Below are 72,089 nucleotides of genomic sequence, written 5' to 3' on the forward strand. Positions count from 1 at the left end.
ATATTTTTCAGAATGGTTTAATTAAATCCATTTAACGTAATAATGTTAGTATACGTAAGTTTTTCGGCCCTTAATCTATCAACAAGTCCGATAACATCTAAAGAACGAGAAATGGCACGTAAAATAGAATCTATGCTGAAAGAAATGCGCGATGAGAGATACGAAATGGAAGTAGAAACGCGGTGTTGTACGCAAAACGGAATTCGGAGATATGTTCATTCCATTCGCAATGGTCTTTCTCTATGAAAGAGATGACCATGGTCTTGAGAATGCGATTGACTCGCTCCACGAGATTAGCCTGAGGATGATAGGGTGGTACCGTTGTATGCGTGATATTACGCCCTTTGGCAAGCGCCTTCATCGTTTTATTAATAAATTCGGTACCGTTATCCATCAATAAAAATCTCGGAGCGCTCCATCGTGAAATTACTAAATCTTCGAGGGCTTCTTTAATTTTGATTCCGGTAGCAGATCTAAGTGCCTTGCACTCCGCCCATTTGGTGAACAAATCTTGAATAACGAGAATGTACTGAAATCCCGATTTACTACGCGGCAATGGCCCTATGATATCGGCAGCTACGGTTTTCCATGGGCTGTCCGCAATTCGGAGACCCATGAGACCTTACCCGTTTGTTCGACCTTGGTGCGCTGGCAAATATCACACGCTCGTACGTAGTCGATAACGTCACGAAACAGATTCGGCCAGAAATAAGAAACGGCGACACGCTGATAAGTTTTCTCTACGCCCAGGTGACCTGCCTGCGGCGCGTTGTGTGAATCTTTTAAGGCTTTTCGGCGCAATTCCTTCGGAAGAACTAATTTCCAGCGGTCGAGGTCCTCGACTATCTCGGAAATCACGCGTTTCGGTCTCAAGAAATACAATTGCCCGTCCATGACCTTCCATTGCGTGTATTTATTCGGACTTGATATCACCTCTTTATATCTTTTACGGTACCAATCGTCTTTAGTGTTTAACACCGGAGCGGTATCGGCAGCGGCAAGCGCGCCAGCGGTATCAATTTCGGTAACCAAATTAACGGTATCAGTAACGGTATCTAAATTTTCCACGGTAACTTGAGTTTCAAACATGCGAGATATTGCGTTGGGCACGTGATGTAAGGCACTTTTCCTGTGAATTACTTCGTAATCGTACTCTAATAATTCGAGAGCCCATCGAGCTAATCTACCTGTCGGATTTTTCAAATTATGTAACCAGCGTAGACTGCTGTGATCGGTAACAACTGTGAATTTATAGCCCTCAAGATATGGTCTGAATTTCTTTATCGCCCAAACGACCGCTAAGCATTCTTGCTCGGTAACCGTATATTTCGTTTCGGGGCCTGCCAGAGCTCGACTTGCGAAAGCTATTACCCTTTCTTCACCATCAATGTTTTGAGTCAAAACGGCACCTAACCCTACAGAACTAGCGTCAGTTTGCAATACAAAAGGTTCTTCAAAATTTGGACACGCAAGTGTCGGTGCGGTAACTAAATGATCTCGAATCTGATCGAAGGCGCGAACCTGATCACTCCCCCATTCCCAGCGCTTGCCTTTTTTCAAAAGACGTGTCAATGGCTCGCTAAGAGTGGCAAATTGCGGAATAAATCGCCGATACCAGGACGACATTCCTAAAAATCGACGCAATTGTTTGATATTTAGCGACGCGGGATATTCGAGGATCGGTTGCGTCTTTTCCGGGTCTACTATTAGCCCTTCTTTTTGTACGAGAAATCCTAAATATCGCATCTGAGCACAACAAAATTCACATTTCACGGTAAGACCGGCAGCGGTAATTTTATCCAATACTTTATTCAGCCAGATCATATGTTCCTCAAAAGTAGGCGTTACTATTACGATATCATCGAGATATGCAAACGCAAAAGGTTCCATTTTGGGGCCTATCAACCGATCTAGCAACCGTTGAAAGGTTGCGGGTGCCCCTGTTAGACCGTACGGCATTCGCGTAAATTGATAAAGTCCTTTACCCGGAACGCAAAACGCAGTAATTTTTCAGCTGTCCTTAGCCAACGGTATCTGAAAGTATGCCTGACTCAAATCTATAGTCGAAATATAACGAGCTGATCGCAATTTGTCCAGAATTCCTGCCATGTTCGGTAACGGATATGCATCTTTCTTCGATAAACTATTTACTTTTCTAAAGTCTAAGCAGAATCGGTATTTGCCATTCGGTTTTTTGACCATAACTACCGGGTTTGACCATTCGCTAAACGAAGGTTCTATTATTCCGGCGTCTAACATTTTGTCTAGTTCCAAACGGATGGCTTCTTGAACCTTAGGCGACACTAAATAACAACGCTGTTTCACGGGCGGATTACTGCTTACATCGATCTTATGTTCTGTCAAGCTTGTAATACCGGGATTCACTGACGGTTCCGGGAGGGTTTTCAAAAAAGTTTCTAATGTTTGTTCCTGCTCTGACGTTAATTCTGTCAATCCATAATATGAGCCTTTACAAGAAGTTTGGTTGGTAGCAAGACGGTAGCGAGCGTTTGGATTTTGTGAAAAATACCATTCGCCTTTTGCGAAATCTAACCCTATTCCAAATTTCGTCAGGAAATCCACCCCTAAAATGCACGGTACTGCCAACGTCGGCAACAATGCAACGGTAATCTTACGACACTGACCTTCTAATTCTATGGGTAATCTGATTTCTTTGTGAATATTCGCGATCTGTCCATTCGCTGTGCGAATTTGGGTGCCTCTCCCTTTGGAGGTCACGAGTCCTAACGCACGAATAATTTTTATTCCTTCCTGACCTAGCAGTGTTTGGTTGGATCTGGAATCCACGAGGGCCGAAAGCGTATAATTGTCAATCCTGATCGTAAAGTAGGGGCGGTAATTTGTCCCGCTCGAACGTAACGTACGAATGTATTAGCGTTTCGGTATCTGTCAATCTAGTTCGGGTCTCTCCCTCTGGATCTGGAGTCGTAGGGACCCTACCTACTGGCTCTGGTCCGCGTTTCCCGCACACGTAGGGCAGGTTCTGACGGTAACATCCTATTTGCCACACCGGTAACAATACATGCAGCGCTGCTCGGTACATTCGCGTGCGCGATGTCCGATTTTATTGCAGTTCCAGCATTTGACATTGCTGGCCGCAGCGGTAGCGGAAACGGTAACTTTACTTGACAAATCGGAAGCGGTATCGGTAGAGGTATCTTTATCGGTATCAGCCTTCGTCGTATTCGCGGTTTTGACCTTCTTTTTCTTCTCCTTTTTAGTGGAGGCAACGGTAGCAACGGTAACAGGGTTCTTCGGTTTTCCTTTTGGAGCGCAGTACGCTAAGTCCGGGAAAATAGATTGTTCCGGCGGTAACGGGGGTCGGTAGTTTTGCTCCGCAAGGTAGCTTTTTTCTACGCGGTTCGCTAGATATTCTAATGTGGAAAATCAACGAATTCTTGCCGGCGGATCGCGATTTGCAAACGCGGCAGCATATTGCGGTGCGCGAAGTTAAGCTGTTCCGCTAATGGCCAGGGGGGCGTCATTCTATTTAGCAACGCGCGTAAGCACGTCAGGTAATCGGCAGCTGTCTTGTGCTCTCCCTGGGTGCGCCTGAAAATTTCGTTTCGCAGCGCGTATTGAAAATCGGAATCTCCGAATAGCGCTCTCCATCCGGCCTCAAAATCGTCCCAGTTGCGCCAGTTTGCGCTTTCCAACCGCACCCAATAAAGCGCCATATCCGACAAAAATAGCGGTAGACATTTAAATAGATCGGAATCTGATATTGGTACTATCGCGCGAGCTTCTTGGATCCTTAAAAGGAATGCTTCCGCGTCGCTACCCCACTTTCCCGAAAACTGTAGGTTCCACTTACGCATTAGATTATATGCCTCCGCGGTGGACGCGCGTGACGAACGCGGTTCGTACGTTTGCGAGGGAACTTCCGGAATTTTCGGGGGACGCATAGGGTAAGCCCCTCTCACCGCGGCGTCTTTCTTTTCCCCTCCGAATGTGAAACGGGGGTGTCCCGGGTAACTCGGGTTCTCCCTTCGGGGGGTGGATTCACCCGAAATCGCGCACTTGTCTAACGACATCGCGGCGTCCTCAGCCGGGCTAAGTGCCGGAGATGGGGGAGACTTCTCGTGCTGGGCGTTTTCGTAACGCGTGACTCGCGCTCGCAATACCGGTAAAATTCCCTGAATGCTTAATTTCCTATCCGATAAGTGTTGTCGCGCTTGTTCGATGGTCAGGTCATAAATCCACTGATGAGGATTACTATCCTTCCTCATGTGGAGCAGGAAAAATTATCCGGTACTATTCCCTATGCTCACCCAAATACTCGCAAAAAAAACGCAGTCGAGACGCAAAAACAACAAAAAAAGAAAAATAATCTTAATAAGAAACGAGACGAACGAGAAAAAAAAGAACGAGAAAAAAACGACGCTAAATTGTTTCGTATCAACAAAAAGTAATTAATTATCGAACGAGAATTTGTCACGATAGAACGCAAAACCTGAAAATGCACACGCAAAAAAAAAAAAAAAGAGAAATCAACAATATACGATAAGAGGAAAAAAACGAAAGAGAAAAAAAAAATAATTAACGCTACTAAACAAAACAAGAGAGAACCGAAGATAAAAAAAAACACTAGAATAGAAAGCGAGATTAAGTTATTCCTCCAAACTCACGCATGAGACGATAATCACCGACAAATGAAAAGAGACACGGAAAGAAAAAAGAAACAAAGTAAGAGAAAAAAAAATTTAAGCCGAGAGTCGATTCTCGACTCCGTATTCGCGAATCTCCCCGAAATTCCACTAAGTCTTCCGAAAAAAAAGAAAATAATGATAATAATAATGCTGATACACTTGCGCAATCGTAATGCAACCAAACTTCACGTATGCTTTCTTCGTTATCCGTACGCGAGAAGGCATAAAAGAGCAAAAAACATACAGGGAAAAAAAAAAAAAAATTAATAACGGTAGCTCAATTCAAAAAGCAACACACGAAAGTGACCGTATGCTCAAGTAACCGACACGAGAAAAAAAAAAGAAATCATAAACACATCTGATACGGTACACAACTAAATAAAAGAAACGAACAATTTCAAACGACACGAAAACGGTAACGTTTCAACGACTTTGATACGCCAAATCAGTCAAATTCAATGCGAGCCCGTTAAACCCACGATCGAAACTTTCATCATGTGGCGATATCAATATAATAACGGTAACGATATTTTCAATCCGGCCTCAGTCAGGCAATCTATTGCTTAAAAAAAAGTGTTATTTGGTATGAATCGAGAAAAAAAAGTACAAACAAAGAAAAGAAAGTTAGCAGGCTAAAATTACTGTCGTATAACTTTAAAATTAATATATCGGAAACGAAGCGTTAATTACTAGCGTTATCGTGAAAAGAAAGAAAAAGGAAAAAGACAAAAGAAAGAAAGACGTTTCTAGTTGCTGAATACGGAACGCAACGTTAAGTCCACGAACGTTAACGAAAAAGAAATAACGAGAAAGAGCAAAAGAAAATAATTATTCAATTAAAGAGCGAAAACGAAGAAAAAAGAAAGATAAAAAAAAAGGTAACGATTACGTGACCACTCGAAGCCAAATTAAATAATTTCCTGAGTAATAAAAATCAAAAGAGTACGTTGAGACGGAAGTTTAAACGCAACAAATCTAAACACGACCTTGTACGTTGAAGCCTAAGAGAAAAGAAGAAACAAACAAAGTCCGAAAAAAAAGTAATACATGAGCTATCAACAATAATAAAAAAAAAGCAGCTGAGATCATCTGTATCAAATAATAAACAAGTTCGTCAAACGGTCATAAAAACGATTCTCTTATCAAACAATATTATGCAAACGATTCGTTATAACGAAAATTTATGAAATTAAGAGGATGCTGAAGTCATATTGTTACCGACCGAACTTCTAATTTTCTGGAAAGTATGGCATTTTTTATTGCTTTGATAGAATTACAAATCCTTTGGTGTAAGTAAAGTACACATGCTAATCTTTCGGTGGTTAGTAAAATTTAAACCAAAATATAAAAAAAAATTTCGAAAATTTACAAACAATGTCACCTCAAAGAATTATATCTTTTATATCAAAATTATACTGCTTCAATCTGCAAAACAAGGGTGTGTGCCGAAGAATAGCGTATGAAACAATAATGGAAAACCAAAAAAATAGAGCTTAGAGACTTATTTTTAAAATGCCATACTTTTCCAGATTTATGCAAAGCATGCGTGCAATATAGAAGAATAAGGTAAAAAAGAGCTGTAGATTAGTTCCGGGATTTTGGGTTAGAGGCGCTATACAGTTCTCAGTGCTATCTGTCATATACAGAATCTTTTAGGTTAGTTATGTGTGTGTTAGTTGTGCGTGTGTGTGTGTGTGTGTGTGTGGTTGTGTTATGTGCTACCCGGCTGAAAAAAATGGGTTGAAGGCACTCTGAAGGATAAAAAAGTGTATGTATTATACATAAATTTTGGATTTCCGTTTCCGGTGCGATAGAGTGAGACACGTGGAGTAGAGCAAAGTTTTTGGGGTGACGTGAGAAGCGAGAGGAGAGCAGAAGGAGGGGTGAGAGTGAGTGAAAGAGAGAGTGGAGGTGAGAGAGAGAGTGTGTGAGTGAGGGGAGTACGGGGCGGAGAAGGGAGAAAGGGAAAGGGCAAGGAAAAAGGAGACGAGTTGACAGGCATAGGACAGGCATAGAATATAGGACATAGAGACGGGCACAAACGGGACAGGAAAAGAGAGCAAAGAGTGTATAGAGAATAGAAAGTAATAGGGGTAGGGGACTGGTAGCGACACAGCGGGATAAAAAGAAAATGGGAAATGGCTGAAGGAATAAGAGAAGCGAGAAAGGGGAGAGTGAGATGTGGGAGTCATGGATGTATAGAGGTGTGGAAGAGGAAGAGGGAGGAGGCATGGGAAAAAGGGGAAGAGGAGGAGAAAGAGATTTTTATTAAAAGTAAAAAACAACTAGATCACCGGGAAAAAAAGAAGAAAAGAAAGAAGGAGAACAGAGGGAGATAGAGAAGGGAGAGGAGGAGATGAAGAAATAAAAAGGGGAAATGGAGGGGGTGATGAAGGAGGTGATGAGAATAGGGCTGGAAGATTGGAAGGAGGAAATGAGACAGATGAAAGAAGAAATGAAGAAGGGTATAAAAGATACAGGGTGACCAATGGGAATGTGTTGAAAGTAAACGGTTATATATCCCCTCCTCGATTTCGGTAACTGTTTTACCGACTAGGGTCCGCTACCTAAGACCCGTCAATTTCATTTGAACCGTCGTATAAACCGATTTGTGAGTTATAGGATGGACGCGCTAAGCATCGAAGAAAAAGTGTTTCTCATCGAGTGCTTCTATAGTAGAGGCAAAAACTATAGTCAAGCGTATCGTGGATTCCGTAGTAAATATGGATCTAAAAAAGTTTCAAGCGAAACAATACTCAGAAGGTATGTTTTTGATACTTTTTACCCACGCTCCCTCTCCCTGGAATCGCGTCATCATTCCAATGTTGGTTAGGTGAAATTTTATTTTTATTTGTCGATATTTTTTGGCAGGATTATTGATAATTTTGGTATGTATGGCACTTTGAACGATCGTAGACATGATTTACCTGGTCCATCTCGTACCGTTACAACGGACGAAACAATTGATGACGTTAGAAATTATTTTGACAAAAATTCAAACACCTCGATTAGGAAAGCTGCTCAGGTTTTGGATTTAAAGCGAGAAACTCTCCGAAAAATAATGAGAGACGTCATTAAACTGCATCCCTACAAAATCACTACACATCAATTGCTGACGGAGAAAGCGATGGAAAAACGAGTTGAGTTTTGTAAGGTGATAACCAATATGTTTGAAAGTGAGGAACTCGATGAAAAACAAATAATATTTACGGATGAAGCTCACTTTTGGTTAAACGGATATGTCAACAAACAAAATTATCGGTTTTGAGGACAGGAAAATCCAAACGTGTCTATTGCCGTTTCTCTTCATCCTCAAAAGGTTTCCGCGTGGGCTGCAATTTCTGTAAAAGGGGTCTACCTGCAATTTTTTGAAGAAACTGTGACTAGTCAAAGTTATAAAAAATTATTGGAGACTAAATTCTTTCCCCATGCAAAGAAACGCGGATTAGTAAAGAACTTCCATTTTATGCAGAATGGCGCGACCCCACATCGTACACGCAAAGTCTTTGAATCGATACATGAAGTGTATGGCAACAGAGTAATTGGATTAGGATACCCGAAATTTGCTCATGGAGGTCTGGAATGGCCTCCTTATTCACCTGATTTGAACCCGTGTGATTTTTTTCTTTGGGGTTACCTCAAAGACAAATGTTACGCCGTACAACCTCAAAACACCGCAGAGCTGATAAATAATATTAAAAAATGCACTCGCAGCATTCCTACATCTATGTTAGATAATGTATTTCAAAGTTTTTGCAAACGATTGCAGTTCTGTGCTAATTCTAATGGACAACACTTTGAAAACATATACCATTAATTCATATGCGCAAGCAAAATTTTTCTTTTTTTTAATATTGTGTATTTTAATTGTTAAATTATTATATTTCTCTTTCATATATATGGTAATAAAATTGACAAGTTTTCTCTACAAAATGGCGTTTAATTCATTTTATTCGGCCTATTTGTTACGAAGTAATAACTATTTACTTTCAACACATTCCCATTGGTCACCCTGTATAAGAAGGGAGATGAAGGAGTTTAGAGAAAGAGAGGAGGGATGGAAGGAGGAGAGAGAAGAGATGAAAAAGCAGATAAAGGGATTGGAGAGGAGAATAGAGGAGATGGAGAGAGAGGGAGAAAAGAAAAGGGAGGGGAAAAGGAAAGAAGGGAAGGGAGAAGGAGAAAAAATAAAACTAAGATTGAAAGAGATAGAAAAGAAAATAGAAAGAAAAAAGAGGGAGGAGAGGAGAAAGAATTTAGTAATAAAAGGGATAGAGGTGAAGGAAGGGAAAAGGAAGGAAGCGATAGAGGGGTTAATGAAGGATATAGGAGCAGAGGTAAAGATAGAGGAGACATGGAAGATAGCGGAGAACAGGGATAAAGGAAGAGAGATAGTGGGGATAAGGATAGAGAATGAGGAGAAAAGAAGGGAGATATGGGAGAAGAAGAAGACATTAAAGGGTAGAAAAGAAAGGATAGTAGAGGACTGGACATGGAAGGAAAGGAGAATGAGATGGAAATTAGAGGAGAGGGGGGTCCGAGAGGAGGAAAGGAAGGGGAAAAATGTATGGGTAGGGTATGGGAGAATAAGAATAGATGGACAGTGGTGGAAGTGGGATGAGGAGGAGGAGATGTTAAGAGATGGAAAAGGTAACATAAAAGTAGGAGGACAGGGGAGGAGGGAGGAAGAGGGGAGCACAGAATAGAGGAAAGAAGGGAAAGGGGTAAAAAGGGGGAACGGGAGGAAGCGGAGGAGAAGGAGTGGAGAATAGGATTCTGGAATGTGGCAGGAGTGAGAAATAAAGATAGAGAATTCTGGGTAGGATTAAAGAATTGGGATGTAATAATACTAATAGAAACATGGATGGACAAGAAAGGGTGGAGGATGGTGAAAGAAAAGTTACCAAGAGGCTACGAATGGGGAGTACAAGTAGCCGAAAAGAAGAATAAAAAAGGAAGGGCGATGGGGGGAATGATAATGGAAATAAAAAAGGAGATGATGGAAAAAGGAAAAAAAATAGAAACGGAAAGAGAAGGGCTGATAATAGGAAGAATAAGAAAGAGAAAACAGAAATGGAGGGTAGTGGGGGTATACGTTAATGGAAATATGGAGGAGATGCTACAGAGCATGGAACAGTGGGTGGGGGAGAAGGAGATGGAGATAAACACAATAATTGGGGGCGATTTTAATGCAAGAACGGGGGTAGAAGGAGGAGTTATAGAAATAGGAGAAGAGGGGGAGGATAGAATAGAGAGAGGGGAAGGAAAGAGAAGAAAATCAAAGGATGGGAAAATTAATAGAGATGAAAGAGTAATGGTGGAGTTCCTGGAGGAAAGTGGGTGGGGAATACTGAATGGATGCACAGAGGGAGAGGAGGAAGAGGAGTTCACGTTTACAGGGGGAAAAGGGAACACGGTGATAGATTATGTAATAGCAGATGAGGACACGAGGAAAAAAATAAAAAGTTTAAGAATAGGGGACAGAATAGACTCAGACCATCAACCATTGGAGGTATGGGTGAAAGGGGAGAGACAGGGAAAAAAAGGGAGGAAGAGCGGGAGCAGGGGAGAAGGAAGAATATGGAGAGGAGTGTGGAATAAAGAGGGGTGCAAAGAATTTAAACAAAGGATGGAGGGGATAAAATTGGGGGAGAAAGAAATAGGAGTAGAATGGGAAGGGATGGAGAGGGAGATGAAAGAGGCGATAAGGGAAGTAGAGAGGAAATTGGGGAAAGAGGAGGGGAAGAAGGGAGGATGGTGGGACAGAGATTGTGAAGAGAAGAAGGAGGTAAGAAGGGAACAAAGAGGATGGAGAAGTAAAGGGGGAGAAGGAAGGGAGTACAAAGAAAAAAGAAAAAAATATAAGGAATTATGTGAAAGGAAAAGGAAGGAAGAAAATAAAAAGTGGGAAAAAAGAGCAAGAGAGGTAAAAAGGAAAAGTGAAGTGTGGGAAATAATAAATAAAGAGAGAAAAAGAAGGGTAAGGATAAATGATGGGATAGGGATGGAGGAATGGAAGGAATATAAGAAACCTCATAAAAGAAATTTATGAGGTTATTAGGGGGGGGGGGAAAGAAAAGTAGTAAAAGGAAATGGTAGAAGGAAAAAAAAGGAGGGGGATGAGGAAGAAGAAATTAGCAGGAAGGAAATAAAGAAAGCGATAAAAAGGCTAAGGAATGGGAAGGCGATGGGGGCAGATGGGATACCAGGAGAAGCTTGGAAATATGGTGGGGAGGAAGTGGAGGAGTGGGTTTGGAAATGGTGTAACAGGGTGTGGAAAGGGGAAGGATGGCCGGAGAACTGGAAGGAGGGAGTAGTGGTGCCAATAGTGAATAAGGGGGATGGAGAGAGAGTGGAAGAATACAGAGGGGTGACACTAATGTCATCATGTTATAAAATATACGCGATAACGTTGGCAGAAAGGTTGAGGAGGGAAGTGGAGGAAAAGGAGATAGTGCCGGAGAATCAAACAGGTTTCAGGAAAGGAATGGGGACATTAGATAATATTTATATAATGAATTACTTGATAAACAGGCAGTTAGAGAAAAAGAAAGGGAAAATGACGGCATTATTTATAGACCTCAAGGCAGCGTTTGATTCGGTAGATAGGGGAGTATTGGTGGGGGCAATGAGAGAGAGAGGGGTAAGGGAGGGACTGGTGGGGAGGGTAGAGGAGGTATTAAAGGAAACGAAAAGCAAAGTAAGGGTAGGAGGAAAGGTGGGGGAGAATTTTTGGACGGCGAGAGGAGTGAGACAGGGATGCCCATTAAGCCCATTATTGTTTAATATAATGTTAGCGGATATAGAGGAGGAAATGGGAAAGGTGAAACGGGGGGGAGTTAAACTAAGAGGGAATAGGATATACTCATTAGCGTATGCGGACGACATGGTGTTGGTGGCGGAGGAGGAGGAGGAGATGAGGGGCATGATGGAGAGACTAGAGAAATACCTAGAGAGGAAAAAAATTAGAATTAAACACCGAAAAAACGAAGATAATGAGATTTAGGAAGGGAGGAGGAAGATGAAAAAAAAAGATATGGAAATGGAAAGGGAAGGCAATTGAGGAGGTGAAAGAATTTAGTTACTTGGGGTACAAAATACAAAGGAACGGAGGACAGGAGGCGCAGATCAGGGAGAGGGCAAAGAAAGCGACAGCGGTGATGGGGCAGGTATGGGGGATAGGAAAAAGAAGATTTGGGAGGGACTGGGGGAGAAGGATATGGATGTTTGACAAATTGGTTTGGACGGTAATGGGATATGGGGTAGAGATATGGGGATGGAAGGAAAGGGAGGAAATGGAACGGATAGAAGAGAGATATTTGAGATAGGTATTGGGGGTAGAAGCGAGGACACCAGGATATTTAGTAAGAAAAGAGTTGCAAAGGGAGAAGATGAGGGGAAGAGCGGGCAGGAGGGCATGGGGGTTTGAGAAAAGGCTAGAAGAGGGGGGAAGGAGTGAAATAGCGAGGAAATGTAGGGAGGAGATAAAGGAAAGATTTAAAGAAGGGAAAGTAAGATCAGATTGGGAGAAAGAGAGAAAGAAATTCTTCGAAGAGAGGGAGATAACAATCGAGGAGGTGGAAAGGAAGAGAGAGGAGGGAGAGGAATGGTATGGAGAGTTATGTAGAGAGGAAGGACAGGGAAAAACAGAGGAAGAAAAGATGGGAAAGGATAAAAGAATCTAGATTTAGCAGATGGTATAGAGAAGTAAAAGGGGAGGGAATACCGGGATACTTAAAAAAAGGATGGGGGAAAAGCAGATGGAAAAGGGTGGCGAGATTTAGGTTGGGAAATGAAATAAGAGAGGGAAGGTATTGGGAGGAGGAGGAGAAAAGGAAGTGCAGACTATGTGGAGGAGAAAGGGAAACATGGGAACACGTATGGGAGGTATGTAGAAAGTGGAAGGAGGGAAAAGGGAGTTGGCAAGAAGCGATAGGCTGGGTTCTAGGTGAGGAGAGAGAAAGGGAGCGATGGATGAGAGAGATAGAGAAAGAAAGAAAGGGGGAGGAAAAAAGAGAAAGAGGTGAAGAGGAGGAAGTGGGGGGGGGGAGAGAGAGAGAGAGAGAGAGAGAGAGAGAGAGAGAGAGAGAGAGAGAGAGAGAGAGAGAGAGAGAGAGAGAGAGAGAGAGAGAGAGAGAGAGAGAGAGAGAGAGAGAGAGAGAGAGAGAGAGAGAGAGAGAGAGAGAGAGAGAGAGAGAGAGAGAGAGAGAGAGAGAGAGAGAGAGAGAGAGAGAGAGAGAGAGAGAGAGAGAGAGAGAGAGAGAGAGAGAGAGAGAGAGAGAGAGAGAGAGAGAGAGAGAGAGAGAGAGAGAGAGAGAGAGAGAGAGAGAGAGAGAGAGAGAGAGAGAGAGAGAGAGAGAGAGAGAGAGAGAGAGAGAGAGAGAGAGAGAGAGAGAGAGAGAGAATGAAAGAAGGGGCGAAGTAAAAAGTATTAACATATATAAGATGGAAGGAAGCAATGGAAACGGAAGTCCCTTTAGCGAGCGAGGTGTGTGTGTATATAGGATGAGGGGAGGAGGAGGGTGAGCACGTAAGGCTCACGCTCCTGCTCCATAAGCGGATAGGTTAAGTTAGGATAAGGATAGAATAAGTATAGAATAAGGCTATTATATAAGAAAGAAATGTATGGCGAGAAATGAAAATGTGAGAGAAAATTGTAACCCTAAGGGGATCAATAAACAAACTACTACTACTACATAAATTTTGCAACATTTTTGCAAACATTTATATTATTTAGTTACATACATTTATATTCTAATTTCTGTAAAATACTTTTATTCATGTGCTTCATGTGTATATATTATGTATATTATGTGCTCCATATTATGTATATTCACATCAAAGTATCTATGTAAAAAATTAATATCATTTTGTATATTGTATATATTTTTATAATAAATGTATATGTCATATAACTTATTTATAAAGCATGAAATATAAAGGTATTTTTAGTTTCTTGTATGTATCATTTGTAAAAAAATCTTGATAAAAAAAACATTAATTTTGTGACTTGCAATAATCTGTTTCAATATATGATATACTTCTTTTAAATACTTACAATTAGCCTTATTTTATGCATTTACTTTGGTATCTAAAATACACATCAAAATATAAAATTAATTTCTAGTTCGGTAGAAAAAAAACATTGTAGTCTTACACCAGAGAGGAATGGGAAAATATCATGTATATGTAATAACAAATAAATCACTTTTCCACTGACATTATACACAACTTTGCAGAAATAAATTTATTCTGTGAATTTTGAATGTGTAGTGCAGTTTGAAACACACAGTCAAAATATGTCTATATTTTTGAAACAATAGTTCTGATTTTTCATGAATCACAGTGGTTTTATAAAATGTTTAATTTTAACAGTTTTTATTGGACTGTACTTTAGACAATATTATATTTTGCCATTTCTCTCTATGGTAAGACAAGTATGTTTGTTTTCTACTGTAATAGAAATACATTTTCGATTTTGATACGTATTTTAAATACCAAGTTAATCACATAAAATAAGGCTAATTGTAAGTATTTAAAAGAAGCATATAATGAAACAGATTATTGCAAGTTGCAAAATTAATGTTGTTTCTTTTATCAAGATTTTTTTACAAATGATAGACACAAAAAAATAAAAATATCTTTATATTTCATGCTTTAGAAATAAAAAATATGGCATATATCATATACATTTATTGTAAAAAGAGTATACAAAATAATGTCAATTTCTTAGAAAGATATTTTGATATGAATATAGATAATATGGAGCATATAATATACATTATATATATACATAGAGCATATGACGTAATAAAAGTATCTTACAATAAAAATTAAGACAAGCCAGAGGCGGTTTCCTTGTAGACTGGCAATATAGAATAAGACAAGCCAGAGGCGGTTTTCTCGTGGATTGGCATTAGAAAATTCTTATTCTTGTCTTCAAGCCAGAGGCGGTTTTCTCGTAGACTGGCAATATGGAATAAGACAAGCCAGAGGCGGTTTTCTCGTGGACTGGCATTAGAAGAAAATTCTTATTCTTGTCTTCAAGCCAGAGGCGGCTTTCTTGTGGGCTGGCAATATAGAATAAGACAAGCCAGAGGCGATCTAACGTCAGCTAACAATTTTTAATAAATATAGTCAGAGGCGATCTAACGTCAGCTGACAGTTTAGAAGAAAGAGAGCCAAAGGCGATTTATTCGTGAACTGGCAAATTGTAAGAAATATTGTCAGAGACGATCTATTATGAGCTGACAATTTTAAATAAATATTGTCACAGGCGATCTAACGTCAGCTGACAGTTTAGAAGAAAGAGAGCTAAAGGCGATTTATTCGTGAACTGGCAAATTGTAAGAAATATTGTCAAAGGCGATCTATTGTGAGCTGACAATTTTTAATAAATATAGTCAGAGGCGATCTAACGTCAGCTGACAGTTTAAAAGAAAGAGAGCTAAAGGCAATTTATTCGTGAACTGGCAAATTGTAAGAAATATTGTCAGAGGCGATCTATCGTGAGCTGACAATTTTTAATAAATATTGTCACAGGCGATCTAACGTTAGCTGACAGTTTAGAAAAAAGAGAGCTAAAGGCGATTTATTCGTGAACTAGCAGATTTTAAGAAATATTGTCATAGGCGATCTAACATCAGCTGGCAGATTTGAAAAAATACGTATTTATTTTAGTTAGCAATTTACTGCACGTGTGGTCTGTTTATATTTTATTAGATAATTTATAAGGTCATTTAACCTTTTTTCTCGCAATTGAAATTCTATCGTATGGCTGAATGATGTACATACAAGACAAAATAGACTTATACAAGATGTCTAATAGATATAAGTTAGATATGATAAAATATTTTATTTGAAAAATGTATGTATAATACTATATATCTAATTGGAAAAATATGTTATATGCTTTTCCTATTTTCATTCTTATGTAATTAGTACAAAATAAATAAATAAGTTAATTAATTATGGAATACATACATATACATATTGAATATAGTTATCTTTATTTTGTATTTTATATAACTGAAATGATATATACTTTCATTATTTCAGTCATTAGCATATAAAATACAAAATAAAGATAACTATTTATTGAATATATGTGTATATGTATATAGTAATTAATTGATTAATTAGTTTTATTTAGTATTTACTACATAAGGATAAAAATAAGAAAAGTATATGACATTTTTCTTCAGTGATATATATAGTATTATATGTATATTTTTCATTTATTATTTTGTCATATTTAGTTTGTATTTATTTGACACCTTGTATACGCCTATGTTTTCTCGGACATTATATTGCAGCCTTGCGACGAAATTTCAGTCGAGGAAACAAGCGCAAGCATCGTCTGTTTACAAACTTCCGATGACACACGTACACAGACCACACGTCAGTGTAGTGAGTCACCACTACAAACAAATGCGTACACATAGACCTACGCGGCATAGGTCCGTAGGCTGCGCCGATAATGTCATTTCATTTTTAGTACCATCGAAATGATGGCGCTTTCGCGTCGGAGTTCGCCCGTCACTTCAGCATCCTCTTAAAGAAAAGATCTCGAAAATCGGGCCTCGCGTATAACTAATATCGGAAAGGTATGATAAACGGCTCTCTATAACACGCTCGAAATCAGTCAGGCGGAAATAATGCTGAAAAAGATTAAGACTTTAAATGTCTCGGTTTTTCTATTGACCTACTTAATTTCTGCGAAATCGGTCTAGACGGTATTATATAAGCGAGTGCATGTATGAGTGTTTACATCGCGGCTCAGCCACGAGCAAACGATGTGTAGAAAAACTTTACAGCTGAGCGGCACGCGCTAACACAGCGAGCGGTATCACACGTATACGCGGCGGCACACAAATTCCAGAGTTTTTTTCTTTTCAATAGGACTTAGAATATAATTATTGCAATTTACTTGCATAGGACAGCATATATATAATATATTGTGGACGATACGTACATTTGTCATATACACAGACGAAAGAACATTAACTGTAATAAGTGGATTAGTACACAGACAGATACAGATATAATTAATTGAATTTCGCTCTTTTACTCTCCAGATTTTACTTTTACTAATTGATCGATGAATTTTCACGGCGTGGGCCCCACGTTGGGCGCCAAAATTTGCGACGTGAACTAGCCTCGGAATCACGCCAGATCCGAGGGAGCACGCCCAATGAAAGTCGGTACCCCGCAGTACTCCACGTATTTCGAGAGCTAGGTAACTCACGCGATATCGGCAATAAATGCACAATTCGGTAACAGCGGTAACAGAGGTGACCCAATAAAATCGGTAACCGAAAATGGGCGCCAGGTGCGTGTAATCGCACCGCGCTATCGGTAACTTCAATAATTCTTTTAATATGTCCGGCCGCTCCCCGCTCAGTATATGGCAGAGGGGCGCAGTTCTTCTAGGTAACGTTTAGAATTCGGAATGAAAGGCAAACACAAAGACAACTCAGTAATTAATAAGTAACAATAATGTATATTTCACAATTAACTTAACAAAGGCTAAGGATGTTGTAGAATAAACGTGCTTTAGGAATGGTGGGAAAATATAGATGTTAGGTAATACGCTCAGAAGTACAGTTTTTATTACCGTTTAATTAATATCAGGAATAATAATAGCACGACGGGGAGCACGTGCTTGAGAACGCACTACTACACCGTGACGCGGCCTAGTATTGCCGAGAGACGTTGGGATGACGAATTTAATAAAACTGTTAATCGCGACGTGTATCCTATGACTCGCGGATACTGACTATACTCACGCTGTCTTGCCACAATGGCTCGTTGCGCTGCTTGCATCATCTTCCGCCAATCGCGAACGTACGCGCCAACATATCTACTAGTGCCGCCTAACCGTAACCAATCAGGCATTTAGCTGACGCAACGCAGTGCGTGAGAGAGAGAAAAGAACTAGTCGAGGCTCGAGATCTCTTACAGCTCGGCCAGCCTGACAGTATTTTTTTTTTTTTTTTTTTGGTGAGGCAGGGGAAATCCTTTATAGATACCCACGGGTTTCGGGGGGAATCTCGTGGGTTATGTGGGAGTTTCCTGGGAATAAGTCCCAGGCATACCCATTAAAACCCCTGCCGGTAGCCTTTCTAGACCATGTAGAGGGAGGGTGAGGCATCACCAGCGGTATTCATCTCACCCCCCCTTAGGTTTGACCGTTTTCCGGTCTCTTCGCGGAGGAGGAGGATTTTTATTCTCCCCTCCTTCTCGTTATTGCTCTTTTCCGGGAATGGCCGGGCTACCGCAACCTTTCCCCGCCCTCCCGTGTTTGATGGGGGGCTGAGGCCAATCGGGAGCTCCCGCTCCCAACTGACCCCCCGCCGGAGGGGGGAGAGATATAACTCCTAGAATTCTCCAGGAATTTTTCCTCCCCCCTCCGGCCTTCCGAGTTGGGAGGGTCCCAGAAGAAGAAGGGACCCTCCCCAGGGAGATTCTCCCCGGGGTTTTGGTGAACGTCACCACTCGGAGGGGCTCTGTTGTTACCTACCCCCTTGGGGGCGGGGGAGTTGTGTCGGCGGCGGCTGAGGAGGAGCGTTATCCCCTCCCCCCCACTGCCCCCCCTTCTCTTTCTCTCCGCTTTCTCCTTCTGCAACATGACTCTGTCACAGAAAGAGGAGACGGCCCTCCATTTGTCCTCTCCCTCCAGCATTGCTCTCACCAATGCCGGCAGGGAGAGGTCTCCGCCGACCACTACGGTCAGAACTCGACGCTCTTCTTCCCACGCTTCACACTCCTCGAGAGTGTGCCGCACCGAGTCCCGACCGGCCGCACAGTGGTGGCACTCGGTCGTATACTCTTTGCCGATCCTACACAGGTAGTCACTGAAGCATCCATGCCCAGTGAGTACCTGTGTGAGGTGGAACCCGATACCGTGTCACCTCCTGTCCGCCCATTCCGGTTGGTTAGCCTGGGTGGTCCATCTGCCCGCCGTGGAGCCAATTAAGGAGGCCTGCCACGCCTCCATGGCTCTTTGGCGGGTATCCTTCCTTATCCTGGCCACGGCTTGTGGTAAGAGGCGGGCGTTCCCGTGTCGGTCCGGATCCCTCGTACGCCGGTATACTTCGGCGTACGAGTTCGCCAGGAACTCGACCGGGAGAAGGCCTGCCAGAGCCGTGGCCGCCGCGAACGACGTCGTGCAGTAGGCCCTTATTAGCCTAATGGCCAGCCGGCGTTGCGGGCAATGTAGCATCGCCTTTATTCGCCGGCTGGCCACGACCCTGTCGGCCCACGCCGTGCCCCATAAAGAAACACCGACTGCACGACGTTCGCGTAGAGTCTTTTGATTCTATTCCTCGGACCACCCAAGTTCGGAAGGAGGCGACCCAATGCATTTGCCATCCTATCCGCTTTGGGGGTTATCTTAGCAAAATGCTGCTTAAACCCCCAAAGTCCATCCAGGGTGAGGCCCAGATATTTCATCTGGGTCCCCACCCGGACACGGACCTCCCCTACCCAGATTTGGGTAGGGGGAGGCTGCCCCAAGGCCCTGTCATAGAAGAACAGGGCCTCCGTCTTCTGTGGGGCGACCTCGAGTCCCATGGCTCTTATCAAGTATACGACGCATTCTGAGCCTCTCTCCAGTTCCTTCCCCGGGTCACCACCAACGTGTCGTCTGCGTAACACAGCAGACGACAGCCCGGGGGAAGCGCCGTGCGGAGCACTCTGTCGTACGCGAGGTTCCACAATAGGGGTCCTAGTACTGACCCCTGGGGAACCCCGCAGTAGACTTTCCTTCGGCTTACTCGCTCCAGCTGGTCCTTCAGCTGGAGCGTCCTGTCGCGGAAATAGTCCCAAAGGACCTCCCTTATGTATGAGGGGAAACCATGGAACTCCATGGCCTTCCCCACGTATTCCCAGGTGAGGGAGTTGAAAGCGTTGACGATGTCCAGCGACACCGCCAACGCCACGTCTCCCTCTCCTATAATCTGGTCCGAGAGGGCCCGTAGATGCGTAATCGCATCTGTCGTCGATCGGCCCTCCCGGAATCCAAATTGGTCCTCCAAAAGGTTGGGACCATACCGCGATAAGTGCTGGACGATTCGGCCGGCAATAATTCTGTCGAATTACTTACCGACCTCGTCCAGCAGGCATATCGGCTTGTAAGCCGAAGGTTGCTCCGCCGGTTTCCCTTCCTTGCGAAGGAGCACCAAGTTTGCTCTCTTCCACAAGGAGGGGAAGGTGCCCGTCCTGAGACATGTATTGTACAATCTTCTCAGGCGGGCACCCACCACGCCAAAGGCCAAGGCCCACACTCGACCGGGAACCCCGTCCGGGCCGGGGGCTTTGCCAGCAGCCCCCAGCCTTTTGGCCGCCTCAGAGAGTTCCTTCTCGGATATCTCTAGGTCCCCGGACCAGGTGGGGGGATTCCCTCTAGGGGGGATGTGAACATCCCTGATTGGGAAGAGACTTCCCACCACCCGATCGAGAAACCCAGAGTCCAGCGTCTCCGAGATTGGGGGCGCCGCTGGTCTTAGTCTATTGAGCACCAGACGATACGGACGCTCCCAAGGGTCCCGGTCTAGCTCCGCCATTTCCTCCCAGGCCTTGGCCCTGTCGATGGCTGTCCGCAGAGAGCACCTTGCGGCCAGGTACTCCCCGCGCGCCTCAACAGTGCTGTCATCCTTGCCTCCCGCCCGTCGTTGGGCCTTGAGGAGACCGCGTCTGGCGGCGTTTACGCGCCTCCGCAGATCCGCAATTTCCTCCGTCCACCAGTATATGGCCCGACGAGGGGCGGGTTTTGACCAGGGCATGGCCGCATCGCACATACACTCGGCCATGTCCCCGATCCCTTCGGCCTCGACTTCGGTGTCGACGAGGACGGGAGGATCCGCCCACGTCTCCACCAAGGCCGCCGCCACCAGTCTGTCCTGGTCCAATTAGGCCAGGGCCCATCTTCTGGGGGGTTTATCGCCTTTTTGTCGGTGGCGGCGAATCAGCACCTCCTGGGGGTGGCAGTCAGGACCATCTCTATGTAGAGATGGTCTGAAAGGGACTCTCGGTCCGCCACCCTCCAGGCTCCTACCAAGTCCACTGCCCGGGGGGATGCTCACGTCAAGTCAACGATGGACTCCCCCCGGGGGTGAACACAGGTGCTTACCGACCCCCTGTTTAATAACAGGAGGCCCAGCCTCGCCGCCCAGTCCAGCACGGCCTCACCCCTGATATTGGTGTACCGGGAACCCCACGCCTGACCTCAGGCGTTGAAGTCCCCGACCACCAGTACGGGGTGGGAGAGACATCGGCGAATGCCCGCCCCCATTGCCCGCAGCTGTTCCCGGAATTCTGGGTGAGGCCGCTTTGGTGGGGCGTAAAGCATTGTGCTCTAAACATAGTTATTTGATGACGCATATATTATCTATATTTAAACTTAAAACTAATAAAAGTAACACAATCGTAACGCATTTTTTTTTTTTTTTTTTTTTTTTTAAACAAACGTAAACTTAATCTAAATATATATATACATATATATATATATATATATATATATATATAAAAGTAACGCAAATAGAAATAATTTATATCAGTTATTGATTGGGCTCATCTGGCCGCTTAATCCAAAGTTTGAGACGATCAGGAGACAAAATAGAATTGTACGACCTAGACGTTAAGCTTGAACCCGGTATGTTTTGGACCACGAAACGATTTTTGTCTAAGGCTTTTGTAACTTTGTACGGTCCTTTATAAACGGATTTTAGTTTCTTGTCTTCCCCTGGCTTTAGAGATGAATCTCTAACTAAGACGAGATCTCCAGGCTTGTAAGCCGTGGGCTTCTTGTGCTTTTTGTCATATATTAGTTTGTTGTAGTTTTTAATCTTATCCGCTACGTCCAAAGCTAATTTTCGACACGACTCTCTTTCTTGAACGAAATCAAATTCTATTTTAGCTATTTCGAAAAGTTGTTGAATCAAGAGATTATCAGCATGATTACACTGATCAAATCCTAGCAAGAGTTTTGATGGGGAAGTATTTACAGATGAATGTAGCGTGTTGTTCACAACGTATTGCATTGTGTCTAAACAAACACTCCAATCTTGATTTTCTTTGACAATCTTTTTTAAAGAGGATTTTAAGAATCTATTAGCTCGTTCAGTCAAACCATTTGCCCATGGGGCTGCAACAGCAATGAGACAATGTTTAATATTTCTATTACGGAGGAATTCGGCAAATTCCTGAGATGTGAACGCAGTACCGCGATCAGAAACAATTACTTTGGGATTACCAAAAATACGAAAGAGCAATGAAAAATGCTGGATCATTTCTCTTGAGGCGGTAGTCTTGACTGCGAAAAACCAGGTAAATCTAGTGAAGGTATCTATGGGCGTATTGCCCTAAGGATGTGTTCGACTTGGTTAAAGATTTTATAAAAACCAATTTCGTTAGAAAATATAATTTATTTTCTTCGTCAGAGAAATGAGTATATACAAGTGCTGTATTATGTTTGAATTAATTGATTGCGCCAGAGGCGCTTTCTCGGTATGTGTGTAAGACCGAGAAATTTAAAAGAAAAATTGACGGGCGCGGTAAGAAATTACCGGCCGCGTCTTTGTATATTGAACGGGTTTTAAAAAGGACGGTTCTATTGAATTGGCTTGTTGCAGCCCCTTTCCTGGTGTTGGAGGAACTCCGTTTGGAAAGTGATCTTCCATCTTGCAGCTGCTCTTTGAGCACGCTCTAGGCGGCGAAGTCTGGATGGCCACGGAACGAGTTTCCGGTGTGCCTGAAGATGCAACCGTCTCGGCTCTCGGCGTAACAGAATGTTCTGTGTACCGAGGAGAGAGAGGTCTCCGAATTCGGATGTCGCCAGCAACGAGAGTGTCCCTTGGTGGCCGAGTCAACCGGACGCAGAACTCTAGGGGAATTAGCTTCCACGTTAGAGTCTGAGGAGGTGACGGCGGTACTGATAAGTCAGCGGGCCGCTTGGTTGAAGTGTGCGGTTGAAGCTGGGACTCTGTTTTTCTTTTACGTGCCTTGCGAGGCAACGTGAGAAAAACGGCGAGATAAATTTGCCTCTGGTAAAGCAGAGTAAGACTCAAGTCAAGGGCCCTGTAGAGAGCTCGCCTTGAAGCGAGTGAGTGAAGAAAAATCTGCGGTGAAGCTCTTTTATACAGCTTCGATCGATTCTTGATCGCGAGAAAGCTTTTCACCGCCTGCGCAACCTGGCGGTGTAGCCGCAAGCTCGTAACTCGGCAGAAGACCTGCGGCGCGTAGCGGCGCCACGGCGTATTATACCGCGTCAGTGTAGCGATGTGGCGGTGAGCCGCCACAGTATCTATTAATAATAAAATATGCTTGAAAACGTCAGAAGTTTTTTTTAGCGGACCGAAATGATCGGTATGTAAGATTTAAAAAAGCTGTGAAGGGGATTCTCTCTGTAATCTGTAATTCACCCTCACTCGCATTAGACGAAGAATTTGACATTAAGCATTCGAGGCAATTACTAATATAATCGTAAACTCGCTTACGTAATGATGGAAACCAATAATGCGACGATATACCATGGACGGTCTTTTCGAGCCCACAATGAGCCATATCATTATGATAAACGCGGATGACGTTATCTATCATGGACTCGGGAACCGCGAATCTTGGTTTGTCGGGTTGTTTTTTGTACACTAAACCTTCTATAAGCTCGAATTTTTCATTGTTCGAAAACTCTAACTCTTTGGCGATCTCTTTGAGTCGAGGATCCGATAGCTGCTTGAGCTCGAGCTCTCTCGCGAGAGGTATAGAATTTATGTACGCAACTCTACTTAACGCATCGACGTGAGACATTTTGTGGCCTGCTCGATGTACGACTTTAAACTTATAGTTCTGCAATCGCAAAGTCCACCTGGCAATCCGTGGATCTAGATGCGCTTTATTTATTGCATATGCTAACGCGTGACAATCCGTGACAAGAGTGAACTCTATGCCATAGAGGTATATGTGAAAGCGTTCTATGGCTTTTAAGACTGCTAACATCTCCAGCTCGAAGCTGTGATATTTAGCTTCTACTTTATTTGTAGCTTGGCTATAGTAAGCTATGAGGGACCAATGCCCTGACTCTTGCCTTTGAAAAAGTATGGCAGCTAGCGCTATTGAGCTAGCGTCTGTATGCAGCTCAGTAGCTGCGAACGGATTATATAATTGCAGAGTAGGAGATGAAATTAGCTCATTTTTGAGAGTCTGAAACGCGTGAAGACAGTCTTTATCAAAATCGAACTCTACCGATTTACGTAACAAATTTTGCAAGGGCTTAGCCTTAACAGTGTAGTCTTTTATGAATTTTCGGAAGTAACTGATAAGTCCGAGAAAGCGATGAATTTCAGCAACCTTACGCGGTTGTGGAAAGTCTTGAACAGCTTTAGTATGACGCTGACTAAGCGTAATTCCGTTTAAAGATAAGATATATTTTAAATATTCGATTTTCTTTCTTAGAAAAAGACATTTCTTAAAGTTTAGCTGGAAATCATACTGTTTAAGTAGTAAACGAACTTGTTTAAGAGTGTCCAGGTTTTTATCTATCGAGACCGATGGAACTAAAATATCATCGATATAAATGATAACTTTATCATCCCTAATCAGAGGCTAAAAGATCTGAATGATCTTTTTTGGAACTCGGCCGGGGCTTCGCAAAAACCGAAAGGAAGCCTTGTGAATTCATATTACCTATTAGGCGTCGCGAAAGCGAAATACTTTGTGTGTTCCGGGTGTACTTTGATCTGATGGAAACCATCTTTGAGATCCAATAAAGAAAACACTTTTATTATTTAGACGCGCAAGACAATTCTCTAGTGGGTGGGAAAGGGTATTTTTGTTTCACTACCCGTTCATTAAGCGGACGCAAGTCAATGCATAATCTCATAGTGCCATTTTTTTTACGCACAGGTATGACTTTGGCGCAATAGGGCGAGACACTTGTTTTAATGATACCGCGACTCAGTAAATCATCAATAATATCGCGAATTTGAATCCGTTCAGTCCAAGCGAAACGTCTGAGCGTATACGCGTAGGTGGAATTATCCTTAAGAGCTACCGTGACCGCGTGACCGTCATCGATACGTTCGACCGCAGATTCTTCTATATCCTTTATGATAGCAACAAGCTTTTGTTTTGTTAGATCATCAAAATCGGTATTAATATCTGCGATTATAGATGCTAAATGATCAGAAGAATCATCAATTATTTCTGTAGAAGCGACTTCTTTAAATAGCTTAACCGTGTCATTACAGCCTTTAATAGGTTTATAAACGACTGTAAGATTATTATTTAAAATAAAGTCACGACCTAATAACAAATCAGCCAAAAATTGTGTATCTTTAACAACATATAGATTTATTTCTAAAAATATATCGGGGAGTTCTTCTAATTGAATCTTTGCAAAAAGAGATCCGATAACTGGAATAGAAGTGCCATTGATGGCTCTAAATGGACAAACTGCTTTATTAATTACACTTGTTTTAACGTTAGCAAATTTATTGATTACCGCCGGATGAATGAATGATACTGGATTTCCGGAATCCAAGAGAGATTTTAGTTCGCAAATAATGTCGTTGATCTTTGTTACCTTGAGCACAGGATCAGAAATCTCTAATTTATAGCTATCTATTAGCGCAACCGTTGAGTCTGGAACCGGTGGGTCCTCCACGGCAGTAACAGTGGCACTACTGGACGGCGACGAAGTCTACTTGGTTTGTTCCTTCTTTTTAAGCCGGAAACAATCAGCTCTGACGTGTCCTTTTGTTCGGCAGTACGCGCTGAAAGAATCCTTAGTTGAATCCGAAAAACTTGGCTTTGCATTGGCAGCAGGGGAGCCTTTTGACTTGTCCTTGTCGAATTTCTTAACAGATGGTGGCGATCGTTTGTTCGTGTTACCATAGGCAACTGTCAATCCGTGCATTTGTTCTAGGAAGTCGTCAATTGAATCAGTGTTTAATAGAGTAGCCATTCCTCTCATTGTAGGACTCGTGATTCTACTAATTAAGAAATTAACTGATTCCTTCTCTGGCAGATGAAGAGTCTGTAATAACTTCAACTTTTGCATCGCATATTCTTGGAACGTTTCTTTATTATAATTCCATTTGCGACTCTCTGCCTTTTGCATGGCGATGTGGAAAGGTATGCTTCGCTTAAATCTTCTAGCGATAGCCTGTTTGAAACTAACCCATGATTCGTTGATCGTGCCGGTGTTTAGATCGAACCAGTCACGAGCTGTCTTAGTGAGTTTACTAGAAACAACCAACAGAATCACTTCGCTTGATACACCATGGATGCAAGCCACACGCTTTACTTTTTCTAGCCAAAGATCGACATTGTCATCTTCATTTCCACTGAACGATGGAATTTGTGTTGCCAGACACTTGATGGCTTGTGCTGTTGGTAACGATGCCAGTACAGCACCACTCTCTTGACCAGAGACGCTTGAATGTCCATTGGTATTAGCAGGAGGAAGGGCTGGCGATGGATGAAATGGTCTTTGCCCATTGTCATTCCTTAAACTAATTGCAGCGACAAGCTGAGTGAACTGCAACATCATCTCCTGTTGTTGTCTTCTTTGTTCTTCCTGCCGCTGACGCATGAAGTCAGAAAGCATCATGAACCATTGTAGCGAAGCAGTATTTAAATCAACTGCTGGTTGTGCTGAAGCAGCAGATAAACCGTCACGAACCAATCCTTGTGGCGATACATTCTGTGTGTTCGTTGATGTGGAAGCAGAATCAGAAACTTTTTGCTGGCACATGTTTTTTAAGAGACCATTCATTTTCAGATGTGCCATAATCTGATCGATCAACGCTTCACGTGTGTCTCTGGGAATCAACCCATATCCTGAGACTTCCTGTCTCAGCTGAGTAGTAGAAAGACCCTCCAACCGAAGTCGATCCATCTCCTTATAATGGTGTGACGTGGACGTCTACTACTAGATCACACTTCAAAGAGACTGTCCGCGAAACTGCACTTAACCGATACAGCAGTACGCAATGTCCAAAACTCGTGATACGAAGCCGTCCGAGTTATCGATACGTACGTGTAACCGTACAATATATTCACGATAACGATGCCCGTAAAACGATGCCCGTAAAAATTCTGCACTTATGCTTCCCGAATGTTCTGGATAAAGAAAAAAACGCGAAAAACGAGCGGGAAAACGCGATGTATCGTCAACAGCCAATTAGAATCCTTTTCACGCACTGAGTACCAAGATGGCGGCGCGCGCCACGATCGCGTAATTATTACAGCACAACGCGGTCGAAAAAATGGCGGCGCACTTATCGCGTACCATGTGCGGGATGCACTAGCAAAGACGAATACGAGAGTTATGTCCGTCATTCAAAGCAAACCTTGATTCACTTTATTGATCCACTTATCCCACTTCTGAGCTGTAGAATAAACGTACTTTAGGAATTATGGGAAAATATAGATGTTAGGTAATACGCTCAGAAGTACAGTTTTTATTACCGTTTAATTAATATCAGAAATAATAATAGCACGACGGGGAGCACGTGCTCGAGAACAACGCACTACTACACCGTGACGCGGCCTAGTATTGCCGAGAGACGTTGGGATGACAAACTTAATAAAACTCTTAATCGCGACGTGTATCCTATGACTCGTGGATACTGACTATACTCACGCTGTCTTGCCACAATGGCTCGTTGCGCTGCTTGCATCATCTTCCGCCAATCGCGAACGTACGCGCCAACATATCTACTAGTGCCGCCTAACCGTAACCAATCAGGCATTTAGCTGACGCAATGCAGTGCGTGAGAGAAAGAAAAGAACTAGTCGAGGCTCGAAATCTCTTACAATGTGTAGATATGATTCGGCCTGAGCCGGTACGGCGGAGATAGTTTCAATACGGCGGTAGTAAGGCAATTCGCTCGCAAGATCGGCAACATAGAATAAATTTTGGTAACTGTATGGAACCTCGGAAACACGATCACGAAAAACAGCAGCTGATCCAACGGTATTCAGTGAAACAGATAGCGCGTATAATGACAACACGACGGGACCGAGGAAGGTTAAATAAATACAATTTGAAACGACGGTGTAACGGTGCGTTATTTTTTGCCTCACGGGCGGTGCGTAACGATGCGAAATTTCGATGGTGCGTAGGTAGCAAAGCGGATTTTCACGATGCGGAATTACGACGGTGCGTAGTTAGCAAAGCGGATTCTTACGACGCGAAATAACTCGCCGGTTCGCCAGAATTCGTTCGTGTGGTTTTTCGGGAGACTCCAAATTAATAAAAACAAATTAAAGTAACAAAATAAATATTTATTCAAAAGAGCATTTGGATCAATGATATAATTATAAAAGAAAGGTATAAACATTTAACAATGAGTACATAAGTAATTCCTTATCGGTTAGACGATTTAATGTTTCAACGGTATAAATGGGTATAACCCTAACTGTGAACGAATGAACAACTATCGGAAATAAACGAATAATAATTGCGTAAATCGTTAAACGTGTCACGCCTTTGGCCAAATATAAACAACTTAAATTATTTAATTTTAAATCGGTTGGTTCGTACGGTACGGAGTCAAAGTATTAAAAAATAAGCGATACCGCGTATATCCGAGCCCTGCTGAGTCGTCGACGGTTGCCGGTGCGCTGTGTCCGAGGACAGAGAGAATCTTCTCTCGTGCAAGGGATATAGGAAGTCGAACGCCGGGAACACCCGACCGAGGCAGAGAACGCCCTGCCCCTAGAACGACGGAAAGTCGGAAGTCGAACGCCGGGAACACCCGACCGAGGCAGAAAACGCCCTGCCTCTAGAACGACGGAAAGTCGGAAGTCGAACGTCGGGAACACCCGACCGAGGCAGAGAACGCCCTGCCCCTAGAACGACGGAAAGTCGGAAGTCGAACGCCGGGAACACCCGACCGAGGCAGAGAACGCCCTGCCCCTAGAACGACTATCGGGAGCGAGTACGACCGGAGCTTCAGAGTGCGCCCTGAGGCTTGTCCGAGTCGTACTCGGGGGAATGGTATCAGTCTGCTCCGCGAGCCGGCTTTTATACCGGTCGCGCTACCCCCACTTGGGGTGCTACCCTACCCGGCAGCTTCCCCTTCTCGTGCTACTACCCTCGAGTTGGGGGATCGGAATGCGGCCCGTAACGGGGGATGTACACGCGAAGTCCGCGTGACGCTTAGTAACAGCGCGTGCTGTTACAACGGTTATCTAACGGCCAGAAAGGCTATGTTGCGGAGCCGCTGTTTTCACGGATTTTCCTCGTTTCTCGCAGAGACGCTAAAGTGGCGGTAACGGCAGTCTCGCGGAGACGCTAAAGTGGCGGTAACGGCAGTCTCGCGGAGAACGTTCCGCGCAAAATCCGTCCGCAGACATTGAACCACGATAACTTTCAATAGGGAGATCGCGAGAAACAGTAACAAAAGGCAGTATCAAAAAGAGACAGTAACGGAAATTGGTACAACAATACGGTAATGAAACGGAACGGTACAGAAACGGTAATGAACGAAAGAGAGACTGTCGGTGATTAATCCGCGCAAGATAGAGAGACTTCGACGCGATATCCGGAACCGGTTGGATATGCAGTAACCGAGCGCGCCAAGAATGCGCTCACGGTAACAAATCCACGTGTTAGTCGTGTGAGAGACACTATACAAAGATACTTGGATTCACGCTACCAGCCATAACCGGACGAAACTCTACGGCTACCCGGGGGGGGGGGGGGGAAGCGGCTTACAGTGGTCGGCGTCTTCGGCGTCGTCGGGAGAGTCCTCAAGTTGATCCTCGCACTTGTACGGTACACCGAACAGTGCCTCTCAGAATTTCGGGCTGCAGATCCTTCGCGTCCCGCGCCGATTTTCCGCGCATCTTCTCGATTTCTTCGAGAGGGGCGTCCAAGAACCGCCCGTGGTTCTCTCGGAGCGCCCCTGCTTCCTCTTGATTTCTGGAATTTATCGGTCCGCCAGTCGGTATCCGATTGGTAAAAGCTGGTACTCTCAAATAGGGCTTACGAGGCTGGCCTGGCCTTCAGTCCTTCCGGCGGTATCCCCAGGACTCTCGGTACCTTCTGCAGCGGGGCAAGGTCTTCTGATGCGTCCCCTATCTCGTTCTTGGGCAGTGCAGCTGGAAACAATGTTATATTAACAATGAGTTCAGGTGGCGAGATCGACGGGAACGCAATACGTGACCTTTTCTTTGGCGGGGTCACTAGCGTGTGACGCCCGCTGTTGGTCCCTCGGCGTCCGGTCTTCAGAGTGACGCTGCAATCTTCACCCTGAGGCACAATGCGCGCAGTACCGTCCGCTCGGAGTCTTGCCTTAACACTTAAACTAAAGGATCCCGCACAAACCTTATGGAAAATGGGTCCCGGTGGATTTGGCTAAAACTTTGGAAATTTGTAGTTTACGTGATCCTGATAAAAAGTTCTCATTGCCCCAACTTGATTCATTGAGCCGGTTGAGCTCTAGGGACCGTTGAAAGTAGGAAATAGGCGACTGCCACCGCCACCATGTAGGAAATCACCTGATAATGCCTCTCTGTCCTACCCTCCCCCCATTCCTCTTTCTCTCTTTTCCTCTCCCCCTCTCTTCTCCGCGTGCGCGCGCGTGTGTGTGTGTGTGTGCACGCGCGCGTGTGTGCGTTACAGCAGAGATGTGGACCCTACAGTTCGTCATTTTCGCAAATGTATCATTCTGTCGTTAATGCCGGAAAATCATTCTGCTTCGTAGACAAAACTGAAAACGGATCTACGATTCTCAGATCGAATATTTGGGAATCTATGAAAGATACCATCTATGATACCATACACGTTGTGTTTCTGTATTGTTATCCTCGAGTTATCCCATAGTTATTCGATATATCCGATTTTCAGATTGGCACATGTATATTTTTGTTTTCTCTTATCCTGCATAGCTAATATTAAAGGCATTTTTATTTGGTGGCTATTTTTTGGATGTACATCATCAACAGAAAAAAACATTGATAATCTGGTTTAGTCAATACAAACATTTTCTTCCTAGCGTATTTCAATAGCTAACTATGCCTTGGAGAAATCGTTTGAATTGTTACATTTGCAATAAAGATTTTGTACGGAATCAAATGAGTCGATTAGATACAGATGAAAATGCAAACAAACGTGAGATTGCCATCCGTAGACGTGATGATTTCCAGAGGTTACCTCTCGCCGTGACAAATCTTACGAGGATTTGTATCACATGTAATCAATCTATTCGCAATGAAATAACAGAAATGGAACGTGATTATACTTGTCTGCGACTCAATGTATTGACACAAACTGCGAATCGTACTTGTGTGATTTGTAATGCTGATGCCAATGTCCACAGGATTACACTTGAATGTAGAGTAAACGTTTTTGTTTTACGAGATATTTTCATTCCTGAAGATGTCAGATCATATCAACATCATCTGGATGATCAAGGTTTTTTTCTTCAGGCATTGCTACCTGGCTTGCGATCCATTAACAGACCTTACGTCATCAAAGGACTGCAACTTCAAATGTTTTTACAAAAACTCCGAAATGTGGCAAGGGATCAAAGAAGATTCGTTGATGAGAACAGTTTCACAGATTTTGAATTCGAATCCTTTTCTCCAGTGACGAAACAACAGTTTCTGGAACTATTTGATTATTGCAATAGGGTGTCTTGTTTAGGCGGTTATAGATATGTTTCTAAGAAAGACTTGTTAATGTTCTTATGCAAAATGCGACAAGGACTTTCTGATGATTTTCTTAAAGTTATCTTCGAGTACCCGAGCAGACAAGCAACGAGTTTAGCCATTTCCACTGTCCGACAATTTTTGATGCAACGTTTTGTTCCGACGAACATCAGTTTGAATGCAATCACAAGAGGAGATTATATCCAAAGACGTGTAACTAATTTCGCTAATGAATTATATAATCCCGAACCACATATTTGTCGTGTAATCGCGTACATTGACGGTACTTATAGCTACATTCCTAAGAGTAGCAATTTTCGTATTCTCCGACAGTCATTTTGACTTCATAAAGAACGATATTTACTCAAACCTGTGCTGATAGTCGCACCCGATGGCTACATATTCGATATTCAAGGTCCATATTTTTCAGACAGTTGAAATAATGATGCTGCAATCCTTTAGAATGAATTTCATAGGGATGTTGAGAGAATGCGAGAATGGTTCCAAGAAAAAGATCTAATGATAGTGGATAGAAGATATCGAGATGCTACAGAGCTACTCACTCGCCTTGGGATTCGGTGGAGGATGCCAGCACTTTTCGAACGAGGACAAAGTCAACATCTTACAGATGAAGCTAATGATTCACGGATAATCACTAACAAGGAAACGTTCACAAGTGTCCCCCCCCCCCGATTTGATTCTCCTTGAAATATGTTGTAAAACATACAATTTGAGGAGACACGTATTTTTTTATAGCGGCCCTATCTCAAATTTAAGGGGTGAAACACCCCTTTGAAAAAAAACGGTTTTTTTCTTTGTGTGTAACTATCGCCAAAACCGTAGGAGATATAAAAAAATGTTTTAAATAGAAGTTGTAGGGCTTGTAATGGGCTATATAACTGTGTAGTTGGATTTTCAAAAAATGTTATTTTTTTTAATTTACCCCCATTTCTTGTTATTATTTTTTCGAATTTCAAAATTTTTGTAATGACAAAAGTTGTAGCGTTTTTTACGCTGAATTCAACCATATATGATTTTATTATGTTCCAAAATCGCATCTTTCAAAAATGAGTCATCAAGTATCACATTATATGTGTCGCGCTGCATGACGCATCGTTTATACCGCACTTGTGTTGTGCAATAGTCGCAAAATAAATATAAAAATGACATACAATATGTTATCACATATTTGAGGAAGAAAAGTTTACTAAAATTGTTGCTAAAACATCCCTTCCACATTACATCCTTATAGATAATCACTGCATTTCGTGCGCAGCGCGTTGTTATATGCAAGTTAGCTATACATGTGTATATAAAATGTGAATATTATTTAATCATAAATTAAGAAAAACGAGTATAAATATATTATTAATTTGAAAACATCACGTTTGAGAGACGTAATTTTACACGAAAGATTAGATTATGTAATCATAAGTTAATAATAAACAAGTGTGAATGGAAGCTATAAATGCGTACAAGAGGCCTACGTTCATAGTCTGTGAAACGAACTTGGTGAAATCGTATCTGCAACTGTTTTTCTTTTCTTAAATTTAATTTTCGGGAAAAGAATTATCAATTAAAATGATTATCAATCCACTCAACGTTGCTAGACTTTTACTAACATCAATAACTACTATGTATCTTATGGAAACGCCAGTAAATAAAGCCAAAATAGAATTAAAAGAAAATATTCAGAAGTTAATATTGGAGAATATTCATCAATTCAACGGATTAGAAGTGACAGAAGAAACATCGCTTGATTATGAAGAACCTGATAAATTGCATACTTTTGAAATTATTGAAGAAAATGAGGAAGCATGGAATGAAGATAATTCAAATTCTCACAATTGGCAATGCCATGATGACGACAATTTTGATATTTCTTACAAAAGGCAAGCTGTTGAATATTGGCGGCAGTCGGACAAAGAAAATCGTCCTTTCAAGTCAGTACAACACACATTTTAAAAAATTTCATCTGTACGTCAATTGAGGCGATGGGAAGAACAGTTAAAGCACGGTGGAAATTGTCTTGAAAAATTATCTCATATTTCCAAAGCTACTCATGATAAATTTAATGTAGCTGTGCAGACAGGACTAATAATTCATGATGTTGATATAAAAAGATGGGCCTTGGAAGCTCAAAGAGAAATAGGAGATTTAGATTCTGTATTTCAAGCATCTCCTAGTTGGCTATTACGATTTAAAAAGTCTCATCGAATTGTGTCCAGAAAAATAACAAAATTCATTACAAGAAAAACGTTAGAAGATTCTCATAATATACAAAGAGAAGCCGAAAATTTTGTAACCGTAGTAAAACCTCTCATTGAACGATTTGGATTGGAAAATGTATATAATACAGATCAAAGTGGATTTCAATTAGAAATCCACTCTGGAAGATCACTATCTGACCAAGGAATGAAGACAATAGACGTGTGGTGCAGTCAGTATCATCAACTACACATTCGTACACTATTCAACCAACAATTTCTTGTGATGGAAAATTACTGTCACCTTTGTTTATCGTATTACAAGAACATAGTGGTACTTTTGGGCCTAGAGTACAAGAAAATTTATTCAGAGCATCAAATGTTATTGTAACTGCTTCGAAATCCGGTAAAATGACATCAGGTATGAGATAAATTTTAGCTTTTTATATCTTATAATATATTTTAATCTTATATAAAAATATTATTATAATTATAATTATTATTCACACTTTTCTTTCTATTTTATAGATCATTTTAAAAAATGGTTGGAAGAAGCTTATTTTCCAAATGTAGGCCGCGATAGTGTTCTTCTTATGGATTCATAGAGCGGGCAATGTCCAGCAATTGTTACTGATTTAACACCAATGGAAAAACAAGTTACTACTATGGTAATACCGAAAGGAACTACAGGAAAAATACAGCCGTTGGATGTTTACGGGTTTAGAATCTGGAAAAACTTTGCAAGAAGATTTTCGGATACTGTTCTATTATTGAATTATGATATAAATTTACATCAGCGAAATAATATTATAAAATTGCAATCTTTAATACACAATCAGTTATCATCTCCTCGATATCAAAATTTATTTAAATATTCATGGTTTAAAAGTGGATATACGAATGAAAGACCAGAAACATTTAAAAATCCAGTAGAATTTAGTTTTGAACAAACATCAAGCACATGTGACATTGAAGATTGCAATGATATAGCTGTAATACAATGTTCTTGGTGCGGAAAATCATTATGTTTAGAACATTTTTTTATAGAGTATCATTATTGTAACATCTATAACGGGTGTGACTAAATTTAATATATATAGCTTTAATAACAATTTTAGTAAACTTTTCTTCCTCAAATATGTGATAACATATTGTATGTCATTTTTATATTTATTTTGCGACTATTGCACAACACAAGTGCGGTATAAACGATGCGTCATGCAGCGCGACACATATAATGTGATACTTGATGACTCATTTTTGAAAGATGCGATTTCGGAACATAATAAAATCATATATGGTTGAATTCAGCGTAAAAAATGCTACAACTTTTGTCATTACAAAAATTTTGAAATTCAAAAAAATAATAACAAGGGGTGGGGGTAAATTAAAAAAAATAACATTTTTTGAAAATCCAACTACACAGTTATATAGCCCATTACAAGCCCTACAACTTCTATTTAAAACATTTTTTTATATCTCTTACGGTTTTGGCGATAGTTACACACAAAGAAAAAAACCATTTTTTTTCAAAGGGGTGTTTCACCCCTTAAATTTGAGATAGGGCCGCTATAAAAAAATACGTGTCTCCTCAAATTGTATGTTTTACAACATACAACATATTTCAAGGAGAATCAAATTGGGGGGGGGGGGGACACTTGTGAACGTTCCCTTGTAAGACGAGATGGATCGTGGAAGCCAGGAATGGCCACATCAAATCTATCTTTAAATTCTTCCAGCAAACAATATCGATTCCTCATCTTCCTAATTTGGGTGATTTCTATCGTATTGCTGGTGCAATAATCAATAGGTATCATCCTTCTGTTCAAATGGAAGGAGCTAATAGAGAGTTGGCTCGTCAATTACTCATGGAGAAAGCAATTGAAGTGAATGTTGTCCAAGCACTTGTTGAGGCTGAACATCTAAACACTCGTAACGCTCAGAGATGGGTACGTTTGAATGCCCAACATGTCCTGATTTTCCAATTTTAGATTTACATTTTCTAAGGGATCTTACTGTTGGCATCTACCAAATCCATTTAGCACCATCGTATATACAGGACAAGTTATAAAGAAAGGAGTCGGAAGAATTCCAGATTGAAATGTTGAGGGACGTATAGAGGATACCACAACCAGGTTAATAAGAGTTAGAGTGTATTCTCGATTTCGCAATGCAGCGAAATACGAATTATGGATATCATATTGACCGACAAATGATCATGATATGGATGATAGAATGGATGTTCAGGACGGCCCTCACATCCAAGGTTATTACTGCACTTGCAAATCCGGTACTCGAACTCTGGGTACATGTGCACACATTGCGAGTGTTTTATGGTTCATTGGATACGCACGACACGAACATGTTCGATATCCTTCATCGAGACTTTTTTATATTATTTGCGATGCAGCGAATAGGCCACCGCAAGAAAATTTTAATAATGTACCAAATGTTATTGATGTTTGAACATTAGTTCATTGTTCTACACATACACGCACGCACGCACGTGCGCGTGGAAAAGGGAGGGGGAGAGGAAAAGAGAGAAAGAGGAGTGGGGGGAGAGTAGGACAGAGAGGCATTATCAGGTGATTTTTTACATGATGGCGGTGGCAGTCGCCTATTTCCTATTTTCAACGGTCCCTAGAGCTCAAACGGCTCAATGAATCAAGTTGGGGCAATGAAAACTTTTCATCAGAATCACGTAAACTACAAATTTCCAAAGTTTTAGCCAAATCTACCGGGACCTATTTTCCATAAGGTTTGTGCAGGGTCCTTTAACGGTAACAACGAAATGGAATATAAAACGGGAACGAAATACAAAATAATACTCGAAAAAGGGTGGAGTCTTGCGGGTTGCTCTCCCAAAGCGAGGAGCAACTCCAGAACTCTTGGCTTCCTCGGTCGGGCTATTGCCCTTGTGACGGCGCTCCAAAAGCGTCACGTTACAATGTTCTTTGCGAAAAGAGCGGTGATTTTAACCTAAACACATGCCAAGTCGCATGTGAAAAGTGACGTCATAAAGTCAAAAGATAAAACTACCGTCGGCATAAACTAAAAGACCTCTGTCGGCGAATAATAATAGGGAAACCGAAAAACAACCGGTCAATACTTACCCGACCGCGACGAAACTTTTGCCGTAAATAATACCATATCAGGATACACGATTGTTCTACCGCTTTTCAAAGCGACAAACAACCGACGCCTTTCATCAACGTTTTCAATAGCATGATTGGCAAGCGGCAGCTACCACCTTGGAGAAATATAATTGGCTGCACGTACAGAAGAAAGGAGATGGTTTTCAGCCGGGGTATAAAAAGCGAGGCAGCCAAGAATTGAGAGTCTTGTGACTTCTTCCGCACGGGAAGTCGCAGGCGGTTATTTTTTCGAGAATCAAGTTCAGTTCCATCTCGTAGAAGAATCTTGTGACTTCTTCCGCTCGGGAGGTCACATGGAATTATTTTATTTTCGGCGACGCAAACGTGCGAACGTATGCATAAACGCGTGCGCTCGATATGTAATGTGCTGTAACATTATTGTGACAGATAATAAACTATGATGGTTATTTTATATACTGAAATACCCGAATATCAGTGCATTCCCTCACCTTTTACGTGCGTCCGTAATTGAAGTCACTCGTGAGTTGTCCTTTCTGGATCCTGCCTCTTGACGAGCTAGCGGTCTGATGATCCTGCTGCTGATCAGGGTACCTGAAAGAATAGGAAAAAGGATTAATAACTCTAATGAACGCGGCGCGCTAAGTGAAGTGAGCACCTTTGGCGTATACCGGGTGATTCGAAAGGTCAGGTCAATCAACTAGGAGATGAAAGAGGAGTTTGAGTGGAATAAATAATGTAAATAAACTGTTTTGATATTCGCTATAGTTTAGTAAATAATTGCACTTTATATGAGTGTAGAAAATATGTGTGTTATATTTTAACTACAAAATAAACAATACATTGAATGACACAATGTTTTTTTGCGTTCATTAAAGCAGGTGTTCAAAATGCTGTCCTCTATTACGCAAACATAATTCAGCGCGCACTTGAATTTCGTGATTTAAATTATCCAATTCTCTTCTTTATTTGCTTGTTTAATTTGTTTTCTTTATTGCTAGTTGAATACTGTCGTCTTTTAAGCGAGGCATGGATTTACTAAATCATAGCGAGTACAAAAAAAGACATTCTTTTATGAAGTTTTTGTTCAGAGTACGTTTTTTAGATTGTTTACGTGTAGTGCGTAATGTTGTGATCTAATTGTTTGCCGCATTCGTACTCTGTTCATACTTGCTATGTCGTTATAAGTAAAAACGCTATTGAAGGTCATACAAATTCTACTATGTAATACGTCACACAGAGGAAAAATATTATTGAAGGAGTTTTACGCTTTCTGTACGCATAAAGTGCAATATTTACTAAAGTAGTAGTAGTATACACTAGCGAATATCAAAAAAGTTTATTTACATTATTTATTCTACTCAAACTTCTCTTTCATCTCCTAGTTGGTTGACCTGACCTTTCGAATCACCCAGTATAGATTACAGTGTCATCACTGAGCTGTTCCAGTGGCGAGATCCGGCAGGCAGCTGGAGGACCACGACACAGAGGATACCTTGCTGTTTGAACGGGCAAAAACAGCTGGCGACTGTGACACATGGCGAAAGCACTGACGTCTGCGGGCCAGTAAGTTACGCATGGTTCCTTTCCACCTTTTTTTTTTTTTTTGGTAAGGCGGGGGAAATCTTTTATGGATACCCTCGGGTCTTGGGGGAGAACCCGAGGGTTATGTGGGAGTCCCCCAGGGAAAGTGTCCCTGGGTATACCCACTAAAACCCCCGCCGGTAGCCATCCTAACCCGTGTTGAGAGGGGGGTGAGGCATCGCCAGCGGCATTCATCTCACCTCCTCTCGGGTTTGACCGTTGTTCGGCCTCATCCCAAAGGGTTTTAACCCTAACAGGGGGAGAAAGGTCGGACTACCACGACCCTTCCCCCGTCATCCCTTGTTTGTTGGGGGGGGGGTGGTTGACATTAGTCGGGAGCCCCCGCTCCCGACTAACCCCCCCAACTGTGTGCTCTAACCCCTATTTGACAGGGAGTTTGGAGGACGGGGTGAGGAGGAGAGGAAATTCCTCCTTTCTGAATACACTTCCGCCCCCCCGCCTTCTTTTTCTTCCCTTTTTTTCTTTTCTTTCTGGGCGTGGCCTCTTGAGGGGGAGGAGACTGGGGCTGCACAACCACGCCCGTATTTGTCTCCTTTCCCCAGCCTTTCGCCCGGAATAGTCCTTCCAGTTCGGCAATCAAAATTTCCGCTCCCCCCGTCACTTTTGGGGAGAGGGGGCGAAGGGAATCCGGGGGAAGGAGAGAGAAGCAAGTCTCTCCTCTAAATCCCCACTTGGGGAAATCCCAGTCGATCCCCTCCACCGTTGCCCTAATCAGGTTGGTACCAGTCCAGTGGCTTAGATCGTCACCGAACCGGTACCAGACCTTCAGCCAAGGAAGGTGCTTCCTTCGGTGCCTTCCAGCCAACAAGTTAGCCTAGGTTCCGGTCTGGGAAGGTCTCCGTGAAGGCCTCCCAGTACCCCCGAACTCTGGAGTTTACCTCCGTCCAGTGTGGCTACACTCTGCCCCGGTAATTATACGGAGCACCTATGAGGGGGCCACACTTCTTCCATCTGAAGATTATTTCCACGGGAGGTGGGACGTTCTCCCTTTTTTCCCGCGGAAATGTCATCTCTAAGGAGGGAATGTCTATTACATCCCCCTTCGTCCTGTCTTCTGGGGCGGTGAGGGATTTTCCCTCCTCTTTTCCCTCCTCTCTTTCCCCTTCCTTTCCCTTTTGGGAGAGGAGGGACGAAGAGGCCCTCGTTTTTTTGTCGAGGGGCTTCTTCTCCTCCTCTTTCTTTCCCCGCTCTGTCGGGCCTTGTGGGGGCTTAGAGCTCCCCTGGCTCGAAGACGCTGGAGACGGAATTGGTGAAGGGCCTATGGCCTCCGCCGTCTTTCCTTTATTGATGGGGGGAAGAGGAAGGCTTTTGTTAGCCTTCCCCCCCATCTTCCTCCTTTCCTTAGAAGGGGAGAAGAAGAAGGCCTACTGTGGCCTTCCCCTCCTCACCCTCCTTCCTTTTCCTGGCAGGGGGAGGTGAAGGGCTCGAAAGAGCCTTTCCCCCCCTGTCATCCTCTTTTATTGGAGGGGTGAGCGAGCGCTCACTCCTCTTCCTCCTCTTTGGGGGAGGATTTGGAGGGAAATTTCTCTCCTCTTTCTCCACTTCTATTTCCATGGTCTCGGGGTCGGGAGAGAGTATAATGATGGAGATGAGAGAATTATCTCACCCCCCCCCCCTTCCCCGAGGATTCCACCATTTCCTCCACCTCCATTGTTGGGGTAGAGGGGGGGCGGTCCCCCTCCTTCTTCTGGTAAGGTAATTGGGGGGTCTCTCCCCTCCTTTCCTGCCCGCCACCCTGCACACGGGGCAGCTCGCCCTTCTACGCGAGCATGCCCCGGCCAGGTGGTCGGCGCCCCCGTAGTGGAGGCAGCATTTGCTGCGGTCCACCTGCGAGGGACACCGCCACTTCTCGTGCCCACGCAGCAGGCACCTGTAGCATCGAGGGGGGAGGGTGAAATCACCCAACCCCCCATTTCCCTCGGTGCGGGCGGGCTGTGGCCCCACTCTTCTCCAAGTCTGCGTGCCGGCGCTTCTTACACCGGTCGCAGACTGGTCCGCCTTTTTGGGAGGAAGGGATTCGGGGTCCCTTCCCTCTCCAGGGCGTGTACCCCTTCTTACGGACTCATCACGCCCGCGTCCCCCACGAATCTCCTCCAGGAGGACGAGGAGGATTCGAAGAATCTTGTGGGCCTCAGCCCACAAGTCACCAGCCGCGGTAGCACTTTCGCCCAGGGCGCCCGCGTGGCACGCCCTTGGTGGCCCGTCGCACGATGACGACGAGGGGGGCACCGAGACCGGATACCCCCCACGCCGGCCCCTGGGGGTCCGAATCCCCTGGGGCGGTAAAGTCGTCCTCTTCGTTGTCATCGTTTTTTCCCATAAGTGTTATTTGTTGACAGAGTTGTCTTCTCCGGGTTCTTTATCGTGGTTTTCCTTCCACTAGGTCGACTGCCCACCCAGGGCTAACGAGCTCGACCTACCCGGGTCTTTTTATAGAGGTTTTACCACCCTTGCAGCCCGTCCTAGCTAAGCTAGGACCGGCCCCATAAACTGGGGTTACGGTATGTGACGCTATCGCCCCTCCTCGTGCAATGGGGGCTCGACCGTTATGCCGGAGCACTGGCGTGCTAACGAGGTTGGTCAGGCCCCGGCTTTTTTATCGAGGTAATGCTCCTCTATCCTGGTGGAGTGAATAGCACTCCTAACGGATCCAGGCATCCGGGCGATTGAAATCAGGGCCGCCAACCCTTACCGGCTAATCGGGACAAGTCCCTTGAGGGATAGCCGGACCCCCGTTTCCCCCTAAGGAGGAACTGTGCGCTCTTAGCACCGCAGAAACACCTTTTCAGGTATTCCCACGGTGAGCCCCCTCACCACGACAAGGTGGCGCACAACGAGGAGGTGGTTCCTTTCCACCTTTTTTTTTTTTTTTTTTGGTGAGGCGGGGGAAATTTTTTATGGATACCCTCGGGTCTTGGGGGAGACCCGAGGGTTATGTGGGAGTCTCCTGGGGGCAAAAGGCCCCCAGGCATACCCACTAAAACCCCCGCCGATAGCCATCCTAGACCATATTGAGGGAGGGCAAGGCATCGCCAGCGGCATTCATCTTACCCTCCCTCAGGTCCGACCGTTTACCGGTCTCCTCTCGGGAGAGGGGGGGGTTCTCAAGTCCCCCCTCTCCTTGTGATAGTTTCCTATCTCAGGGGGGAAAGGCCGGGCTACCTCGACCTCTCCCCTTCCTCTCGTCCGTGTCCGTTGAGGGGTTAATGTCGATCAGGGGCCCCCGCTCCTGACCGGCCCCCCCAACAGACTACGGCTCCCCTTCTCTCTCAATTGGAGAGAGAAGGGGAGAAAGTTCAGAAAGGAAGGGGGCAGAGAGGAGAGGGAGCAAAGGCCCTCCCCTCTTATTTCTGCCCCCCCTTTTTCCCTCCCTTCTTCTTTCCCGGCACGACCCCTTGGGAGGAGGAGTGGGATGGATCAAATCCATCTAAGTCCACATCCTCCCCCAGGCCGGCCAGGAAGAATTTATTCATCTCCCCCAAAGGTGGGGGAGGTTTGGCGGCTTTAATGGACATCGCCGGGTTATTGGTCCTTCCTCCGACTAATTGCCGGACTTGGGACGTGACTTCCCAATATGGGAAGTCCCGGGCGATGTCCGCCGCCACCTTCCTTAGTTGTTTCGTACCGAAGACGTGACTGCGACCAATCACGTCCCGGTACTGCACAACCATCCAAGATCGGCTTTTTTTCCGATCTTCTCCCATCTTCCCGATCTTAATTGGGCCTAGATCACGTCTCTGGAGGGCATTCCACCTCATCTCGACGTGATCGGCCATCTTCTTCCCATGAGGTGGAACGCACCTCACCCATTGCTCCATCTCCCCGAGAGTTTGAATCCCTCCCGGGTAAGGTGGGGGAATTTAACTTCCAATAGAGGACAACCTCCGAAGGGGGGGAGAGACGTATCTCATCCCCCCGCGGAGTCGTCTTCCCAGAGGGGGAGGTATTAACAACCTCTCCCCTCATCGTCCCTTCTTTAGAGGTGGGGGGGGATCTCTCCCTCCCTTCTCCTCTCACCTCCTCCCCTCCCTTGATAGGGATAGGGGACGGAGAAATCCTCACCCTGGCGAGTGATCTCTCCCTCTCCTCCATCGTCCCCCCCACCCCCGGGCATTGTGGGGGCTTTGCGCTCCCCTGCTTCGAAGGTGGGGTAGGCGATGGGGTCAAGGGGGGGTGACCCCTATCTACCTCCTTCCCCTTTTCTTTTGTGGGAAGAAGGGGAGGGCTTTTAATAGCCCTCTCCTCCCCCTCCACATCCTCCTTCCCACTCCCAGTGGGGAGAAGAGGAAGGCCCCTAGGGGCCTTCCCCTCCTCACTCTCCTTTCTTTCCGTAGTGAGGGGAAGAGGGAGGCTTTGTGTAGCCTCCTCCCCCTCACTACTCTCATCCCAACTGTACTCCTTCACCTCCTCCTCATATGTCAGCACCTTCGGTAAATTTTTTGGTGCTGTTACAGAATGAAGAAGCCTGCACTCCACCTTCAGCTCCCATTGAGGGAACTTATAGTTCAAATCCCTAATTGCTCTCCTGACAATCTCGATACTGGTCCGGCGGTATGACCCATTGCCAGGCCAGCACCTAAATCTCAGCCAGGGAGCATTCGCCCTCCTTTTCCAAGCATCCAATGTGCCAATGTTTATGTCCCGGTGTCTGTCCTGAAGGGCTCTCCACCAGTCCGTAAACTCATCCCTTATATCAATATGGTTTGGCCTAATTTTCATCGGTTCAATTGTTCCCGAGATGTATAAGCCAAACTCCCTCCATTGGAGGACAACCATCGAGGGGGGGAGTATATATTCTCCCCGTTCCCTGATGGTGTCCTCCTTATAAGGGGGGTGTCTATCGCACCCTTCTTCCTTTCCTCCTTTGGGGTGAGGGGGGGTACTTCCCCCTCACTTTCAATCCTTTCCTCCTCCCTTCCTTTTATGGAAAGGAGAGGCGAGGACACCCTTGCTTTTTTGGCAAGGGGCCTCTCGTCTTCCTTCTCTATGGGCGAAGGATTTGGGGAGAAGGAATTCCTTCCCTCCTTCTCCGCCTTCACCTCTATGACCTCAGGGTCGGGAGAGAGTGTGATAATGGGGATGAGAGAGACTTCTCCCGTCCCGCACACTTCCCCCTCCCCCGAAGATTCCACCACTTCCTCCACCTCCATAATTGGGGTGGAGGGGGGGTGGTCCCCCTCCTTCTCCTGAGGAGGTAATTGGGGGGTATCACCCCCCCTTTCCCTCCTCCTCCTATTCTTTCGTCTCCCCTTAGGGGGGACGATCGGGCAGACTCGGCCACCAATGCGGTGGGCCGAGTCTTTACCCGCCTCCTTACACACGGGGCAGCTCGCCCTCCTGCGCGAGCATGCCCCTGCTAGGTGATCGGCGCCCCCGCAGTGGAGGCAGCAGTTGCTGCGGTCCACCTGCAAGGGGCACCGCCATCTCTCGTGCCCGCGTTGCAGGCACTTGAAACAACGAGGGGGGAGGGTGGAATCACCCAACCCCCCGTCTCCCTCGGTGCGGGCGGGCTTTTGTGGCCCCACCCTTCCCCAGGTTTGCGTCTGGGCATTACGTGTGCCCGGCGCAGACCTAACCACCTTTTTGGTGGGAAGGGATTCGGGGTCCCTTCCCCCTCCAGGGCGTTTACCCCCTCCTACGGGCTCACTCCGCCCGCGTCCTCCGCGGATCTCCTCGAGGAGGACGAGGAGAATCCGTAAGATCTTGTGAGCCTCGGCCCACAAGTCTCCTTCCGCGGTAGCCAGTTCGCCCAGGGCGCCCGCGTGGCACGCCTTGGGTGGCCCGTCGCACGATGACGACGAGGGGGGCACCGGGACCGGATACCCTCCACGCCGGCCCCTGGGGGTCCGAATCCCCTGGGGCGGTAAGGTCGTCCTCTTCGTCGTCATTGTTTTTCCATATTTGTTATTTGTTGACAGAGTTGTCTTCTCCGGGTTTTTTATCGTGGTTTTCCTTCTACTAGAACAGTTGCCTACCAAGGCTAACGAGCCCGTCCTGCCCGGGTCTTTTTATAGAAGTTGAACCACCCTCGCGGCCCGTGCAAGCTCCATGCAAGCACCGGCCCCCGGCCCCCGGCCCCAATGAAATCGGGGTTACGGTCGGGGGCGGTGCACTTGGACACGGTTCAATTAGACACGTTGCATTTGGACACGGTTCATTTGGACACAGAAAGTTGCGCACGGTTCAATTGGACACAGTACAATTGCGCACCGTTTACTTGCGCACTGTTCATTTGGACACAGAAAGTTGCGCACCGTTCATTTGGACACCGTTCATTTGGACACCGTTCGTTTGGACACCGTTCGTTTGGACACCGTTCGTTTGGACACCGTTCGTTTGGACACCGTTCGTTTGGACACCGTTCGTTTGGACACCGTTTATTTGCGCACTGTTCGTTTGGACACAGAAAGTTGCGCACTGTTCGTTTGGACACAGAAAGTTGCGCACCGTTTGTTTGGACACAGAAAGTTGCGCACCGTTTCTTTGGACACCGTTCGTTTGGACACCGTTCGTTTGGACACCGTTCGTTTGGACACCGTTCGTTTGGACACCGTTCGTTTGGACACCGTTTATTTGCGCACTGTTCAGTTGTGCATCGCTCAATTGTGCGTTCGCTTGGACACGAAAAGATACATATACCATTCGTTTTGATATGTAATATATGGAAATAAATTAAGAATAATTTGTGAAAAATGTAATTATACAATGTTTTTATTGAATTTTATACCGGTAAATAAACGTGAAGTGTGAAATTGTAAATATACATGTGACATTAAAGATTATTAAAGGTTACTTCCCAGAAAGTGAAATAAGACGCATGCGATATATGTACCATTCGTTTTGATATGTAATATATGGTGAGAAATAAAGAACAATTTGTAAAAAATATAACTAAGTGTGTTCATTTAGTGTTATACCGGTTAATAAACGTAAAGTGCATGAAATCAAAGAAAAATGACATTGAAAGGTTAGGTTAGGTTAGGTTAGATCTGTCAATGTAAAATGTAAGAAAAATTTATCGAGACATGAAAAAAAAATGTTTTATTATTTAGGTAGAAAAATGTTTTATTTTTAACAATTTCTGAACTTTTTAGCTTATAACTGCGTCAGGCATAAGCAGCATTCATATAAAATATTTATTTACATGTTACAAGAAATAAATGTTTTACAATATTTATACTTTTGAAAAAAAATACAACACGAAATTACAGAGCAATTTACATTATTAAAAAAAGTAATAAAAGTATCTCGACATTTTGTACATTTGTACAATGTAAAATCTCTATATGTTAACTTGTATGTCAATCGTAATTACTTAGAGTAATTATATGAGCGAATTTTTATAACAGTACGTTTCTGAGAAAATATGAACGGTTTTCTCTAATAAGACGTAATGAAGAAATGAATGCGAAATTGTGTGTTGCCAATCAACTTGTAGCTAAATATTCGCAACGATCGGATATAATAAATAGTAATCATCCCAGCTATGACAGTCAGATATAACGGTACATTTCATCGATTACATATGAATTAATTTGTGCAAATGTGTGAGATACCAAACGTTCTCTACTTATATTCAAATGAAAACGAAGCACTGATACTAAATATATAAAATGCGGCACACTATATTTTAAATATTTATTTAAACAATAGTTTAAAGTGAAAAATAAGAATTGAAATATCTTTGGCTCAAGAAACATACATTTGCAGAAATTAAATCTGTATCTTCATATAAATGACCTATATTACTTAGAAGTATAAAACTATCACAACACTTAGTACATATTCGTAACAGTATTACAGAAAAAAGTAAAAGTATCTTTGGCATCTTATAGCTTTGCACAAATTGGAATCTCTAATTACGTTATATGCGAAAGATACATTTTTCTTAGAATATAAAATGCTGCCATTTCTATAATGATACGTCTTTTGAAAGATATAACTCATAGTCATTCTTACTCATAGTTATAAACAGGAAAAAAATTAAAAAATTTGACGTCATCCATCAATTTGTAGCTAAATGTTCAATGCGATTGGATAAAATAAATTGTACGTACCATTATAGCAAAGACATTCCGGTACATTTAATTGATATCAACTTCTCAACTCTACTTATATTTAGGTAATAATCTCTGGTATTATATATAAAATACATACAATAAGTCAGATACTTTGCCTTATTTGGTTAAGGCTGTATAATAGTATAAAATAAAATCACAGTTTCATACTATATGTAACAAAAAAAGAATAAAAACATTCATATATCTTTGACGCAAGAAACATACATTTACAGAAATTGAATGTCTGTATCTAATTATAAATTATACCTATATTTTGACTTAAAATAAATCTGAAAAAAGCTGAAATTTCTATAATCTATACATCTTTCAAAATATACAAACTATTATTCTGAGGGTGATCCTACAACGCAAATTGTCGCCTGATTGTCAGTCAATACAAAGTATTTTTCAGTTAAAGCCATTATTAAGTTGTCATTCTTCGCGATAAAAACCGAAATTTTCAATGCACTGTAGAACCACTCTGTAGACAAATAGAAAAAAGTGTAACGTGTTTAGCACTTATTATCGGAGAAAAGAATCGAACTTTTATCTATCTTATTAAAGTAAGTTATTAACTCCGCTTGCAACAATGTATAATCAATCTATAGATGTGTATATATGTATATATATATATATATATATATATATATATATATATATATATCTTTCCAAAGTAAAATTACACAAACATCTATCTCTATCACAGAATCTTTTTGTCATCAATATTGATATCATTCGAGTAATATTGATATCAGTGTTTTTGAAACTTAAATTCTCGAAACTCATCAAATAATATTAATATCAGCAATTTTAAAATTTAAATTTTTTACGTGGATAGATATAAATGTTTTATGTAGATAGATATGAATGTTTTATGGTTTTCTAATTCTTACGTAATTATCATATGTTACGTTACATATCGGACATCGATCGGCTTCTAAACGTTCGATGCATAAAAAGCAACAAGCCAAATGACCGCAAGGTATAAAAGCATGTGTACGTTCGTTTATAAGACACACAGTACATATGTCGTTCGTACATTCTTCTTCTGATGCAGTTGTATCCTCCAAGTTCCAGTCCACAGGATGGTACGGAATGCCTGAAGTAGCATCATTAGCGTCATTCAAATACGAGTAATCATCATAGGGTACTTCGTAAATCGATTCATCTAAAATGAAAACATTAATAATATATATATTTATGTACTTTGAAGATTAATGTTAATCTTCCTTAAAATATTTGAGCTGTAATTACCTTCATTTATTTCAATATTGTTCTCAGAAGTAATGTCGTGATGTTGTCTTACTGCTTGTGTATTTGCAGGGATTTCTCCTTGGTTATTCCTGGTATCCCATACTTGTTCTATTTCACTAGAAGGCGATTCTGTGTTTACTGGTTCATCTGCAAAAAAGAAGTGTAATTTTTACTATAGATCTAATAATTTATATTATTTCTCTTAAAATAGTTTGATTTATAAATTACCTTCTACTACAATTGTATTCTCTGTCTCTGTGTCAGAAATAATTATTTCATTCTCATTTATTATTGTCTGCATGTCTGAACTTTTTTCATCGTTATCTTCTAATGTATTATCCTCTCTCTGTACATTGTTATGTATGCGTCGAGATCTGCGTCTATTTTGTCTTCCTAAAACAAAAATAAAATAATTGTTTTTAAAACAAGTGTACCATAATAATTATTACGTAATTAAATTTTTGTATTTGTTGTATTTAACTGTGTTCTGTGTGAAAAAAGACTAAAGCAGTTAAATACTTACTTGTTTGTTGAATAGTTTCGTCCAAATCATCTGAAAACAACTCCATGTTTATTTGTTCATCAGTTGTTAATTCAGCATCTGCAAATAATAAACAATTATTAAAGTAGTTCAGAATAGATCTATGTAGTAATAAATTAACATAATTTTATTTTTCAATGTTATAAAAATTGTAACATTATAACATGTATTTATGATAAATATAATATAGATATAGCATATTTACCTTCCATTGATACTATTTGTTCCATTTGTTCCATTGGGAGGATATTATTGTTGGTGGTGAACATTAATAAAAATTCATTCAGTGACAATCTGAAAAAAATTGAAGTTTTAATTCATAATTCATCAAATTTTATTTAATATATAAATTATTACAAAATGTTACCTTTGATTTACTAGATCCTCTTGCGCATTTATAATTTTAGAATCTAGTTCTCTCCTTGCCCTTGTGCGAAGTCGTCGAGATCTAACACCATTGTTTAATCGACGTAAGTCTAATTCTTGATCAGTAATTAAATATGATAATTTATCTGGAAAAAGAGATAAAGCAATGTATAAGATACAAAGCGAGCTAAAAGAATGCAACACAGGAAGAGAAATGTATGAAATGAAGTGGAAGGTAAGAGTGATTGCTCGCGACAAACAAAAAAATCTTGATTTTGACTTACTTTCTGAAAACAAATCTATTTAATTTACTTAAAAAGTGGATATTTGAAATTTTGCACAATGTGGAAAAATGTTACATTTAATTTTCATATTAAACGCACGTTTAAAATATAGATAAAATGTGACATGTGTTATACGTATATAATGCAACTACTTTATAATAAAAATATTTTAATCCAGTATTATATATGTAAAATGATACATGTAACTTTTTTTTATACATTTTTATCGTTTCATACAATATACGCATTTCATAAATATGCGTTATTTCAAAAATATATAATAGTCGCGTACACATTATAGAATTTCATACTTGATATAAAATACTTTGACATAAAAATTACCTAGAAATGTCCAAACATTAATATTCCTTGTTCCCAATTTTTGTGCCGCAATGTTATGAAAACTTTCTACTATATTATTAGTACGCACAGGACAACGATAGGTACTAATTTTTAATGCCATGTTAGACCAAGTAAGTCTTAGATATGACATAAATTGTAAAATATCTGGATGTTCATTAGAAAGTTCATCAGCTTTGGTTTGTATTATTAATAAAGCTTCTTGAAACATATCTGGTGGTAATAAAGGCAATGTCATTGAGAGTATCTTTTTTGGAACATTTGAAAGACGTAGTTTGCGCCATTTACGCAGTACAGCCTGAAATAAAAAATGTAATTTAATTAATGCAATGCAATTTTTCACATTTACTACGATTTTGATCAATGCAGAAACATAATATTTGTCACGTGTGATACATTCTGTCTGCATTGAAGAACTCCGAAAAAAGATAAACAATACTAACAATACTTTTTAATTTTCAATTTGAATAATATGGGTAATATGAGCACAATAGCTACAACAAAAGCGATATTACAACAAAAAAGCATTTCAGGCGTATATTCGAGCATGATTAAGAATAAAAGTTATGTATCACGTAAAAATCGCGAGGAAAATGCACGCATACGCTGTATTTGTCGGATAAAACACGAGAATGATGACAACAAAAGTGATAATATGTTAGAAGCACATCAGACACGTAACGACAAGAGCATAGATAGAAAACTAAGCACATCGCGAGAAAAAGCGCGGGAAACGTGTATGCGTGTGCACGCATTTATCATGTGCCTAGGCCGACATTCATTTTTCAATAATATTATTGGCCGCATTCAGCGGATTCAACAGTTGAATAAGCGATTATTGCTATTGGGCTGTTCTATTATTAAACTTTTCACATAACATATATATATATATATATATTATACTTCAATCACAAATAAAATTTATCAAATATAAAATTTCTTATACTACCCATACATTACTTACTTTGATAATCGAACAATCAAACAAGACAAAAATATGTTTGGATAAGAACTATGTTCTTCTCGCAGAAATATTTTGATATATTTGATATTCTTCTAATTGTTACTTGGACAACATGACCACGATGGTTACGACAAAAGCGGTATTACGACGACAGCATTTCAGGCACATAATGACACGAGCGTAGGATAGATTAAAAGTTATGTACCACGGAAAAATCGCGAAAATCGAGCACATATATGTACTGCATTAATCACATACAAGGCGAGCACGGTAGTTATAAGAAAAGCGGTATTACGACTAGAACATTTCAGGCACATATATTGACAAGAGCATAATATGGACTGAAAATGATGTACCGTGTAAAAATTGCGTAAACGCGAGCTGTTTTATTAGATTTCTCACATATTTTGAATATGTGAGAAATCTAATAAAACAGTTCGCGTTTTAATAATATACTCCAATCAAGAATAATAATTATTAATTATCGATCTCTCATTCAATTGTTAACTCTATTAAATGCGATAAATATACTGTATATAAAGCTGATCTTACATTGTTCTTAATATTATTGTAGCATTGTGATAGCCTACTCATTTTCTTGTTATTCAGACACCCATAGAAATTTCGAAAAACCCATGCGGAAAACATGTTTTAAGTCAGCAGTGCACGTATAATACGTTTTTATCTATTAATTGCTTGCAAGATAGTAAAAAAAAAATTAAAAATGCACAGTATACAGCCTTGCTTTGTAACATACCATAAAAAATAATATTATCAGATGTATTCATAAACAAAATAAATTTTAAAAATGTTTTTACATGAAAAAATTCTTAAAAATTTTTTTAGAGCTTCGTATCTTTAAACTTTAAAATATATTTTTTTAATATTTTATAACAATATTTTTAAAATATCTTTGTATTTATTACTTAAAATATGCAATAATTTTATCAATATTTACAAAAGTATTGATTGTTTTATGGAAATTTCATATGTTCTAAACTCTGTGAAAGTTATGAAAAAATCTGCCCCTTTTCTAAAGATTAATTTCTAAAATTTTCTTTATATAATTATTTATTAATAGCAAATATATATACAGGGTGTCAATTAAGTCCCGGGACGGCTAAATATTTTTTCATGTAAGGTATTTTTAAAAAAGGTCAAGGTCATTTCTGAAGTAATTTTCAACGAGAAATTCAATGGTGACCTTCAATTTGACCTTGAGCTTGACCTTCAAGGTCATTTCAAGGTTAGGTTAGGTTTTTTAAATAGAAACCCCTATTTTTGATTCCAAAATCTAATAGCTGGTGTCAAGAGCTTTTCAAAACACTATAATGAAGTTATTTTTCATTAAGTACTTTTCGAGTTATGAGGCTTGTAAATTACAGTATTTTGACATAAAATACAAAATATCTTGTAAAACATTCAATTTTTGGGAATCTTACCTTAATACTTTTATGCATAAAATAATGAGACAAATCAATTGGTATAAAGAAAACACATAGTTGCTTTCAAGAAAAAATATGTAGTTTGCAACATGCAACTAAAGTATTCAAACAATTAAAATAAACAATTTAAGTTAACATAAGAAATTAAAAAATTTAGTTGAAGTTTTTAATTTCTTATTTTAACTTAGATTGTTTATTTTAATTGTTTGAATACTTCTGTTAATATTATTAGAAACATTATTTTGCTAATATACTTTAATTACGTTTTTTTTACTAATTTCAAATGTTGCTTTTCAATTTATATTAATTTAACAATTTTATTAAAATTTATATAAATACAAATTTTTCTATTTTATTTTATCAGCGCATTAGTCATAATAGAATAAATTTATTAAACAATTATGAAAAAAATCATTCAATTTATATAATTGTATTTTCATAATAATATATATCTTAATACAGTATCAACTGTTTGTTATACAATATTAATTTTTCCTTATAAAATTTCTTGTATTGTATTAACAATAAAAATGCAAATAAAACACATAAAAAAACAATATATCTAATATGTTAAAGCAAAAAGATAATAACATGAAAAAATATATTGTTAGATTGTACATATTAGTAAACATTCAAAATCATCATTTGAGTTGAAAAATATGGAACATGAAATTGTACTTATTCCAGCAAAATTATGATTGAGAAAACAGTAAATGTATTCAATAATATAATTAAAGAAGATGCAAAAGTTGTAAACAATAATTTAATACAAAACTGTATTAAAGAAGTTTTCTAAAAGAGTCAATTAAAAACTGTAGCTATTTATTTTTTCAAACAATTGTTCACTAGGGACTTATAAGTCAACAACAAAATTTACAAGTCAACAAATGGATTTTTATATTTTATCTTTCTATTAATAAGAAAACTGCTAAAAGTCTGAAACATTTAAATCAAAATCAAAATATTGAAAATCAAAGGTATAAGATATAATTGTTCAAGATATTACAAAATTATTGTGGGTTCTAATATAAAAAAAATTGCTAAGTCCAAAAAATTATTTTTATAATTTTTATAAATTGTTTTATATATAATAATATTTATATAATATACATAGATGCATATCAGACTCTATTTTAAATGTATTATGTAAAAAAATTGTAGTAAATTATTTAAACTTTAAATGTTAATTATTATCATTTACCATTTAAAACAATTAATTTGGACTCAATCATTTCTACCTGAACGCCATGTTATTCGATTCATCTAATACAAATAATTCCAATACAGTAATTATTCTTTTGTACAAAATACATAAAATCAAAAAATCTAAGCACATCAAAAATTAAAACTCAAGATGCTAAAGATGTCAAGTTTCAAAATAAAAATATCAAAAAAATTTCAAAATATCAGAAATATCAGAGATATTCCTATAAATTACAACATTTTGATGTAAAAGATATCTAAAAATAATGAAATTACAAAGTTTCAATTTTATTATGTTATAAATCATAAAAATTTCGATGAAATATATTGAAAAAAAGAAAATAATTAAACCTTCTGCATATTGAATCAAAGATTTCTTTTAGTGCAGTATGAGTCTCACGAGAGCGCTTTAACATTTCTTCTTTCATTTCAATTTGTGCTTTGATAAATGGTTTCTTAGGATGATTATGTTTTTTTAAAACAGTTACAATATTATCTTGAAAAGCAACTGAGCCAGGACATTTGGTTGTCCTCCGTGTATTGCATCGAAAGACATTGTTGTAGCGACTGTCTATATAGTACAAATAATCATCATATACGTAAAGAAGTGTCCCCTTCTTTTTTCCAGGAACAGTTTGCATCTACAGTGAAAAAAATATATCAGTTAAATCTTTCATATCGCAGAAATAATGTCAATATTCTCAGTTCTCAATTAATATGTACTTTTAAATTAAATTATTATAAAGTAACTCTTATTAAAGTTTTAAATATATAAACCTTCCATTAAAAATGAATAATGAAAATAAAAAATAAACAATATTTCTTTAAAGATGCAGCAAAATATTAATTATAATTTTTGCACATACAAATTCTTTATAAGTGAAATTTATATTGTATTGTACTATTGAGTAATTACAGAATCACATTATTTTTAATTTTTTTATATTTAATTAACCATGTTAACAAAAGCAATAAGTAACAGGTTAATAAAATATTTCATGTTGATGAATAGTTGATGAATTTAATCAACAAGAGAAAATTGCATAAAAGAAACATACTGTGTCTGCGAATATGTACATGTCTACTTTAAACATATTGATATGCATCAAATATAAAGTTCTTCATGCTACGGATACTCTATTACTTACTATGATAATCAAACAGGCAAACAGGCAAACAGGCAAAATATGTTAGATAAAAACGATACTCTCCTTGCAAAAAATATTTTAGTATATTTTATATTTTAATTGCTACTTGGAGATACAACACGAGCACGATAGTTACGACAAAAGCGGTATTACGACGACAGTATTTCAGGCATATAACGACACGAGCGTAGGATAGATTAAAAGTTACATACCGCGAAAAAATCGCGAGAATCGAGCAATAAAAACAGTACACATGTACTGCTTTTATCAAATACTATACCAGCACAATTGTTATAACAAAAGCGGTATTACCACAAGAGCGTTTCAGACACATAACCACACGAGCATGATATAAAGTTATGTACCGAAATCGAACCGGAAAAACATCGCGAGAATGTTTCTGCACGCGTACGCCATATTTATCGGATACAATATTAGCATGTTTTAACAAAAGTGATTTTACGACAAAAGCACATCAAACACTTAACGACACGCGCACAGGTAGAAAACTGTAGACAGGGTGAGAAGAAGCGCGGGAACGTGTATGCGCATGCACGGTTTATTACGGGTGCGTTCCACTTAACGCCCGCAACGACCGCGACCACGACTGCAAAATTGCGCGTTCCACTGGCCTAGTTTACACCGATTGTTTAGTACGCGTATCAAATACTAAATCTGCTTCTCCGATAGGTATAAATCGTTTAGTGTAAAATTTACACCAATCAAAGAAGCTGATTTAGTGCTTGGTCCGCGTACTAAATAATCGGTGTAAACTAAGCCAATAGCTCGCAAATGTCGCAAGCGAAAATTTTAGTGGAACGCATTAGACGACCACGGCATCTTCTGATAAATTTACTTCTATAACTGTGTCGCTTTCAGTATTGTAAAAAAGAATTATTTGCGACGACATTGTCAAACACTGTCAAACACCACGAACATTCTAGTTTAAAAACACGCGCGAAAATAGCTAAGATTACGACGACCCACGTTTGAACCACGGACGTCGTGAGCTCGACGCGGTCGCAATGACGTCATCTATGACGTTTCAAGCGTGACCACAAAGTATTATAAAGCAATGAAATTAACATGTAGTTTACTGTAGCAGCGCCAAGTTTTTTTGCGTTTTTTAATAAATATCTTTTTATTTTGATTACATTTTTTATATTTTTTTATTTTTTAATTAAATATTTTTACTTTTTAAATATTTTAGTCCCACTTGGTGCCATTTCCTGATATCATATTTTTTTGTAGAAAGTATATATAATAGCTTTTTTGAAAATTTTAATATATACAAGTTTTTTTTTAAAGGTTTTAATATATCTCTTGATAATATATATGACAGGTTTTTTTGAAAGGTTTAATATATACGACAATTTTTTGAAAGATAAAACAATACGGTTTTGTTTTAGTTGTGACAAGATTAGAAGTTACGTACCGCGGAAAAATCGCGAAAATCGAGCACATTGTATGTACTGCATTTATCACATACAAGGCGAGCACGGTAGTTATAAGAAAAGCGGTATTACGACTAGAACATTTCAGGCACATATATCGCAAACAAATATTGCTTCTTCCTAATTGGTCAATTCCCAATCTTCAATCTTCAATCTCAATCTTCAATGCGTCGTCTGATACGGGCTTTATGGAAGTATTGTAAATTGATTAGCTACCGCGTTGTCTTTTGCCGCGCGGCAAGCGTTGTCGTTTTGTGTGCAAGAGTCAATAAATATGGTTTGTTCGTATCGCGTGCCCCAACATGTTCCTACTTGCTTAAATGCGCTTCAATTTATTTGTTCAATCAATTGAAACGCGTTAATCAATTAGAAGCGGGTAAGAGCGTGTTAAAGCATGTAAGAACATTCCGACGCAAACAAACCTAAAAGATGTGGCTTTGTGGTTTGCTACAACAATAATATAACGCAAAAATGATGATTTCTTAGCAAGGGGAGAATAAAGTATAAACTATTTACTAATGCAGCCAATTCAGCCAAAAAGAACAGACCTTATGAAATTGGCCATGCAACGCATGGTCTATATATTATTACGTCTATGGGTTACGTATTCCCGAGTCCAGAATCCAGAATATGACATTGTTGTAGCATGTGTTGTATATTGCTTCTGTAGTATTTTCGCTCGTCGTTTTCGCTTTTGTTGTTTAATTTTCATTTTGTTTTATATATTGGTTGTCAGATATGTCATTTTATGGCTTAAAATAACGTAGGTACTTTATATTATTCATAAAATTTTATATTTTATAACACATTATATAGTATATTGATTAATATTATTTCATAAAATAATACACCAAAAATGTTTCAGAAAATGTGCAGAAAGCTTGTCGAAAACCCAATTGCGATGATTTGGATTGTGGCTTTGTTCACTCATATAAATATTGTTATGAATACCAAAATACAAAGTGTTCTAGACAGAATTGCCCGTACCTACATTGCACCAGCGTCGAGCAATTTCGATACACAGTGACGGGTAAAGCAACAGACAATTTAAAAAGAGAAGTTGGCCGAACGTTACAAAGCGTGAACATATGCGGCGATTTTAAAAAAAATGTATGTAAACGAGCGATTTGTAATCGTCGACATATTCGTCCTGATACACAGCCGCTTGAGTGTTCGATATGTCGAGAAACAATTACAATGAAAACTTTTGGTGCTGCGACGTGCGGACATATATTTTGTTACAACTGTGCCTTACAATTTATAAGTAATGACGAAAAAATAATTATACAATGTCCAATGTGTAGGTTACATGTAACGTACAGAGAATTTATATAAACTTTAAGTACATTCTTTTATTGCTATTATTTTCTTACTATTTACTATTAACATTTTTGTTTACTTCTACTATTTACTTACTTTATTTGTTTGTATTTTTATTACATTTTCTTTCTTTTACTTTACAATCTTTATCTTATTTTACCAATTATACCTATTATTTACATGTATTCATCTATTGCATTTAATCGACTAGTTCTTATATAATATTTATTTCATATTAAATTTTTCACTATCTAAATACTTAAATTGGCTCTTTGTTTCTTATTGCACTCCTATTTCCTTCTACTTCTATTCTGTATGTTACCCTTACTCTTTCTCTTTCTTAAAATTCCTCTTCTTATCCTCTTCTTATCCTAATTCTATTGTTTTGTCTTTAATTTTTCCTTTTTTTCTTTTTCTTTCCATTTTAGCCTATTTAGAATCTTTCCCTTTACCTTATCTAACTCATCACTCCAAACCAAGTAAGAGACTGACTATGAAATTTAGGCGAAAATCAAAGGTAAGACATAAGAATGTGTTCTATGTACACTGAAGAAGAATAAAAATTAATCTGAAACAGATTATATTGATACACAGATTAGGAAGTGAACAAAAAGCAAAAGTAACCTTGCGATAACTCTGGAAGTTTTTTATTTCTTTATACGATGAAATTTTATTATTTTTTTCATACTCACATAATGTAACTTTAACTCTTATGTTATGCATTTAACTAAACATTGAAGAAATTATTCTTTATTGTTATCTAATTCTGTATTTCTTTATCTAGAACCATAACAATAAGATGCTTTTTGCATATTTCAAATATCTTGTTTCGTAAATATTAAATTTGAATACAAAGATTTAGACGTAAAGTTTTTATAAGATTTGTGCAGTATCAAAAAACTTATGCTTTGAATATACAAAACATCTTTTGAATAGATATAATATATATTACTGTATTGTATTCTTAATTTTTATATTAAATAATACAAAGAAAATAATACAATAAGAAAAAAATAGTTTAGATATGATATGTAGAACATATATTCTCAATATTATATATTTCTTTTGAATATTTAATTTGTGCAAATAACTGTTTCTTACATAAACAGTATATACAAAGTACATAAGCGCAAAAAAAGGACAAAAATAGTATTGATAAAAGATTATACTTGAAGTTCATATAAATTTTTTGTACTTTACATGTAGCTCACATATTCGACATTTTATGCTAATTCCTTCCTCATCAGGACTTATAAATTGTAAGGCACAGTTATAACAAAATATATGTCCGCAAGTTGCCGCACCAAAAGTTTTTGTTACAATTGTTTCTTGACATATCGGACACTCAAGCGGCTGTGTATCATGACGAATATGTCGACGATTACAAATCGCTCGTTTACATAAATTTTTTTTGAAATCGCCGCATATGTTCACATTTTGTAACGTTCGGCCAACTTCTCTTTTTAGATTGTCTGTCGCTTTACCCGTCACTGTGTATCGAAATTGCTCAATGCTAGTGCAATGTAGGTACGGGCAATTCTGTCTGGGACACTTTGTATTTTGGTATTCATAACAGTATTTATATGAGTGAACAAAGCCACAATTCAAATCAGCGCAATTCGGTTTTGGACAGAAAGCTTTCTGCAAGACATTTTCTGAAAAATTTTTGGTGTATTATTTTATGAAGTAACATAAATCACTATATAATGTGTTATAAAATATAAAATTTTATGAATAATATAAAAGCTATAATTACCTTGTTTTAAGCCATAAAATGACATATCTAACACCTAATATATAAAACAAAATAAAAATAAAATATATTTCCGAAATATTCTCACAATATTTGCACAAAAGCAAAAAAACGACAATAATTAATAACGAAAACAATAAGAGCGAAAACAACAAAAGCGAAAACGACAAGAGCGAAAATGTTATATCAACAATATGCAACATACGCTACAATATGTCATATTCCGGTAGCACCATAGACGTAATATAGACCACGCGTTGCATGGCCAATTTTATAAGTTTGTTCTTTTTGGCTGAATTGGCTGCATTAGTACACAGTTAATAATTTTTTTCTCTTCTTGCTAAAGGCCATTGCACGTAAAAAAATTTTAGCATTATCCGTAAGAAATAAACGAATCGACCAATCATAGTGAGCAATAACGCGAGCGCAATCTTAATTGCTCAGTGTGATTGGTTGATTTGCTTATTTTTTACGATTAATACTAAAACCTTTTTTGTGTGCAATAACCTTTGAGAAATCATCATTTTTGCGTTATATTATTGTTGCAGCAAACTACAAAGAGCCATCTTTTAGGTTTGTTCGCATCGCAATGTTTTTACATGCTCTAACACGCTCTTACCCGCTTCCAATTGGTTAACGCGTTCCAATTGATTGAACAAACAAATTAAAGCGCATTTGAGCGAGTAAAAACATGTTGGGGCACGCGATACGAACAAACGATATTTATTGACTTTTGCACACAAAACGGCAACGCTTGCCGCGCGACAAAAGACAAAGCGATAGCTAATCAATTTACAATATTTCCATAAGAGCGATTATCACGGTTCGGTTATCACGTCGCTTCTTGCTGCACAGCAAGCGTTAGAGCTTATCCAGACAAACTTACATTGTCGCATAAACATATGCATAAGAAAATTGATTGGTCCATTTCCTTATGCATTTGCTTATGGACCAATCAATTTCCTTATGCATATGTTTATGCGACTATGCAAGTTTGTCTGGATAGGCCTTTACTGCGTCCTGTGTGCAGAAGCTATATTTCTGCTTTCAATAAAATATCATTTATTTGCTACTATAGTGAAACTTAGCAGTTTCCTATAACATTGACATAACTCAAATATAATGATTTCTTAGCAAAGGGAGAAAAAAGTATAAACTGTGTATTAATACAACCAGTTCTGCCAAAGGAACAGACTTTAAGTGCATGTCAGACTAAAGATTAAAAAATTGTGATTATGAATTGGAGATTGTAATTTGATTAATTAGTATAAAGCAACCTAATACTGTTATACAGGGTGTCCCAGACTTACCGTATCACCCGTTAATGGCAGATTCCTGAGGTCATTTGGAGACGAAAATCTTAATACCAAAATGTCGAGGCTACTATAGTATTTGAATGGGAAAGGCTTAAAGTTTACCAATCAGCTTGTCAGAATTTCGCGCGCTCAGGGACATCGCATCTCGAAAGAACCCTTGCACAACACTTTATTCAATACGTTTTATTTACTTCACTCAGCTCTTATTATTTCTTTATACTAATTGGCTAAATTACAATTTCTAATTCGCAATTTCAATCTTCTAATCTTTAGTCTGATACGGGCTTTATGAAATCGACCATGCAACGCGTGGTCTATATATTATAATGTTCATAGTACTATCGGCATGCAACTTTGGTATAGGTTATATTTGCTTGTGTCGTACATTTCGCTATTGTCGTTATTTTCTGTCTATTATTATTTTTGCTATTGTCGTTCTTTTATTCCAAAAATATAAGTTTTAATTGCAAAAATGATTTGTCGTGATTATATGATACGCGTGTGTTATAGAAAGCCTTGTAAAATGTATCATAAAATCATAGCCTGTAATAACGAATCATGCAACGGCAATAGAGTGTGCAAATTTGTACATCTAATGGAAGATGAAATAATTGAAATTAATAATAATATACGACCGTTTCGTGAAACGGTGTACAATGAAATGAAACGTTTAGCTTTCATTTTAAGAGAATCTTATCCTACAGAATTAAGAGTACACACCTGCTCATTATATATGCTGGGAGAGTGTGTGTGGCCGTGCTTATCATGCGGAACAATTTCCAACAACAGTAAGTCTTCTTTAACTGTTTAAAAATTTTAATTATTAATTTAAATTATTATGATAAATTAAACGTATTTTTAATTTCAGTAAATACTCCCCCAGTATGTAGCAAATGTTACATAATATTAAATAGGGATATAGAAGCATTGAATTGTGGCCATGTATATTGCAAGTATTGCATGGAACGACTGCAATTTCGCATAGATGGTGCCTTGCCAGCATATAATTGCGTAAAATGTCATATGTGGGAAATGTTTATCACGTTATGTAAGTATGAAGAAAATAAATTTCTCTTTATCTCTATTTTTAACAACGTATCGCTAATTTGCAACAACAGTGACTCAACAATTTGTCACAACAGTGATATAATTAAGAAGTAATGATTTTCCAGAAAATAAGTTTCAATGTTACAATTTATTATAATTTTTATATTACAGTGAAGCAACTTTCTCATAGAGATATTTAATATTTCACTTTTGTTCTACTAGTAACAAGCAAAATCTGTTCTTTTCTATATGAGTGACTCAAAGTTAGCAAATTTTGAATTATGTCATTGTTGCAGCAAATGAGCGATATATGAAAAATGGAATTGGAAGCTTATGCTTTTTGTATATCTTGAAAAAATTTTTTTTGCTATATATATTCATTATATGTTAAAAAAATGTTAAACTTGTACTTATGTTCTGTACATTGCCAAAGAGTATTTCAATTTTAAAAAAAATATTCATTTTTAACATTTTTTAAATAGATTATGTTAAAAGCAACACATTTAATTTTATTTTTATTATTTTATTTAAGAAAATCTATTTTAAAAAGTATAAATTTATATATTCTAATAAAGATAAAATATGTTTACAGATGGAACAGAAGAAACAATTTAAACATAGAAGAAAAGATGGAAATATTTATATTTACTTTTATATTTGGTATATAACGCATTTAATCAAATATTAAAAATTATTTCTTATTAAGGGAAAAAGTTAGTAAAAACATACCGTATCTATAAGACTGACTTAAAAACGCATTATCTGCATAGCTTTTTCGAAATTCTTTTGGGCGTATATATAACAAAAAAAATGAACCGGCATCTCGATGTTACAATAATTTAACAACCAATGTAGGATTAGCTTTGCAGTACATTGGTCGCATTTAGCAGAGTCAACAGTTGAAACACAGTAATCAGTAAATATTATTTGTGATTGCAATATACTATTTGATATACAACTGTTATATCTGCTAAATGTGACTAATAATATTGAAAAATGAATATCGGTCTAAGCATGTAATCAGTGATGCCAATTTGAGATCGCTGGTACCATGGGTATCCCCTCCACTACGGTACCAATGGTACCAGCGAGCTCGAATTGGCATCACTGCATGTAATAAATGCGTATATGAGCATGCACGCTAATTTCCCACTTTTTTTTGTGCGCAAGCCGCAAGAGGGGAGAACCTTCGGAGCCACGCCATATTTGTGCGCTTTTTGCCATGCCATGTACAATGGGCGCGTTCAGCAGAACATGGTTTCGTTCCGTTTCGCACATTATGCGCACGAATTACATAGAAAACGTTCCGTTTCACTCAATGCGCGCATGAACAGCGCTTAGAATTCCCTAGATTCCCACCACCTGCAGCGCATAATACACGCATCAGCTACCTCAAGTTTGAGTTGCAGCAGCTTATGCGTTCCATGCGATTGCGTAATTGCATATGGCGATTGATAGCGATATTATAAAAAGTGTCAAAATAGGAAGAGTCATAATGGAAGAGTCATTGATCGAATTCCCAGTCTTCATTGAAGAAACGCAGAGTATCATTACATTTATTGTGGAATCCATTTTGATTTTCCGCTTCTAATGCGTTCAATATCGTTCCGTTTCAAAGCATGTATCATGCGCATAATGAAACGAAACGCAGCCAATGCGCTAAGCATTAGCGATGCGAACGATGCGTGCTATGCGCAAAACGGAACGCAACCCAAATCGCTTGGTAGCAATCGAACGTGATTGGCTCTTACTTTTAGAACCAACAAATCAACGTTAAGTGATGACTAGACGACAATTCAGCAGTTGTTCTGCTGAACGCGGCCAATTTTCCACGAGTTGTTACATGTCTGATGTGCTTTTGTCGTAAAATCGCTTTTGTTATAACGTGCCAACGTTGTATCTGATAAATGCAGCGTATGCGTGCATGTTTCTTGCAATGTTTTTTCGCGGTACATAACCTTAAATCTATATTATATATTATATATATATTATGCTCGCGTATGTCGTTATATGTGCTTGAGATGCTCTTGTCGTAATACCGCTTTTGTTATAATTACCGTGCTCGTGTTGTAACTCTAAGTTACAGAAGAATATCAAATATACCGAAATATTTTTTTACATTGTTCTTATCCAAGCGTATTTTTGCCTGTTGTCAACATTCCGTTACAAATGTAAGTAAAATAGTACTTAAAGGAAAAATTTTTTACTTGCTATGTATTAATGTATTCAATTCTAGTTTGAAGTATCACGTACATATTCATAAACAATAACTTTTTCTTAAGAAATTAGTTTTGCCGTTATATATATTTATTTATATGAAATATTTAATCAGCATATGGCTAATTTCAGTTTAATATAGCTTGCTAAGCATAAAACAGATTCTGAATAAATTGCAAAATATTATAGATAATATTCGATAATAGTCGAATATTATTCTATATACTGTAATGTAAATTCAGCTTATGTGGAAAGAAGTTATGCTATTCCAAATTTTATTATATTTTACGTATTGTACTATACTTTTAAAAGAAAATAGCTTATTTTGTAATTTTAATGAAAAAACTATGTGTTAATTTTGAAAATAAATAGTAACACTTAATAGTTTTTGCATTTAAAAAATACATATTAATTGAGTACAGAGCATCTGTGTATAGTGTGAGTGAAGTATTGTTTATATCTATGAGTGCATTTAAGGAGATGCTTATTAATAGTAGTACAGATATGTATGCCATAAATGAATTCTGTGACATTCTAAGAATTTGTGACAAAATGCTTATGTATAGCAAAACTGTTAGTAATTTTAATATAACATTATTATCCAGCAATTTCTAATTCTACTTTTTTAAATTATATTATTAATTTTAACGTTTTTTAATTATTTTTTAGATGGAGGAAATAAATGGGAGGAAATCTGGTACAATAATTTACGTTTATGATGATTATACTTATAACAAGGATTCTCGTAATCCAAATATTTTGAGATGTAATACTCGTCGATCTACGAATTGTTTTGGTACCCTTAAAGTTGATAAAGATGGCAAAATACATTTAGTTCAAGATCATACTCATGTTCCAATAAAATGGAAAGTAAGGCATTTTATCATGAAACAAGAAATGCTGCAACTTTGTCGAGATACATCTTTACCATTGAAAGAAATATTTGATAGTGTCTGCAGAAAGTAAGTATTTTTCAAGTTTTAGTATATTTTTCAGAACATTATATATATATATATATATATATATATATATATATATAAAATAGTGTGTGTGCGTGTGCGTGCGTGCGCGCGCGCGCGTGTGTGTGTGTGTATGCACGCGCGCGCACTACTTTGTTTATAAATTTGCACAAAATTACTTTAACTTGATTCTTATTTTAACACTCTTTCTTAATTTTGTGTTATTTGCATAATAATTTTTTTTTAATTTAACAAATTTTGCAGAATTTAATGGATTAATTAAAATGTCTGCTAACATTTCTTGAACAATATTTTAGTTTTATTACTTTATTTTTAATAAATTTATATATGAATCTGAATTTAACATCTATTTTAGATGTTTGACTAGCACTCTATTTTTAATGCTATTGCATTGTGATTGTCTATATGTTTATATATATATATATTACTGTACATTTAAAAAATGTACAATGATTGCTACAGTGGTTGACTCCTCGTTTCAATCACAGGACTAAAAATTTTTTATTGATCTATTTATGTTGTTTAACTTTTTACTACAAGTATCTCCCTTGAATTTCCTATCATTCATTTTTAATCCTGAAAATCCACTTGTGTAATGATATTTTTTTCTTTTAATTCATTAATATCTTCAATTTTATATGTACTCTAAATATTTTTTTTTGGAGATTTTTTCTTGTTTGATTACATTTTTTTTTTCTAAATTAAAGATTATAGTAATATTGTATAAGTATACAATCTATATGTCAATCTGGTGTATTACATATTCTTTTAGATCTTTTTAAATTTGTTCCCCAATTTTCTTTGACTGGTTTTTCTTTTTTAATTTCTGTTGTTTTTTCTGCATCTTCCTATTCATTACCTTCATTTTGAACTTCTTAAAAGAGATTTATTTATTGTACTTTTTTTTAACAAGTTTTTAAGCTTTTTTAAATGTATCTAAATTTTACATTTCTGCTATTATTTAATGCTTTTCTTTGTTCCACAATGTATGCCCTATTAATATCCTATAAAGAAATAACTCTTACTTCTCTTATTATATTGTGTGTGTGTGTGTGTGTGTGTGTGTGTGTGTGTGTAAAGGTCTTATTGTTTTTTTAAATTAAACCACCAATTTTTTTTATATAAATCCATTCATCACATTCTGTGTAAAAAATTATAAGGATGCGGATGTAATGAACAAAAAATGAATAATTTACGAGATATTTTATATCTTAGTTTGACATATTTTTTATAAAATATAAAATATCTCAAAAAATATTTAATTTTCGGTAATCTTATCTTAATACCTTAATGCACAGAATAATGAGGAATCAATTAATTGTGTAAAAAAAACAGTTGTTTTTAAAAAAAGTATGCAACTGCATGTTGCAAATTACATATTTTTTTTAAAGCAACTGTATTTTTTGCACCAATTGATTTGTCTCATTATTTAGTGCATAAAAGTATTAAGCTTCTCAAAAATTAAATGTTTTTTTTAGGTATTTTGTATTTTATGACAAAATAGATCAAACTAAGATATAAAATATCTTGTAAACTATTTTTTTTTTTTTCTATTATACCCTTATAACTTTTTATACAGAATGTGATAAGAAATCGATTTATATAAAAAAATTATGATAATTCAACTTAAAAAAACAATGGTGACCTTTAAAACTCAAAAAGGTCACAAGTTAAAAAAAATTTCATGTACATTTTATTGGGGACTAAAAACCATATTTCCTTTATTTTCGTTACTTCAATCAGTTATGAGATATTTGTCCGAATAATTAGACGAACACCCTATGTATGGTTACTTTCATTCAATTCATGTTTTAACAAACCTAAGTTTTTTTTTTCAAATGCTCAACATATTTTTATGAGCTTAAAGTTTTAAATACAGTATATCTATTTTATATTGGCTTCTTACAATTTAAAATATTTTTATAAAATATATAGTATAAATAATTTATTTGTTGATTTGTAATGTAAGTTTTTAAATTTTATTAACATTAATATTATAAATACTACAAAGATGATTATAATATTCATTTTTTATTATTTTATTTGAATAGTCATGAAGATTGACAATTTTTATTTACATATTAAAGTAGGAAACAGAAGTTTTTAAGAATTGATTAATATAATGATTTTATTGATTGTTATTTGTGCAATGTTTTCTGCTATTGTTTCTTTTTTTGGTAAATTTAGTACGATTAAATAATGACATTTTATGTCTTATATAAATATATGTGTATATTCTACAAAGAAGTTAAACAAAATTAAATAAAATTAAGGATCAAATATACGAATTTTTTGCAGAAAAACGAATAATTTGTTTACAAATAATTTTGCTCTAAATAAGATCATTTCTCACAAATACTAGTTAATGAGAACAAATTAGAGAACATTTGAAGAAATATTGTACATACCATATAATGTCTATACTACCTACTTGTTCAATTTATTTCTGAATTTTGTACGCTTTCATTTGACTTTAAATATGAATCATAGATTTGTTAAAACATGAATCATAGATATTACATACACTCTTTCTTGAGATATCAATTTTAATTCTGTAATTAATATAAGAATTTATTATTGTTGCTTGTAACTTATATTTGTTGTAATACAGATATTTGTTTGTAATATAGATATCCTGAAGCAGCCACAACATTATCATATGCAACATTGAAAACTACATTGTACCGTGAAAGAATCAAACTTCGCCAAACTTTACCAAAAGATATGGAGACTCTTGCTACGAATTTATCAACTTACCAACCTCTTGAAAAATTTTACAAAGGAAATGTAACTTGCAGCGATGGAAAAAAAGCATTAATATTTACAAGTAATGAGCTATTGCAAGAATTACAAAAATCAACAGAACTTTATGTCGATGGCACATTTAATGTAAGTTTGTATATCTTATAATACACACACAGTATATTGTTTCTATATATGTATATGTATATGTATATGTATATGTATGGTATACAATAAAAATAATATATAACGATACTCGGTGTAAACTGTGAGGATAACGAGCCAGAATTGGATGTTCTTTTGTAATAATTAATTTGTTAAAACTCTTAATGTTCATTTATTAAATTTTTGATGTTAAAAACTGTAGATGTTTCGGTCAAGTACGCAACCATTATCAATGCAATAAAATTAGTTGTATATAAAAGTCATGTATGGATGAGTGATCATAAAGTTTTAACAAATTAATTATTATAAAAGAATATCCAACTACTGACTCGTCATCCTCACAGTTTATACCGAGTATCATTATTAATACACACGAGTCTACTATTTAAGAGGTTAAAAGTAATACATTTAAATAATGTTAACTTTGCAGATTGTTCCACGTGTACCATTAATGAATCAAATGTATACACTACATACTCGATATATGAATGTAGTAAGTAATAAAAATATATTATAACATGAATTATCACTAGTTAAAATATTGCATATGTATAATATTACTCAATAAATCATAAAAAAAAATAGTATAAAAAAGTTGTAATATAAGTTAATTTATTTTATTAATAAATACTAATTTTATTCTTTTATAATATAGACATAGAAAATGTCAAGTTTAAAAAAAGTAGTTTTAAAAAAATATAATTTAATATTTATTTTATATGTATATTATGAAGTTATAAATTATATAAAAGTATATGATTCCTCTTATTCTTTATAATAAATCTATGAGCCTTTTAAATATGTTTTTTCTTTAAAAAACAATAAAATCATGATTTGAACAATATCAATTGATGCTTTATCCCATACTCTTATTCATTGTTTAATTATAATAGGAATACTGTAATTTGTTTATTTTGCAGGGTATTGCTATGATCTTTATCCTGTGTGAAAGTCGTTCTAGTAATATGTACAGAGCTATTTGGAACAAAATTCTAGAGTTAGTGCCAATGCTTCAACATAATGTAAAATTTATAATGAGCGACTATGAGACAGCAGCCATGAAAGTGATAAATGAACAATTTCCAGCAGCAGCAGCACATGGGTGTTGGTTTCACTATAATCAAGTGTGCATTATAATTTTACATAATTTATTTTTTATGTTTATTCTATATTATTTACATAAACCAGTTATTATAATACATAAATATTCACTTACAGGCACTTTTGCGTCATTGGCGGCGATTAGGCTTAATGGATGCACCAAGAAACATTTTATCAATGACTATGAGTATGGCATTGGTTCCTTCTGATTGTTTTGAGGAAGCACTTTCCTTTATACAATTTGAAGTCGATCAAATTTCTCATGAATATCCTGCTGTTAATGATTTTTTAACATATGTACGCAAAACTTGGTTACCACTAGCATCAAAAGTCAGCGTTTATGATTGTCCTGTAAGGACAAATAATATAACAGAAACTTTCCATAACATAGCAGGAAGAAAATTCAGTAAATCTCATGAAAACGTCTGGAGTTTCTTAGGTAATGTTCTCATTAATATTTTTTTTCCATTTTATATATAAAGTAAACAAACTTTGACAAATAATAATATGACAAATAATAAAAATAATATGCTTACAGATAATCTGCGAATATTAATAACTGACGAAGAAATAAAACTGAAACGTTTAAAAACAACCGAAACTACTAAGCATTATACAACTATTAAAAACAGAAACCGAGATAATAAAATATTAAAAATGCAAAACTATTTTGCAACAGGCAGGTTAGTTTATATAAAATTCTATAACACATAATCTTTCATCGACGTTTTCTTTCGCAATTTTTAATCTTTGCATAACACATTAATAGCGAATTGATTATACATTATATAATGTATTATGCAAAGACTAAAACAGACTTTAATTTTAACAATTCATAAATTGACGCGATAATCAAGAGCTGTTAGATATGAAATTGACTTGACAGCGAGAAATAATCCGCATCGAGATTCGAGACTTTTGAGAATCGATATAATATAAATTTTTTAAATGAGAAGAAAGTCGACTTATAAAAGCACACAGAATAGCTTTATTTATAAAAAAATTTAATTTATTGTCGTTTTTTCAATTACTTTTTTGTATATAAGCAGTATATTTTTGAAAACCTATTGTGTACTATTTATATCTATTGATTCCTATCATTTTTTAAATAAAAGCTTTGAAAAAAACAGCTATTTAAAAAATAACAATTTACGTAATCTTACATTTTTTTACATCAGATAATTACAAGAAAAATTGATGTATCTAAAAGAACAGATAAATGTGTGATTCTATTTATAAGATTACTTTTAGATTGATTTTTCGTAAAGATTAATTAAAAATGAATATCAATATTTTCAATTTTGTGTTAAATAATTTTCATTAAAAACGACTAAATTTGCGACTGAACATGAAATGAAGATATTAATTTCCATTTTCGGCATCCTGCATTTATATTGTAAATTTAATATTTTTATATGTTTCTTTTTTATTTCTACATATGTAATACATAGTAGTATATATGCAATACATAGTAAAAGTATTTTTTTATTCTTTTTAGGTTGGATCTCAACAATTTTTTACGTTTTTTCAACGACAAATATGAAAATATGATAAAGGATAAATTACTTTCTAATGGTATGTCTATTATTAGTAATTAATAAAATTTGATATTTGAAGCTTTCGCAAAGTGGAAAAATACTACCCTCTGATTTAAATTCATCTAAATAAATATATACAAAAAAAACTTTATCTTGTAAAGATATTATATTCTTAAAATATTTAATATATATGAAATAAAAATGTTAAATATCTTGATTGTATGGATATATATTTAAATTTAATATAAAAATTATATTTTTACAAAAGATAACATACCTAATTCAACATTTGATGAAGAATATGATCATGTGTATTTAGAAACAAAATCAAATACACTGCATAATATAGAAGATGACACAAAAATTAATACAAAAAGGAAAACACCATTACAAACATTAAATTATGAGGAAATGAATCATTCACGTACAAAATATCACAAAAGAAGACAAAATAATGTGTTAAACACTGATAAAGGTAAACATGTAAATTTTAATATTACATTTGCAAGCATCATACTTTTAAAAAAAGTGAAATACAGTGGTTTGAATAAAATGAAATAATATACTCCATTAAATTTATTTTTATTACTTTTACAACTGAATAACATAACATATATTATATAAATTTATAACAATTCTACTAGATAACAATTTTGTTTTTTTTTTGGATTTAGTATTTGACTGTTATTGATCTTATAAAATTAATGTTTTTATACATCAAAATTGATAACGGATATATAATAAGTTATTGTATATATATTCATATTAAACATATCATTATTTATATTCCCTTACAAACACAAATTATAATACAATCTTTTTTGTACATCTAAGATGTATATATTTGTTTATATTAAAAATAAATTTTGCAATTACAGTAACACAAATTTCAGATCCTACATAGAAAAATTTGGACATATATAACCAAATTTTTCTATGCGGGATTTTATGTTTTTAAAAAATATATATCGCTATCATATTATTATAATAAATATATTACTATAGTATCATATTTGTTAACAGAAAACTTTAATAGAGAACACAAAAACACACAAAAACAAGATATCTTAAAATTACCAGAGTTAAAGGTGATTTTACAAAGGATAGATAAAGTATCAAAGAAAGAAATAAAAATATCATCAAAAGAATCATTAAAAAAACGTCGCAGAATAAGAATTTAATTTAATTGCAGCAAGGTAATTATTTCACAGCATTCTACTGATGCAGAATTAAAATAAAATAAGATTTGTTAACTTCGACAAATATTCATATACTTAATATTAACATTTTCTTTTTCTAATAAAAATAAAATATATAGAAAGTACTGGAAGATGAATATTTATATTTAAATTAAGTAAATCATATTTATTCTTTGGATTAGAAACTGAAGGATGATATTAAACTGCATCAGAAGAAGAATGTACGAAAAACATATGTACTGTGTGTCTTGTAAACGAGCGTACACATGCTTTTATACCTTGCGGTCATTTGGCTTGTTGCTTTTATGCATCGAACGTTTAGAAGCCGATCGATGTCCGATATGTAACGTAACATATGATAATTACGTAAGAATTAGAAAACCATAAAACATTCATATCTATCTACATAAAACATTTATATCTATCCACGTAAAAAATTTAAATTTCAAAATTGCTGATATTAATATTACTTGATGAGTTTCGAGAATTTAAGTTTCAAAAACACTGATATCAATATTACTTGAATGATATCAATATTGATGACAAAAAGATTCTGTGATAGAGATAGATGTTTGTGTAATTTTACTTTGGAAAGATATATATATATATACATATATACACATCTATAGATTGATTATACATTGTTGCAAGCGGAGTTAATAACTTACTTTAATAAGATAGATAAAAGTTCGATTCTTTTCTCCGATAATAAGTGCTAAACACGTTACACTTTTTTCTATTTGTCTACAGAGTGGTTCTACAGTGCATTGAAAATTTCGGTTTTTATCGCGAAGAATGACAACTTAATAATGGCTTTAACTGAAAAATACTTTGTATTGACTGACAATCAGGCGACAATTTGCGTTGTAGGATCACCCTCAGAATAATAGTTTGTATATTTTGAAAGATGTATAGATTATAGAAATTTCAGCTTTTTTCAGATTTATTTTAAGTCAAAATATAGGTATAATTTATAATCAGATACAGACATTCAATTTCTGTAAATGTATGTTTCTTGCGTCAAAGATATATGAATGTTTTTATTCTTTTTTTGTTACATATAGTATGAAACTGTGATTTTATTTTATACTATTACACAGCCTTAACCAAATAAGGCAAAGTATCTGACTTATTGTATGTATTTTATATATAATACCAGAGATTATTACCTAAATATAAGTAGAGTTGAGAAGTTGATATCAATTAAATGTACCGGAATGTCTTTGCTATAATGGTACGTACAATTTATTTTATCCAATCGCATTGAACATTTAGCTACAAATTGATGGATGACGTCAAATTTTTTAATTTTTTTCCTGTTTATAACTATGAGTAAGAATGACTATGAGTTATATCTTTCAAAAGACGTATCATTA

At 38.0% G+C, this 72,089-nt stretch overlaps 3 protein-coding genes, 1 long non-coding RNA gene and 2 pseudogenes across 6 annotated transcripts in view; 4 read left to right on the forward strand and 2 right to left on the reverse strand.

The window, feature by feature from the left end:
* Nucleotides 1-8,698: 8,698 nt before the first annotated feature.
* LOC105669345 (golgin subfamily A member 6-like protein 25) lies at nucleotides 8,699-11,676 on the forward strand. Its single transcript, XM_067352343.1, has 3 exons — nucleotides 8,699-9,320; nucleotides 9,527-10,458; nucleotides 10,732-11,676. Exons 1-3 carry the CDS (start codon nucleotides 8,699-8,701, stop codon nucleotides 11,674-11,676), a joined length of 2,499 nt encoding a protein of 832 aa, XP_067208444.1.
* A 21,290-nt stretch (nucleotides 11,677-32,966) lies between these two features.
* On the forward strand, nucleotides 32,967-34,120 carry LOC136998957 (uncharacterized; annotated as a pseudogene).
* LOC136998959 (uncharacterized) lies at nucleotides 34,033-34,828 on the forward strand (annotated as a pseudogene).
* An 11,365-nt stretch (nucleotides 34,829-46,193) lies between these two features.
* LOC136999084 (E3 ubiquitin-protein ligase cblA-like) lies at nucleotides 46,194-49,816 on the reverse strand. The gene is made up of 7 exons (XM_067352555.1): nucleotides 49,104-49,816; nucleotides 48,479-48,623; nucleotides 48,317-48,405; nucleotides 48,094-48,171; nucleotides 47,799-47,963; nucleotides 47,571-47,717; nucleotides 46,194-47,484 (listed from the first exon to the last, which is right to left on the reverse strand). Exons 1-7 carry the CDS (start codon nucleotides 49,528-49,530, stop codon nucleotides 47,189-47,191), a joined length of 1,347 nt encoding a protein of 448 aa, XP_067208656.1. The 5' UTR covers nucleotides 49,531-49,816; the 3' UTR covers nucleotides 46,194-47,188.
* Nucleotides 49,817-57,895: 8,079 nt separating this feature from the next.
* On the reverse strand, nucleotides 57,896-58,552 carry LOC136999085 (uncharacterized). The gene is made up of 2 exons (XR_010889488.1): nucleotides 58,412-58,552; nucleotides 57,896-58,310 (listed from the first exon to the last, which is right to left on the reverse strand). It is a non-coding gene; the product is annotated as an uncharacterized lncRNA (long non-coding RNA).
* A 733-nt stretch (nucleotides 58,553-59,285) lies between these two features.
* The window catches only part of LOC136999083 (uncharacterized), a 13,627-nt gene continuing 823 nt past the window's right edge, over nucleotides 59,286-72,089 (forward strand). The window contains exons 1-13 of one of the 3 annotated variants that reach the window (XM_067352553.1): nucleotides 59,286-60,512; nucleotides 60,593-60,772; nucleotides 61,364-62,942; nucleotides 63,658-63,950; nucleotides 66,599-66,857; nucleotides 67,306-67,368; nucleotides 67,796-67,999; nucleotides 68,094-68,415; nucleotides 68,515-68,659; nucleotides 69,475-69,551; nucleotides 69,783-69,989; nucleotides 70,538-70,710; nucleotides 70,896-72,089. The exon at nucleotides 70,896-72,089 is cut by the window's right edge and continues 823 nt beyond it. In XM_067352553.1, the coding sequence (XP_067208654.1) occupies nucleotides 63,658-63,950; nucleotides 66,599-66,857; nucleotides 67,306-67,368; nucleotides 67,796-67,999; nucleotides 68,094-68,415; nucleotides 68,515-68,659; nucleotides 69,475-69,551; nucleotides 69,783-69,989; nucleotides 70,538-70,695 (1,728 nt within the window). In that variant the 5' untranslated portion in view covers nucleotides 59,286-60,512; nucleotides 60,593-60,772; nucleotides 61,364-62,942 and the 3' untranslated portion in view covers nucleotides 70,696-70,710; nucleotides 70,896-72,089. Of the gene's footprint in view, nucleotides 60,513-60,592; nucleotides 60,773-61,363; nucleotides 62,943-63,657; nucleotides 63,951-66,598; nucleotides 66,858-67,305; nucleotides 67,369-67,795; nucleotides 68,000-68,093; nucleotides 68,416-68,514; nucleotides 68,660-69,474; nucleotides 69,552-69,782; nucleotides 69,990-70,537 lie in introns of all 3 variants that reach the window. The other 2 variants (XM_067352552.1, XM_067352554.1) reach the window with 2 other exon arrangements.

Source organism: Linepithema humile, chromosome 3 (assembly GCF_040581485.1).
Source record: "Linepithema humile isolate Giens D197 chromosome 3, Lhum_UNIL_v1.0, whole genome shotgun sequence".
In the NCBI taxonomy this organism is placed as follows: domain Eukaryota; kingdom Metazoa; phylum Arthropoda; class Insecta; order Hymenoptera; family Formicidae; genus Linepithema; species Linepithema humile.

Coding starts and splice junctions, on each gene's coding strand:
- LOC105669345 (XM_067352343.1), top strand. CDS start 8,699: ATGAAGGAGTTTAGAGAAAGAGAGGAGGGATGGAAGGAGGAGAGAGAA. Junction 9,321..9,526: donor GATGTTAAGAGATGGAAAAG/GTAACATAAAAG, acceptor TAATACTAATAG/AAACATGGATGGACAAGAAA. Junction 10,459..10,731: donor ATTGTGAAGAGAAGAAGGAG/GTAAGAAGGGAA, acceptor TGAGGTTATTAG/GGGGGGGGGGAAAGAAAAGT.
- LOC136999084 (XM_067352555.1), bottom strand. CDS start 49,530: ATGCAGACAGAATGTATCACACGTGACAAATATTATGTTTCTGCATTG. Junction 47,964..48,093: donor CGAAACTATTCAACAAACAA/GTAAGTATTTAA, acceptor TTTTTGTTTTAG/GAAGACAAAATAGACGCAGA. Junction 47,485..47,570: donor CAATATTGAAATAAATGAAG/GTAATTACAGCT, acceptor TTTTCATTTTAG/ATGAATCGATTTACGAAGTA.